At 47.3% G+C, this 72,089-nt stretch overlaps 3 protein-coding genes across 3 annotated transcripts; 2 read left to right on the top strand and 1 right to left on the bottom strand.

Moving 5' to 3' along the window:
* The first annotated feature begins 25,689 nt into the window (after window positions 1–25,689).
* Window positions 25,690–26,580, top strand: LOC109742058 (uncharacterized). The gene has a single exon (XM_020301140.1). The coding sequence runs from the start codon at window positions 25,690–25,692 to the stop codon at window positions 26,578–26,580; it is 891 nt and encodes a 296-aa protein (XP_020156729.1).
* Window positions 26,581–39,268: 12,688 nt separating this feature from the next.
* Window positions 39,269–40,273, top strand: LOC109775933 (ethylene-responsive transcription factor FZP-like). Its single transcript, XM_020334632.4, has one exon. The coding sequence runs from the start codon at window positions 39,549–39,551 to the stop codon at window positions 40,101–40,103; it is 555 nt and encodes a 184-aa protein (XP_020190221.1). The 5' UTR covers window positions 39,269–39,548; the 3' UTR covers window positions 40,104–40,273.
* Window positions 40,274–41,253: 980 nt separating this feature from the next.
* On the bottom strand, window positions 41,254–52,335 carry LOC109775934 (structural maintenance of chromosomes protein 4). Its single transcript, XM_020334634.4, has 28 exons — window positions 51,964–52,335; window positions 50,574–50,663; window positions 49,929–50,030; window positions 49,665–49,841; window positions 49,319–49,449; window positions 49,144–49,222; window positions 48,916–49,073; window positions 48,768–48,843; window positions 48,495–48,623; window positions 48,290–48,434; window positions 48,077–48,207; window positions 47,553–47,705; window positions 47,244–47,433; window positions 46,267–46,400; window positions 46,001–46,159; window positions 45,448–45,753; window positions 45,190–45,366; window positions 44,933–45,016; window positions 44,622–44,831; window positions 44,462–44,551; window positions 44,219–44,340; window positions 43,971–44,126; window positions 43,785–43,892; window positions 43,649–43,709; window positions 43,205–43,339; window positions 42,088–42,175; window positions 41,945–42,017; window positions 41,254–41,789 (listed from the first exon to the last, which is right to left on the bottom strand). The coding sequence occupies exons 1-28, from the start codon at window positions 52,102–52,104 to the stop codon at window positions 41,645–41,647; spliced, it is 3,750 nt and encodes a 1,249-aa protein (XP_020190223.1). The 5' UTR covers window positions 52,105–52,335; the 3' UTR covers window positions 41,254–41,644.
* Between the last annotated feature and the right edge of the window lie 19,754 nt (window positions 52,336–72,089).

Raw genomic sequence — 72,089 nt, 5'->3', positions numbered from 1 at the left:
AGTCTAGCCTGTATGACTATGGTAATGTGTATGTGTCCTTTCCGGACTGATCCCTCCGGTTTATATAGACACCAGGGGAATCTAGGGTTTACATAGAGTCGGTTACATAAGAAGGAATCTTCATAATCGGCCGCCAGGCTTGCCTTCCACGCCAAGTAGAGTCCAATCCGGACACGGGTGCAGTCTTCGGCCTTCATGTCTTCACAGCCCATCAGTCCGGCCCATGGGTAACAGGCCGGACGCCCGAGGACCCCTTAGTCCAGGACTCCCTCAGCCGCTCCCTTGCGTTTCACATCCTTGGCCTTGGCCTTCTTGTCTTCTGGGTCGGCAGCTGGAAGATCGAGGAGGGAGAGGTGCCCCTCCCCAGCTCTCGCGCACTTGGTGGCCAGGTTGAACATCTCCAGAGTCGTGCACAGGTCTTCGTGGATGGCGAGCTCCTCCTTCATCTTGACGTCGCGGACGCTGTCGGAGAACGTGGAGATGATGGCCTCGTCCGTCACCTTGGGGATCTTGAGGCAAACTCTGTTGAAGCACTGGATGTACTTCTGCAGGGTCTCTCCTAGTTGCTGCTTGATGCGCCATAGGTCACCCGCGGCCAGCGGGCGGTCGCGAGTGCCCTGGAAGTTGGCGACGAAATGCTTGCGCATCTCGCCCCAGGAGGAGATCGATCCCGCAGGCAAGTTCAGCAGCCACGAGCGTGCTCCATCTTTGAGGGCCATGGGGAACCAGTTCGCCTTGACTTTCTCGTCGCTGTTGGCCGCCTGGATGCTCAGCTCGTAGAGCTGCAGGAACTCAGCAGGGTCGGGGGTGCCGTCGTAACGCGGAGGCAGGTCAGGCTTGAACTTCCCGGGCCAGACGACGCTACACAGCTCGGCAGTGAAGGCGTGGCAGCTGCTGTAGTCACTGGAGCCTGTCGTGGGGGCGGCGCCTGGTCTTGGTATCCGCGCGCCGCCACCGCGGGTGGCGCACGGTCTTGACGCGGTGGTGCGGGGAGTGCAGGAGCACCTTCTTGCGGCCGAGGGACCTCCTGGCAGCTTCCTTCTGTTGGAAATATGCCCTAGAGGCAATAATAAATGGTTATTATTATATTTCTTTGTTCATGATAATTGTCTATTATTTATGCTATAATTGTGTTATCCGGAAATCGTAATACATGTGCGAATACATAGACCACAACATGTCCCTAGTAAGCCTCTAGTTGACTAGCTCGTTGATCAACAGATAGTCATGGTTTCCTGTCTATGGATATTGGATGTCGTTAATAACGGGATCACATCATTGGGAGAATGATGTGATGGACAAGACCCAATCCTAAGCATAGCATAAAAGATCGTGTAGTTTCGTTTGCTAGAGCTTTTCCAATGTCAAGTATCTTTTCCTTAGACCATGAGATTGTGCAACTCCCGGATACCGTAGGAGTGCTTTGGGTGTGCCAAACGTCACAACGTAACTGCGTGACTATAAAGGTGCACTACGGGTATCTCCGAAAGTGTCTGTTGGGTTGTCACGGATCGAGACTGGGATTTGTCACTCCGTGTGACGGAGAGGTATCTCTGGGCCCACTCGGTAATGCATCATCATAATGAGCTCAATGTGACTAAGGCGTTAGTCATGGGATCATGCATTGCGGTACGAGTAAAGAGACTTGTCGGTAACGAGGTTGAACAAGGTATTGGGATACCGACGATCGAATCTCGGGCAAGTAACATACCGATTGACAAAGGGAATTGTATACGGGATTGACTGAATCATCGACATCGTGGTTCATACGATGAGATCATCGTGGAACATGTGGGAGCCAACATGGGTATCCAGATCCCGCTGTTGGTTATTGACCGGAGAGGCGTTTCGGTCATGTCTGCATGTCTCCCGAACCCGTAGGGTCTACACACTTAAGGTTCGGTGACGCTAGGGTTGTAGAGATATGAGTATGTAGAAACCCGAAAGTTGTTCGGAGTCCCGGATGAGATCCCGGACGTCACGAGGAGTTCCGGAATGGTCCGGAGGTGAAGAATTATATATAGGAAGTCAAGTTTCGGCCACCGGGAAAGTTTCGGGGGTTATCGGTATTGTACCGGGACCACCGGAAGGGTCCCGGGGGTCCACCGGGTGGGGTCACCTATCCCGGAGGGCCCCATGGGCTGAAGTGGGAGGGCAACCAGCCCTTAGTGGGCTGGGGCGCCCCCATGGGCCTCCCCCCTGCGCCTAGGGTTGGAAACCCTAGGGTCGGGGGGCGCCCCACTTGCCTTGGGGGGCAAGTATCCCCCCCTGGCCGTCGCCCCCCCCCATCCAGATGGGTTCTGGCCGGCGCCCCCCCCCCCTCCCAGGGGGCCTATATAAAGGGGGGAGGGAGGGCAGTAGTACAACAACCTTGGGCGCCTCCCTCCTCCCCTGCTACACCTCTCCCTCTCGCAGAAGCTCGGCGAAGCCCTGCCGAGACCCGCTACATCCACCACCACGCCGTCGTGCTGCTGGATCTCCATCAACCTCTCCTTCCCCTTGCAGGATCAAGAAGGAGGAGACGTCACTGCACCGTACGTGTGTTGAACGCGGAGGTGCCGTCCGTTTGGCACTCGGTCATCGGTGATTTGAATCACGGCGAGTACGACTCCGTCATCCACGTTCATTGGAACGCTTCCGCTCGCAATCTACAAGGGTATGTAGATGCACTCCTTTCCCCTTGTTGCTAGTATACTCCATAGATGGATCTTCGTGAGCGTAGGAAATTTTTTAAATTATGCTACGATTCCCAACAGTGGCATCATGAGCCAGGCCTATGCGTAGTTACTATGCACGAGTAGAACACAAAGCAGTTGTGGGCGTTGATGTTGCCAATTCTTCTTGCCGCTACTAGTCGTATCTTGTTTCGGCGGTATTGTAGGATGAAGCGGCCCGGACCGACCTTACACGTACGCTTACGTGAGACAGGTTCCACCGACTGACATGCACTAGTTGCATAAGGTGGCTAGCGGGTGTCTGTCTCTCCTACTTTAGTCGGAACGGATTCGATGAAAAGGGTCCTTATGAAGGGTAAATAGAAATTGGCAAATCACGTTGTGGTTTTACGTAGGTAAGAAACGTTCTTGCTAGAAACCTATACAAGCCACGTAAAAACAAGCAACAACAATTAGAGGATGTCTAACTTGTTTTTGCAGCAAGTGCTATGTGATGTGATATGGCTAGAAGGATGTGATGAATGATATATGTGATGTATGAGATTGATCATGTTCTTGTAATAGGAATCACGACTTGTATGTCGATGAGTATGACAACCGGCAGGAGCCATAGGAGTTGTCTTTATTATTTTGTATGACCTGCGTGTCATTGAATAACGCCATGTAAATTACTTTACTTTGTTGCTAAACGCGTTAGCCATAGAAGTAGAAGTAATCGTTGGCGTGACGACTTCATGAAGACACAATGATGGAGATCATGATGATGGAGATCATGGTGTCATGCCAGTGACGAAGATGATCATGGTGCCCCGAAGATGGAGATCAAAGGAGCATGATGATATTGGCCATATCATGTCACTATTTGATTGCATGTGATGTTTATCATGTTTTGCATCTTATTTGCTTAGAACGACGGTAGTAAGTAAGATGATCCCTTATGATAATTTCAAGAAAAGTGTTCCCCCTAACTGTGCACCGTTGCGAAGGTTCGTTGTTTCAAAGCACCACGTGATGATCGGGTGTGATAGATTCTAACGTTCGAATACAACGGGTGTTGACGAGCCTAGCATGTACAGACATGGCCTCGGAACACACGCAATACACTTAGGTTGACTTGACGAGCCTAGCATGTACAGACATGGCCTCGGAACACGGAGGACCGAAAGGTCGAGCATGAGTCGTATAGAAGATACGATCAACATGGAGATGTTCACCGATCTTGACTAGTCCGTCTCACGTGATGATCGGACACGGCCTAGTTAAACTCGGATCATGTTTCACTTAGATGACTAGAGGGATGTCTATCTGAGTGGGAGTTCATTGAGTAATTTGATTAGATGAACTTAATTATCATGAACTTAGTCTAAAAATCTTTACACTATGCCTTGTAGATCAAATGGCCCACGTTGTCCTCAATTTCAACGCGTTCCTAGAGAAAACCAAGCTGAAAGATGATGGCAGCAACTATACGGACTGGGTCCGGAACCTGAGGATCATCCTCATAGCAGCCAAGAAAGATTATGTCTTAGAAGCACCGCTAGGTTAAGCACCAATCCCAGAGAACCAAGACGTTATGAACGCTTGGCAGCAGCGTGCTGATGATTACTCCCTCGTTCAGTGCGGCATGCTTTACAGCTTAGAACCGGGTCTCCAAAAGCGTTTTGAGAAACATGGAGCATATGAGATGTTCGAGGAGCTGAAAATGGTTTTCCAAGCTCATGCCCGGGTCGAGAGATATGAAGTCTCCGACAAGTTCTTCAGCTGTAAAATGGAGGAGAATAGTTATGTTAGTGAGCACATACTCAGAATGTCTGGGTTGCACAACCGCTTGTCTCAGCTGGGAGTTAATCTCCCGGATGATGCGGTCATTGACAGAATCCTTCAGTCGCTTCCACCAAGCTACAAGAGCTTTGTGATGAACTTCAATATGCAGGGGATGGAAAAGACCATTCCCGATGTATATTCAATGCTGAAATCAGCGGAGGTGGAGATCAGAAAAGAACATCAAGTGTTGATGGTGAATAAAACCACTAAGTTCAAGAAGGGCAAGGGTAAGAAGAACTTCAAGAAGGACGGCAAGGGAGTTTCCGCGCCCGGTAAGCCAGTTACTAGGTAGAAGTCAAAGAATGGACCCAAGCCTGAAACTGAGTGCTTTTATTGCAAGGGAAGTGGTCACTGGAAGCGGAACTGCCCCAAATACTTAGCGGACAAGAAGGCCGGCAACGCCAAAGGTATATGTGATATACATGTAATTGATGTGTACCTTACCAGTACTCGTAGTAGCTCCTGGGTATTTGATACCGGTGCGGTTGCTCATATTTCTAACTCAAAACAGGAACTACGGAATAAACGGAGACTGGCGAAGGACGAGGTGACGATGCGCGTCGGGAATGGTTCCAATGTTGATGTGATCGCCGTCGGCACGCTACCACTGCATCTACCTATGGGATTAGTTTTAAACCTCAATAATTGTTATTTAGTGCCAGCTTTGAGCATGAACATTGTATCTGGATCTCGTTTAATTCGAGATGGCTACTCATTTAAATCCGAGAATAATGGTTGTTCTATTTATATGAGAGATATGTTTTATGGTCATGCCCCGCTGGTTAATGGTTTATTCTTGATGAATCTCGAACGAGATGTTACACATATTCATAGTGTGAATACCAAAAGATGTAAAGTTGATAACGATAGTCCCACATACTTGTGGCACTGCCGCCTTGGTCACATTGGTGTCAAGCGCATGAAGAAGCTCCATGCAGATGGACTTTTGGAGTCTCTTGATTACGAATCATTTGACACATGCGAACCATGCCACATGGGTAAGATGACCAAGACTCCGTTCTCCGGAACAATGGAGCGAGCAACCAACTTATTGGAAATCATACATACCGATGTGTGCGGTCCAATGAGTGTTGAGGCTCGCAGAGGATATCGTTATGTTCTCACTCTCACTGATGACTTAAGTAGATATGGGTATGTCTACCTAATGAAACACAAGTCTGAAACCTTTGAAAAGTTCAAGGAATTTCAGAGTGAGGTTGAGAATCAACGTGACAGGAAAATAAAATTCTTACGATCAGATCGTGGTGGAGAATATTTAAGTCACGAGTTTGGTACACACTTAAGGAAATGTGGAATAGTTTCACAACTCACGCCGCCTGGAACACCTCAGAGAAACGGTGTGTCCAAACGTCGTAATCGCACTCTATTGGATATGGTGCGATCTATGATGTCTCTTACCGATTTACCGCTCTCATTTTGGGGCTATGCTTTAGAGACTGCCGCATTCACTTTAAATAGGGCTCCGTCGAAATCCGTTGAGACGACACCGTATGAATTATGGTTTGGGAAGAAACCTAAGTTGTCGTTTCTAAAAGTTTGGGGATGCGATGCTTATGTCAAGAAACTTCAACCTGAAAAGCTCGAACCCAAGTCGGAGAAATGCGTCTTCATAGGATACCCTAAGGAAACTATTGGGTATACCTTCTACCTCAGATCCGAAGGCAAGATCTTCGTTGCCAAGAACGGGTCCTTTCTGGAGAAGGAGTTTCTCTCGAAAGAATTGAGTGGGAGGAAAGTGGAACTTGATGAGGTGATAGTCACCCCTTCCGAACCGGAAAGTAGCGCAGCGCGGGAAGATGTTCCTATGGTGCCTACACCGACTGGGGAGGAAGTTAATGATGATGATCATGAAGCTTCGGATCAAGTTACTACTGAACTTCGTAGGTCCACAAGGACACGTTCCGCACCAGAGTGGTACGGCAACCCTGTCCTGGAAATCATGTTGTTAGACAACGGTGAACCTTCGAACTATGAAGAAGCAATGGCGGGCCCGGATTCCGACAAATGGCTAGAAGCCATGAAATCCGAGATAGGATCCATGTATGAAAACGAAGTATGGACTTTGACTGACTTGCCCGATGATCGGCGAGCCATAGAAAACAAATGGATCTTTAAGAAGAAGACAGACGCGGATGGTAATGTGACCATCTATAAGGCTCGACTTGTCGCTCAGGGTTATCGACAAGTTCAAGGGGTTGACTACGATGAGACTTTCTCACCCGTAGCGAAGTTGAAGTCCGTCCGAATCATGTTAGCAATTGCCGCATACTATGATTATGAGATATGGCAGATGGACGTCAAAATGGCATTCCTTCACGGCTTCCTTAAGGAAGAGTTGTATATGATGCAGCCGGAAGGTTTTGTCGATCCTAAGAATGCTAACAAAGTATGCAAGCTCCAGCGCTCAATCTATGGGCTGGTGCAAGCATCTCGGAGTTGGAACATTCGCTTTGATGAGATGATCAAAGCGTTTGGGTTTACACAGACTTATGGAGAAGCCTGTGTTTACAAGAAAGTGAGTGGGAGCTCTGTAGCATTTCTCATATTATATGTGGATGACATATTATTGATGGGAAATGATATAGAATTCTTGGAAAGTATAAAGGCCTATTTGAATAAGTGTTTTTCAATGAAGGAGCTTGGAGAAGCTGCTTATATATTAGGCATCAAGATCTATAGAGATAGATCAAGACGCCTCATTGGTCTTTCATAGAGTACATACCTTGAAAAGATATTGAAGAAATTCAATATGGATCAGTCCAAGAAGGGGTTCTTGCCTGTATTGCAAGGTGTGCAATTGAGCACGGCTCAATGCCCGTCCATGGCAGAAGATAGAGAAAAGATGAGTGCCATCCCCTATGCCTCGGCCATAGGGTCTATTATGTATGCCATGCTGCGTACCAGACCTGATGTAAACCTTGCCGTGAGTTTGGTAGGAAGGTACCAAAGTAATCCCGGCATGGAACACTGGACAGCGGTCAAGAATATCCTGAAGTACCTGAAGAGGACTAAGGATATGTTTCTCGTTTATGGAGGTGACGTAGAGCTCGTCGTAAAGGGTTACGTCGACGCTAGCCTCGACACAGATCTGGATGACTCGAAGTCACAAACCGGATACGTGTATATTTTGAATGGAGGAGCAGTAAGCTGGTGCAGTTGCAAGCAAAGCGTCGTGGCGGGATCTACATGTGAAGCGGAGTACATGGCAGCCTCGGAGGCAGCACAGGAAGCAGTCTGGATGAAGGAGTTCATTGCCGACCTAGGGGTGATTCCCAATGCGTCGGGCCCGATGACTCTCTTCTGTGACAACGCTGGAGCTATTGCCCTTGCGAAGGAGCCCAGATTTCACAGGAAGACCAGGCATATCAAGCGTCGCTTCAACTCCATTCGTGAAAGTGTTCAAAATGGAGACATAGATATTTGTAAAGTACATACGGACCTGAATGTAGCAGATCCGTTGACTAAACCTCTCCCTAGAGCAAAACATGATCAACACCAGGACGCAATGGGTGTTCGATTCATCACAATGTAACTAGATTATTGACTCTTGTGCAAGTGGGAGACTGTTGGAAATATGCCCTAGAGCCAATAATAAATGGTTATTATTATATTTCTTTGTTCATGATAATTGTCTATTGTTCATGCTATAATTGTGTTATCCGGAAATCGTAATACATGTGTGAATACATAGACCACAACGTGTCCCTAGTAAGCCTCTAGTTGACTAGCTCGTTGATCAACAGATAGTCATGGTTTCCTGTCTATGGACATTGGATGTCGTTGATAACGGGATCACATCATTGGGAGAATGATGTGATGGACAAGACCCAATCCTAGGCATAGCATAAAAGATCGTGTAGTTTCGTTTGCTAGAGCTTTTCCAATGTCAAGTATCTTTTCCTTAGACCATGAGATCGTGCAACTCCCGGATACCGTAGGAGTGCTTTGGGTGTGCCAAACGTCACAACATAACTGGGTGACTATAAAGGTGCACTACGGGTATCTCCGAAAGTGTCTGTTGGGTTGGCACGGATCGAGACTGGGATTTGTCACTCCGTGTGACGGAGAGGTATCTCTGGGCCCACTCGGTAATGCATCATCATAATGAGCTCAATGTGACTAAGGCGTTAGTCATGGGATCATGCATTGCGGTACGAGTAAAGAGACTTGTCGGTAACGAGATTGAACAAGGTATTGGGATACCGACGATCGAATCTCGGGCAAGTAACATACCGATTGACAAAGGGAATTGTATACGGGATTGATTGAATCCTCGACATCATGGTTCATCCGATGAGATCATCGTGGAACATGTGGGAGCCAACATGGGTATCCAGATCCCGCTGTTGGTTATTGACCGGAGAGGCGTTTCGGTCATGTCTGCATGTCTCCCGAACCCGTAGGGTCTACACACTTAAGGTTCGGTGACGCTAGGGTTGTAGAGATATGAGTATGCGGAAACCCGAAAGTTGTTCGGAGTCCCGGATGAGATCCCGGACGTCACGAGGAGTTCCGGAATGGTCCGGAGGTGAAGAATTATATATAGGAAGTCAAGTTTCGGCCACCGGGAAAGTTTCGGGGGTTATCGGTATTGTACCGGGACCACCGGAAGGGTCCCGGGGGTCCACCGGGTGGGGCCACCTATCCCGGAGGGCCCCATGGGCTGAAGTGGGAGGGCAACCAGCCCTTAGTGGGCTGGGGCGCCCCCCATGGGCCTCCCCCCTGCGCCTAGGGTTGGAAACCCTAGGGTGGGGGGGCGCCCCACTTGCCTTGGGGGGCAAGTATCCCCCTGGCCGCCCCCCCCCCCCATCCAGATGGGTTCTGGCTGGCGCCCCCCCTCCCAGGGGGCCTATATAAAGGGGGGAGGGAGGGCAGTAGTACAACAGCCTTGGGCGCCTCCCTCCTCCCCTGCTACACCTCTCCCTCTCGCAGAAGCTCGGCGAAGCCCTGCCGAGACCCGCTACATCCACCACCACGCCGTCGTGCTGCTGGATCTCCATCAATCTCTCCTTCCCCTTGCTGGATCAAGAAGGAGGAGACGTCGCTGCACCATACGTGTGTTGAACGCGGAGGTGCCGTCCGTTCGGCACTCGGTCATCGGTGATTTGAATCACGGCGAGTACGACTCCGTCATCCACGTTCATTGGAACGCTTCCGCTCGCGATCTACAAGGGTATGTAGATGCACTCCTTTCCCCTCGTTGCTAGTATACTCCATAGATGGATCTTGGTGAGCGTAGGAAAAAATTGAAATTATGCTACGATTCCCAACACCTTCTACATGCACGGGCGCCTTGCGCGGTGGGTCCTGTCGTGAGGCCGCGCGCCTTGGCGCGACGGCAACGTCTTGACATGGAGGTGGTGGATGTGCTCCATGGGCCACGTCACCCGCAGCAGGAGGAGGTCGAGGCAGCGAGAGGGATGGCGCAGGAGAGCCCCCGGCGGCGCTGACGAGCTCGGCGATGCGGTCCAGCCAATCCTCGTAGAGGTCATCGACGGGGCGGTAGCGCAGGAGCTCGCGTGCTGTGAGCAACGCGGCCTGCGCGTCCACGGGCCCGCGGCAAGTGTGAGACGACGAGCCGGCCAGAGTCAGCGACGGGGTGGCGGTGCGTCCCTCCCGCCGCACGGAGGGGTGCAGCAATGAGGCCTGCTGCTTGTTCCCCGCTGGGCCAATGGCAGCATTGGCAGCAGGTGATGGAGAGCGACGGGGAGGCCCGCTGACGGGCGCCGTCTGGGCGACGCGAGCTTTGAGAGCGGCCCGGCGCTCAACGCGTGTCGGCGTTCTGGGAACGGGGGTCCCCAGACTTGCCTGCTTGCGACCCATGGCGTGGCTATGCGAGCAGGCCTGTACGGCCCATCTTCATCGACAAGGCATTCAAGACCCTCGCGAGGAGCCAAGCCACGCGGGGCGGACGACCCAAGACCTCCTCAGGAGCGGCCACGCTCGGCAGGCTCACGAGGAGCAGAGATTTCAAGGTGGGGCAAACCTCGCGAGGCTCTCATGACGTGAGCCATGATGAGCGGGATCAGGCAGGCGCAGGCGGGCGCCAGCGCGCGCAGCGTCCTTGTTTCCTCTTTGGTGCTAAAGAGGCAAGCGCAGGCGCGGAGTACCGAGGCGTCAAGCAAAGGTTTCCATATTAGTGCAACAAGACCAAGACCATGAGGCCAGCAAGACGGAGGTCACCGTGGAGCCCAAGACGGCGTCACCACCACAGTCTTTCGCAGGGAAGACTACTTTTGTCAGGATAAGCTGTACTAGTTGTCCCCTTTCAAATTGGCCGCCGTTGTTGGCTCCCTTCCCGCTTAATATTTGGGAAGAGGACCAGGGCCTATATAAGTAGAACTAGCCACCACAATAGGGGCATCGGATCAGATCTAGAGCCAATCCCTAGCCACACACCAAACACAAGAACACCTCAACCTCAGGAGGTTGTTCTTCCCTTTGTACTGTTCATCATCAGCCCAAGAGGCAATCCACCACCACACTGGAGTAGGGTATTACACCACAACGGTGGCCCGAACCAGTATAAATCTCGTGTCTTTTTGTGTTGCGAGTTCGTCGAGTTCGTCCGCGAGACCTTAGCGAGCTAGGGCGTGGATCGGTAGGAGGGAAAGAACTTCACACGCACCCCAGAGTTCGAACCTTAAGGGTTTTGCCGGAACCCGTGATCCGACATTTGGCGCGCCAGGTAGGGGTGTGTCGGAACTTCTTCTCCGCCAATCGACGTGCCGACGCTCTGCGGCTACGATGTCTGGCGACCCAAGGGCTGACCCCGACCGCTTGGCAGCCTGGCCGGCCCGGGTGGCGCCACCTGCCCATGAAGACCTCAGCCCCGCGCTCCAAGCGGTCCGAGCGCTGCCCAACGCAGCGGGGCGTGGCCGGCGTGGCGGGACGCCGTCTGCCCTCACCCCACGACAAGCATGGGCCGCCCCAAGGGCCGCAAGCCGCACTGTAGCAACGGCGCCGCACACACGGCGGGAGCAGGCGAACATGGGGGCAGCGCTCACGGTGGCACGAGAGCTGCTGAGGTGCCGGCTGATGGAGAGCAGCCGGGATGCACTGCTGGAACGCGTCGCCGAGCTGCTGAATGCGGCGGCATCAGGAGCACCGCCCTTCTGCTATCAGCTTGCTTCTCAGGCTACTACGGGATCTCATGGCGGGCCTCGCCGCAACCACACTCCCTTAGGTGTGCCTGGGGGCTTCGTTAACACCAGCACGGTCGGCGGTGCCGAGGGCCCCGTCACCCTCGTGCCGCCTGCGGCAAGCATGGGCGCAAGCGTCGCCCCTCATGGTCTCGGTGAGATGTCGCGCCACCATCCTCAGGACGCCGCGCTGGGCCGGGCAACATGGAGTGTGGGGCACTACGGCGAGGTGTTCGGGGTAACAGCCCCGGAAGCCTACGTGCCCCGCATGATGGATCAGGAGCACGCGCCGGAGGACGACCCTGGCTCGTTCCTTGGAGAAGATTGGGAAGAAGGGGCGCTAGAAGTTGAAGCCTTTCAGGAACCGATGGGGAACCGCAACAACCGCGCCTGCAACAACAGCTACAGGGTACCGCTAATCTCTCAGGAGCAAGCTTACGCTAACCATGGGCTGCCAGTGAACCAGGTCACAGCCTCGACAGACGACCCCGGGGCAGCAACACCCCTTCCGCCAGGGGAAACACGCTGGGGGCTGCATGGAGGGAGCCAGGAGCAGGGCCCCTCCCCACGTCGCGCGAAGCCAGGCGACACCCGGAGGTAGGTCCTCTGCCAGGGAGGCGTCGGCGAGCCTTCCCCCGGCAGAGGACCCGTGATCGCCGAGGGCGCCGCTGGCGTCCCCTTTCCCCCCTTTGCGCCGTCCTGGCTGCCGGCCGGCTCAAAGGTGGTCGAGGATGGCGCAAGGTGGGGCCCTCGTCTGGCAATATGAAGCAAGGCCGGTACCTGTGAAGAAGGCCCAGTGCCTGTGAAGATCACCGCCCGTGACACTCTCACGTAATAATGAGTGGGGTTGTACACGCCCCGGAGTCTCAGGGGTGCCGGCCTCAGGCCCTGGGGCTCCCTCCCATGCCTAGTGGCAGCACTTAGCTCCGCGCTGGTGAGAAGACTCGAAGACCCGAAGACTAGACTAGGTGCCGGACGCGGCCATTTGCTTTGAATCTCTTTTCTGTAGCCTTGCCTCTTGGATTTGGATTTAAGTTGAAGTCGAGCTTTTGTCGATGCGTGCGGGGGATGTATTTTCTCGTTCAAGCGATTTCTTGCCATCTGGTTCTTGCCTTGTTCTGGAGCTTACGCTCGCCGCCTCCCCCTCGCGAGCGGAGCTGGGCACAGCACGCGCGCCACATGCGCCGATCGGTGCAGGAACCTCGCGAGGCCCTCTCGGGCGGGTTAGCAGACCCTTCAGGAGCCCCGTGGTGACTCTCGACCTTACAACCCGATTCATGGCCCGCCCCAGCTAAGGTAAGCCGCAGTGGCAAAACTTGCCATCAGACTCATGACCGACCAAAACGCACCCTCGGTTCGGCATAAAGGAGTAGAAATCATGATTTGTTTACATGAGGGGCTCCCCCTCCCAAAATGCTGTCACAATCTTTAGGGGCCACGCCCGAGTTTTTGCATACAGGGTGAAGCAGTAAAGGGACGAAGAATTAGCCAGATATGTCGCTCGCCGCGTCGTCTTCGGACGCGCCGCTCGCGTCGCTGTCGCCATCGTTGGCGCCGCCGCCACCGTCACCAGCGCTGGCGTCCCCATCATCGACCACGTCACCTCCGTCATCGGCCAGTATCATATTGCTCCTTTGATCTCCATCTTCGGGGCGCCATGATCATCTTCGTCAGCGGCATGACACCATGATCTCCATCATCGTGTCTTCACGAAGTTGTCACGCCAACGATTACTTCTACTTCTATGGCTAACATGTTTAGCAATAAAGTAAAGTAATTTACATGGCGTTATTCAATGACACGCAGGTCATACAAAAAATAAAGACAACTCCTATGGCTCCTGCCGGTTGTCATACTCATCGACATGCAAGTCGTGATTCCTATTACAAGAACATGATCAATCTCATACATCACATATATTTCATTCATCACATCCTTTTGGCCATATCACATCACAAGGCATATGCTGCAAAAACAAGTTAGACGTCCTCTAATTGTTGTTGCATGTTTTTACGTGGTTTCTATAGGTTTCTAGCAAGAACGTTTCTTACCTACGTAAAACCACAACGTGATATGCCAACTTCTATTTACCCTTCATAAGGACCCTTTTCATCGAATCCGATTCGACTAAAGTGGGAGAGACACACACCCGCTAGCCACCTTATGCAACCAGTGCATGTCAGTCGGTGGAACCTGTCTCACGTAAGCGTACGTGTAAGGTCGGTCCGGGCCGCTTCATCCCACGATGCCGCCGAAACAAGATAAGACTAGTAGTGGCAAGAAAATTGACAACATCTATGCCCACAACAAGTTTGTGTTCTACTCGTGCATAGAAACTACGCATAAACCTGGCTCATGATGCCACTGTTGGGGATCGTTGCAGAAATTAAAAAATTCTACGCATCACCAAGAACAATCTATGGAGTCTTCTAGCAACGAGAGGGAAAAGAGTGCATCTACATACCCTTGTAGATCGCGAGCGGAAGCGTTCAAGTGAACGGGGTTGATGGAGTCGTACTCGTCGTGATCCAAATCACCGATGACCGAGCGCCGAACGGACGGCACCTCCGCGTTCAACACACGTACGGTTGGGGAAGACGTCTCCTCCTTCTTGATCCAACAAGGGGAGGGAGAGGTTGATGGAGATCCAGCAGCACGACGGCGTGGTGGTGGAAACAGCGGGGATCTCGGCAGGGCTTCGCCAAGCTCAGTGAGAGGGAGAGGTGTCACGGGAGGGAGAGGGAGGCGCCAGGGGCTTCGGGTGCTGCTCCCATGCACCTCCCCACTATATATAGGGGTGGAGGGGGCTGGTTTCTTGCCCCCCAAGTCCATTGGGGCGTTGGCAAAGGTGGGGGAAAGAAATCCCATCATTTCCCTTCCCCACCGATTGTTATCCCCCTTTTTTAGGGATCTTGATCTTATCCCTTCGGGATATGATCTTATTCCTTCTAAGGTGGGATCTTGGTGCGCCTTGACCAGGGGTGTGGGGCCTTGCCCCCACTACCCACGTTCATGTGGGTCCCCCCATGCAGGTGGGCCCCACTTCGAAACCTTCTAGAACCTTCCCGGTACAATACCGAAAAATCCCGAACATTTTCCGGTGGCCAAAATAGGACTTCCCATATATAAATCTTTACCTTCGGACCATTCCGGAACTCCTCGTGACGTCCGGGATCTCATCCGGGACTCTGAACAACTTTCGGTTAACCGCATACTAATATCTCTACAACCCTAGCGTCACCGCACCTTAAGTGTGTAGACCCTACGGGTTCGGGAGACATGCAGACATGACCGAGACGACTCTCCGGTCAATAACCAACAGCGGGATCTGGATACCCATGTTGGCTCCCACATGTTCCATGATGATCTCATCGGATGAACCACGATGTCGAGGATTCAATCAATCCGGTATACAATTCCCTTTGTCAATCGGTACGTTACTTGCCCGAGATTCGATCGTCGGTATCCCAATACCTTGTTCAATCTCGTTACCGGCAAGTCACTTTACTCGTACCGTAATGCATGATCCCATGACCAAACACTTGGTCACATTGAGCGCATTATGATGATGCATTACCGAGTGGGCCCAGAGATACCTCTCCGTCATACGGAGTGACAAATCCCAGTCTCGATTCGTGCCAACCCAACAGACACTTTCGGAGATACCCGTAGTGCACCTTTATAGCCACCCAGTTACGTTGTGACGTTTGGCACACCCAAAGCACTCCTATGGTATCCGGGAGTTGCACAATCTCATGGTCTAAGGAAATGATACTTGACATTTGGAAAAGCTCTAGCAAATGAACTACACGATCTTGTGCTATGCTTAGGATTGGGTCTTGTCCATCACATCATTCTCCTAATGATGTGATTCCGTTATCAATGACATCCAATGTCCATAGTCAGGAAACCATGACTATCTGTTGATCAACGAGCTAGTCAACTAGAGGCTCACTAGGGACATGTTGTGGTCTATGTATTCACACATGTATTACGATTTCCGGATAACACAATTATAGCATGAACAATAGACAATTATCATGAACAAGGAAATATAATAATAACCATTGTATTATTGCCTCTAGGGCATATTTCCAACAACCACGTCGGTGAAGAAGCGGAGGTGACTGGCGTAGTCATTCACCTGAGGATGGGGGGTGTTCGCATCACACACATGGCCCAAGGCAGTGTTGGCCATGTTCCGAAGATCCTGAAGCATGGGAGCGTGAACGCGCTCCAGAGTCCGCCTCTCCAGCACTTCCTCCCTGTTTTGCCGCGCGACGGCCTCAGCGTCATCAACCCGTTTCTGAAGCAAAAGCAGCTCGGCGCGGGCAGAGGCCAAGTCCGCCTGCTCCGCGACCAAGGCGGCAGCTGTGGCCTCCCCACGTCTCTCCGCCTCGTCTAACCTGGGCCTGAGAGCGGCGGTCCTGCCTGCCGCCTCAGTTCCTGCAAGCTTCAGCTTCAGGTCGTACCGACCTTCAAGATCCGCGCGAACCTGGGCCACCAGGCGGTCGACTTCCTCCTGGACCTTGGCCTCGCGAGCCCCGACGGCATCTTCCGCCTGAGCAACTTGATGCTCCCTCGCCTTTAGTTGCTCGAGCTCAAGGCTGCGCTACACGGCTTCCAGAGCCAGTGCCTCCTCGCGCCTCCGGACCTCCTCTTCCTCTGCGGGCGTCCCCCTCAGCGAGCAAGGGCGGCTCTGCGCGCCTCCACCTGGCGCTCGAGGGACGCGCTCCAAGCTTGGAGCTCCCACGCGCGTTTCTCCGCAGCCTCGCGAGCCTCCTCCAAGGCCCGGGAGGAAGCTTCACGAGAAATCTTGAGGGACGCCTTGGCCTTCGCATTGTCAAGATCACGCTGGTAGCGGCCAAGGTTGATGGCCACCCTCAGCTTACGCTGTTCCTCCACCAGCCGAAGACCTTCAGCCTCAAGGCGCGAGTCGACACCTGTGAGTTCTTCGCTGAGTCGGCTCATCGCGTCCATCGCCTTCTGGAAGAGCTCATGACGAACGACGCTCCGCCCGCGTTCCAACTCCAACGCACGCCCCACCTCGTCCTCCGCCACGGGGGCCGCAGGTGGGGCGTTAAGCGACGCACCCCCTCTCAGCAGGGGGCTGGGGGCTGATGCCGCTCCAGGTGCTGGCTCGACCTCACGAGGGGCCCTGGCTGGACGTGGGCCGCTGCTTGAGGAGGAGCTGAAGGCCGAAGCCAACCAGCTGTTGTCCATAACCAGAGGAGGAGTCCGGGGAACACCCGCCAGGCTCCAAGCCAGACCGTGAAGGAAGGGCAACGAAGCCGCAGATTCAAGGCGCCATGAAGGCGAGCGCACCCCCTCGGCCGGCCCGGCTCCAGGCGTGGCATGCAGGCTCGGGGTGCACAAGGCCAATGGGAGTGCCGAGGAAGGCGAGGATTGCTTCTCGGAGGGCACAACGGCCCTGGCAGAAGGGGTCCTGAAGAGCCAGCGTCAGGAAGGAAAGCAGCGATCAAGAAACCACAAGGTGCAGTACTTACTCGTCGACGGCGATGTACTTTCGATGCTTCAATGGCCCGAAGATACCGCTGCCGCCCGGAGATCGTTTCCTCTTGCGGAGTTCCTCGAAGTCCACGCAAAGCCGGCCGAAGCGCTGAACGTGGCGGCTAGTACGAGGCGCAGCCAGAGAAGCGCCCGAGAGAACAACTTCAGGAGTGCTTGGCTACGGAGAACAGCCGAGCGCCGTCTCGCCGCGACCTTCCGAGGCCTCTAGAGTTTCAGCCTCGAGAGCCACGTGCTGCGTCGCCTCAGCGACCAACGTCCCAGAATCGCGGGTTCCAGAGGACGACGCCCCAGGAGCCCCAGGCGGCGTCCGCACATCAGCACTCGAGCTGCCAGCATCTTGCTGCGCTCGCCCCCCTGCACCCACGTTCAGGGCGGACTCGGTGCCGGCAGCGAGAAAGGGAACCACGCAGACAGGGTTCTCGCGGGACCCCACCAGGCCATCTGGACGCATCCCCCACTCGTCAAAGGGAGGCATGCTCCCTGCAAATTCATCCTTGTTCTTGCAGCGATACAGCAGACAGTTCTTCCCAGGCAAGTCATCCGGCAAAGAGACACCCGTCAGGACCTTGAGCACTGTTTGCCGCATCCCGAGGGGGAGCCCGGACTCTTGAAACCTCATATGGTCCTGACTGCTGAGCAAGGTCCACATCGGGCGAGAGTGGCGCTGAAGCGGAGCGATCCGGCGCTTGACGAATTCCTTCACCACCATAGGTGTGGTCACGCCGCGGTCCTTTAGCCTCCTCAACCTGAACCAGACGGGAGCAAGACAGGGGCTCATGAGCCTCTCGTGGCTCCAACCGGAGTGGGAAACGGCAAGCGCTGACGGGGCATCGAGCAGGGGGCTGAGCACACCGGCGTCGACAAACACCCACCGTGTCCGAAACTCGCTCGTGGAGGGAGGAAGCTCGAAGTCGATCCCCGCGCCCGCTGTCGCGACCACGGCCTGGAAGCTCACGCACCCCGACTTTGCCGGGGGGCAATCAGATGCAATGAGAAGAAATGGCGGAGGAGGGCCACAGAAGGAGCAATGCCCCCCATGGCTTCACACACATAGGCAAAGACGGCAAGGAGAGTCACGGATTGAGGGTCGAGATGCAGCATGTGGATCTGATAATGCTCAAGCACCGCGTTGAAGAAGGCGGAGAAGGGAGGAATTAGGCCAGCCCAAAGGGCATCGATAAAGATTGGGACCTCGGTGGCTGCCCGGGCAGTCCGAGCGCGAGACGCAGGCCAAGCCACCGTCTTCCCCCACTCGTTGAAGCTGGAAGCGAGCATTGGACGCACCTTGTCCGTGGCCTCGTCATTGAGCACCAAGGATCGACCGAACGCAGGCTCGACGACCGGAGGCGCACTCGGCGAGGACAGGGGCTTCTTCCCCTTGTCTGCTTGTTTCGGCTCCATGGCGATGAAGCGGGCAGGAGGCAGGTCAGATTGGAGAGGAGAAGCAGAGAGATTGGGGAAGCAAGGCGCGAGCGACGGAGGAATAACTGTGTAGGTTGCGGGGGCTGCGTACCCAGGCGGATTCTAAGGCAGCGTAGGGAAGCGGAGACGCCCACGTCCAATCAACCGCCACGCGTCGACCAAGGCCGCAGGCTTTTGGGGCCCGTGGTGCTCCGCGCTTGACCTTTGGCTTCGCCTCGAAGCCAAGCCCGAGCGCGCCTTGGGCCCGGGGGCTACTGTCGGCGTTCTGGGAACGGGGGTCCCCAGACTTGCCTGCCTGCGGCCCACGGCGTGGATATGCGAGCAGGCCTGTACGGCCCATCTTCATCGACAAGGCATTCAAGACCCTCGCGAGGGGCCAAGCCTCGCGGGGCGGACGACCCAAGACCTCCTCGGGAGCGGCCACGCTCGGCAGGCTCATGAGGAGCGGAGATATCAAGGCGGGGCAAACCTTGCGAGGCTCTCATGACGTGAGCCATGACGAGCGGGATCAGGCAGGCGCAGGCGGGCGCCAGCGCGCGCAGCGTCCTTGTTTCCTCTTTGGTGCTAAAGAGGCAAGCGCAGGCGCGGAGTACGGAGGCGTCAAGCAAAGGTTTCCATATCAGTGCAACAAGACCAAGACCATGAAGCCAGCAAGAAGGAGGTCACCGTGGAGCCCAAGACGGCGTCACCACCAGAGTCTTTCGCATGCGAAGACTACTTTTGTCAGGATAAGCTGTACTGGTTGTCCCCTTTCAAATTGGCTACCGTTGTTGGCTCCCTTCCCGCTCAATATTTGGGAAGAGGACCAGGGCCTATATAAGTAGAACTAGCCACCACAGTAGGGGCATCGGATCAGATCTAGAGCCAATCCCTAGCCACACACCAAACACAAGAACACCTCAACCTCAGGAGGCTATTCTTCCCTTTGTATTGTTCATCATCAGCCTAAGAGGCAATCCACCACCACACTGGAGTAGGGTATTACACCACAACAGTGGCCCGAACTAGTATAAATCTCGTGTCTTTTTGTGTTGCGAGTTCGTCGAGTTCGTCCGCGAGATCTTAGCGAGCTAGGGCGTGGATCGGTAGGAGGGAAAGAACTTCGCGCGCACCCCAGAGTTCGAACCTTAAGGGTTTTGCTGGAACCCGTGATCCGACAGCGCGGGCTCGACGAGCATCAGCCATGGAACTGGCGGAGCGGTGGAGCGTGGATCGACGGAGGAAAAGCTTCGGCGCACCCCTACCTGGCACGCCAAATGTCGGATTCAGGGTTCCGGCAAACCCTTGTGAGGTTCGAACTCTCGGGTGCGCACGAAGGATTCCCTCTCCCTAGCTCGCACGCTCAACGATCTCACGGCCTAGCTTGACGAACCCAAAGAACACGAGACACAGAGATTTATACTGGTTCGGGCCACCGTGTGGTGTAATACCCTACTCCAGTGTGGTGGTGGTGGATTGCCTCGTGGGTTGAGGATGAACTAGTACAACAGGTGAACAGCCTCCGGAGGAGAGGTGTTCTTGAGCTCTGTGAGCTGGTGAGGATGGAATGGATCCGATCCAAGGTCCGTTCGATCTCGGAGAGTTCTCTGTTCGATCTCCCAGAGTTCTCCCTTCCTATGGTGGTGGCTAGTCCTATTTATAGAGGCCCCGGTCCTCTTCCCAAATGTTAGGCGGGAAGGGATCCCACAACGGCCAATTTTCAAGGGGGACAACTAGTACAAGCTATCCTGACAAAAGGTGGTCTTCGCCTGCCAAAGGCTCTAGTGGTGACACTGATGTGGGCTCCATGGTGACCTCCATCCTGTCGTCCTGCTAGTCTTGGTCTCATTGCACCGATATGGAAACCTTTTCCTGATGCCTCGGGACTCCTCGTCTGCGCCTGCCTCTTTAGCACCAAAGAGGAAACTGGTACACTGCGCCCGCTGGCGCCCGCCTGGCCTTGGTCGTCACGGCTCACGTCATGTGAACCTCGCGAGGTGCCCTTGCATAGATATCTCTGCTCCTCAGGAGCCAGCCTAGCGAGGCCGCCCCTAGGGAGGTCTTGGTGTCGTTCGCCTCGCGAGGCTTGGCCCCTCGCAAGGGTCTTGAGTTGTTGTTGTCGAACCTGGGCCGTACCGGGCCGTCGGTGGAGCCACGCTCGTGGGCCGCAGGCAGGCAAGTCTGGGTACCCCCGTTCCCAGGATGCCAACAATGACTCTTGCTGGAAGACTGCTACTGGTAAAATCTGTGTTGAAGTCCTTAATCATATACTTCATAGGCTGTTTGGATGTGCCGGTAACAATCAAGAATCAAGTTTGTAAATACCTTAGACACTATCTATGGAGAGGTCCAGATTTAGAGGATCATTGACCAGCTATGGTGGCTTGGTCAACTATTTGCAGGCCAAAAAGTCAAGGGGGTCTTGGAGTCATGGATATATTTGTACAAAATAAAGCCCTTCTCCTAAAGAATTTGCACAAGTTTTACAACAGACAATATTCCATGGGTCAATTTGATTTGGGAAACTGCCTGGGAACAATTTGGTTGGGTCATTCTGGTGGAAAGCAAACTTAAAGTTAGTGGAAAATTACAAATTATTGGCAAGATGCAATATGGGAGATGGAAGTGTTTTTTATGGTCTGATATGTGGCACACTTCGTGCCTTCAAAGTGTATTCCCCCACCTTTACTCTTTTGCCAAAGACACGGACATCACATTGCACAGGGTATTACAGCATGAATATCTGGAAAATATTTTTCATTTGCCCCTCACTACACAAGCATTTCAGGAATTTGAAGCTATGGAAGACTTATGTGATACATGGAGAGGATCTGAACATACAGAACGCACTGATACTTGGAGATATATTTGGGGCAACGAGAGTTTTTCTATAGCCAAAGCTTATAGAACCTTGAAGGGAGTTAAAGTGGTTCCTCAACACTTTCAATGGGTCTGGAACAGTTCCTGCCAACCCAAACATAAGGTGTTCTTTGGGAGATTGCTTCATGATAGATTGAACACCAGGAACTTATTAAGAAGGAAGACTTTCCACCTGGATAGTTACAATTGTGCCACACTCGATTCTCAGCAAGAAGAAAAACTGCAACACCTTTTCTGGACATGCCCCTTTGTTGCACAATGCTAGGATATTGTTTGTCCCTCAAGGTAGAGAAATAGTTCTGTTATGGAAGCCTTTGCAGACCTCCATTATACTAGCTTCATGGGCATTATGGATTACTAGAAACAACTTCATTTTCCAAAATATCAATCTCGCAATTCCCGGATGGAGGGATACCTACATGGAAGAGCTACAACTTCTAAGATTCAGGATCAAAAGGGGCTATGCTGCAGCATTTCAAGCTTGGCTTGAGAACTTGCAATTGTAATTTACTTTTATGTTTTTAGTTTTCTCTTCTTCTTCTTCTATTCTTTCTCTTTCTTCTATCTTATCATTTTTCTTTTTTCCTTTTCTTTTTTCTCCTTTAAGTTTAGGCTTCATCTTGGCTTACCTCAAGCCTAGGAACTCCTATATTACTTTTTATTTAAATATGAAAATTGCAGTGGGGTGTTGCCCTACTGTGTATAGTATAAAAAGAACTAGCTAAGGTTTTTGATGGTGTAAAAGTTTCTAAAAATAATGAAAAAATACTAGAACAAACACACCAATAATATAACATGATCCGACGGGACGATTGGAAAAATATGGTTGTATGTGTCCTGGAGAAAAAAATAGTTCAGTATAGATTTATGCTCCAGTGAGCTGAAAAGATTGTTTTGTTTTGCCGATGACACATAAATGCATATTTTCATAATTTTTCCGTTCGATCATCTTATTACTCCCTTCGTCCTTGAAAGAGTGTAATTCCAACTTTGTTGAAAGGTCAAACTATCTCAAAGTTTGACCGAGTTTATACAAAAATATATCAATGTTTGTGAAACCAAATAGGTATATGATGAAATACATTTTATCATGAATCTAATGCTACTAATTTGATGCCATAAATGTTGGTGTATTATTGTATAAATACGGTCAAACATAAAAAAGTTTGACTTTTCAATAAAATTGAAAATACACTGTTTCAAGGACGGAGGGAGTACATTATAGTGATGCTTCACTATTTATTTCATATTTTTTGATAGCTTTTAGACCGTCAAAAGCTTAGGGAGGCCTAACAAATTCTGTGGTAAGCTATGAGAGACGTAGTTTTACCATTTTTCTATAATAAACTTAATAAAAAATTGTGAAGCTTGACTTTCATGAAATCCATGTGCACTATATCATTCAACGGCGACGACTGCGACTTAGGGCGTTGGTCCATAAGGGCATGTGCATGAAGACTTTCTTGTTGTCATCGACAAGGTCAAGCCGACTCCGGTAAAAGAGCGGCGACAGCGTCGACTCGGCGGCTTGTTCTGGCGGCAGTAGTGGTCGTTCGGTGTTGTTGGAATCTCGATATAACTTTTATTATGTTTGAGGTACTTTATATTTTCAATGATCTTTTGATAATAGATCTCAATTATTTTCGGGGGGAAAACGTGCACTATATCTTCCTCTCTTTTTTGCGGGTGATAGAAAAAAGGCGCACTATTGTCCCAATTTTCAAATTAATAACTTGACTAATTTCTACTCTACAAAATGTAAGGGGACTCGTGCTTGGGTCGTTGGGCTCACTGGGTGGCTCCAACATTCGAACTGTGTGGCTCTGTGCCTCTCTCTCTGTGGCTGGTACTACCTTTGTCCTGGTTTATTGGTCCCCTTCACATTTAGTTTCAAATTTTAATCATATATTTAACTAACAAAATGTCAATGCATGTCATAAAAGATTATATTATGAGAAACTATGTTCAAATACGAACCTAACGATACAATTTTTTCTGACATGCATTAACATTTTGTTAGTTAATTCCATAATCAAAATTTGACACAAAATACGAGGGAGGCCAATAAATCAGGACGGAGGTAGTAGCCCTTAGGCTGGTCATAGTGGGGAGTATCATATACTAGTATCATGCATATGATACTAGTGTATGATACTATAACTATAGTGCATGGTATCGTAGATTAGTATCATAGATTGTCTCATTTATTGCCATGCATGACACATAGTAGTATCACATTTATTATAACCATCTTTCTCTTCTTTAGTTCCCTGCCATATAAGCATGTTTTTTTCTGTCTGGAGTGCTACTTATGTTACCCCACTATGACCAGCCTTATTGGCCAAACAAATTTGAGCTGGGTACAGGATCCTAGACAAAGGAAAGAGAAAACAGGTGTGTCTGTTGTTTTTCAAAAAAAAACAAGTGCAGCTGTTGCATGAACTTCGAATTCTAATCAGTTTAGCTACATGTCAGTCGGTTGAATTTTGAATTCGGATTAGTCGATTTTGAATGGAGGAGAAGGAGTGACCTTGCCGGAGAGAAGGAAGGGGCTCGCCGTCATCATCCAATTATCTATCTTAGAGTTCAGGGTAGGAGCGATGGTGGGGTTTCGCCGGATAAGTCATGTGCTCTTAGCCTTTTCTTTTTGAACAGGACTCGTAGCCTATTGGTGCCCCAGCAGACTGAGAACACGCCGCCTGGTACGCCTCACTCCGGGTTTTTTCCTGAATGCGTGACACTCCTTCTGAACGAAAAAATGTGGCACACTGATATTGGCATCCTTTTTTGAGGTTACGGGAGAGAGAAACTGGCGATTAGACCACCATCCATGCTCATCCTCAACACTAAAATCACCAGAGAACTGGAAAAGTGAAAAATCACCATGCACCCATCTGACGTGGTACCCAAATCACCGACGAGGCACACCGCCAGCGCCAGAGACGACTCGCTAAACTTAACACTTGCTGCCAGCTTAACTACGAACACCTTTTATTTGATCTACTGTTCCGGTACAAGGAAATGAAGCAGCACCACACGACAAGCCGGAGTTGCACCCGCATCCGCACGAGCGGCGGCCCGGGGCACCCGTGCGAACCCCCTCTCCCTCCACTCCACGCAAAGCCTAGCCCGAGAGGAGCTAGCTAGCCGCGGCTACTACTGTTCGTCTTCCCCCATCATCCGTGGTCACCTGTCTACGCACACTAGGCGTCCGCCCTGCGTCCCAGACCGCGCCCATCCACACCTCGTGCCCTACTACACCCACACCCTCAGGCCAACTTCACCGCGCGACCCCATCTTGTCCGGATGCGTCCGTTTGGGGTAAAATGGACGAATAGCGCGGTCCAACGCGCGGCCTTAAACGGACAAATGTCCGGATTTCGTCCGTTTTCGACCCATCCCCGGCCCAAACTTGCGCTCGGTTTGGGGTGAAACGGACGTGCGCGGACGGCCTCGACGCCCGCCCTTGTCCCTCGTGGCCCGCCTGTCGGGGACACTAACAGTCCCTCCGCTCCCAACGCTTTCACCCTCTCTCCCCGCCCCGCCCCGCCGCCGGCGCCGCCGCTATTCTCCGGCCGCCTCCTCACCGCGCAGCCCCCGGCCGTCCATACCAAACCACGTCTCGACATAGCCGCCACCACGCCCGCGCTTTCGCCGTAGTTTTGGCCATCGATCGGAGGAGGTTTGGCCGTCGCCGTCTTTGCCGGTGGCAGAGGGGACACGACCGCCGGCGACGTACCACGGCGGCCGCAGCAGCTTCCGACGAGAGCTCCAGAGCGGCCAGTAGCCGGCCGGCAACCACCCCTGCTGCGTCGAGGTGATCATCATGGCCTCTTCGCCACCACGACCGCAAGGTGTTCAACATTTTGCCCATAAAGGAATGGACAGTGGAGACGAGTTTTTCTTCCATCACTTCCTTTGTTCATCGGACGATTCGTCGTCGGATGATGAATATCTTGTGGTGGTTGCACTGGTTGTTCACGACCACATTCAACGACAGCTTCCTCGATACAGGGGGTTAGTCCCTGGCCGTGCTCCCAACCTGAACCGCAACAGGGAGAGAGGCCACGCCCTGCTCTATGCCGATTACTTTGCGAACACCCCGCTTTTCAAGCCGGATAAATTTCGTCACCATTTTCGTATGGCAAGGCATGTGTTCAATTGTATCCGAGAGGGAGTGGTTGCTCATGACCCATACTTCGAGTGCAAGACGGATGCCCTTGGCAAAGCTTGGATTCTCCTCTTACCAGAAATGCACCGTGGCCATCCCCATGCTTGCATATGGAATTCCAGGCGATATGGTGGATGAGTATGTGCGAATGAGTGAGACAACATGTCTGATGTCAATGTACAAGTTTTGCCAGGCTGTGATCGAGGTGTTTGGCCCAGAATACTTGAGGCAGCCAACTGCCGCTGATACAAAGAGATTGTTGGCGACCAACGCAGCTAGAGACTTTCCAGGCATGCTTGGCAGCACAGATTGTATGCACTGGGAGTGGAAGAACTGTCCATTTGCTTGGCAGGGCCAGTACAAGGGGCATGTCAACGGGTGCACTGTCATATTAAAAACGGTGGCATTGCAGGATCTTTGGATATGGCATTCTTTCTTTGGCATGGCAGGTTCTCACAATGATATCAACGTGCTGCAGCGTTCTCCAGTCTTCGCGAGGCTTGCAGAAGGCCACTCCCCACCTGTCAACTTTGAGATCAACGGTCACCAGTACAACAAGGGATACTATCTAGCTGATGGTATATATCCTCAGTGGTCAATTTTTGTGAAGACAATCTCGAAACCCCAAGGTGGGAAGAGAAAGAGATTTGCCCAAATGCAAGAGAGTGTTAGAAAGGATGTAGAACGTGCTTTTGGTGTGCTTCAATCCCGGTGGGGTATCGTTCGAAACCCTGCACTGTCATGGGATGAAAGGAAGCTTTGGGAGGTGATGACTGCTTGTGTGATCATGCACAACATGATCGTCAAGGACGAGCATGATGAGAGTATCTTCGACCAAGGATTTGATTGTCAAGGTGAAAATATTGAGCCCCTGCACCAAGACCCGGCCACATTTGAACAGTTTGTCCAATTCCACCGTGAGATGCGTGATTGACACACTCATTTGAATCTTCAAAATGACTTCGTTGAGCACGTGTGGGATCACATTGGCAACCAATAGATGTATTGGTTCATTTTGTGTTCAGTCAAGACAATTTCGATTTGTTTGTAAAATTATTTTATTAAAGACAATTTCAATTGGGTTGTAAAACTATGTTAATTTTCAGACAAATATTTGAACGTGCAAACTAGTTTTGATGAAATTATGGGCATTTTTGGCCCTGACGAACAGGATGGGGCAAATGGATGCGGCCGCGCGCTGGGTGCACGGCCACCGCATCCCAGGACACACCCGGACACGACTCCATTGCCCTACCCAAACAGACAGAATCCGAACAAAACGGACGTCCGTTTGGGGTCGCGCAGTGGAGTTGGCCTCACAGTAGCGCTCTACCACTGCCACTACTGGGAGTAGACCACTATTTTCTGCGTTGATTCTCCTGCACGTCCGCACCTATGGTCCTCGCTTCCGTCACGCGGTCGTGGGCGCGAGCGGCAAAGGCATGCAGGCAGCAGTAAAAGTTACAGTTGCAGGGTGGCCGCCGTGCCCGTGCGGCGCCGCTAGCTTCTGGTCAGGCTCAGAGCGTGTGGTACGGCAGGCATAGTTAGGCCAACTCCACCGCGCGACCCTATCCTGTCCGGTCCCTTCTGTTTGGGGTAAAACGGACAAACGAGGCGGCCCAGCGCGCGGGAGCAAACGGACAAAGTCCGTTTGTGTCCGCTTTCGACCCATCCGCGGCCCAAGTTTGCGCCGCTATTGGGGTGAAACGGACACCACGCGGATGCGCGGGCCGTCTGCGCGTGTCCTCCCCTGGCCCGCCCGTCGGTGGCACAGGGCGGGCCTTTTTCTATCCGCCCCCTCCCTCCCTCCGGCCGCACCCCCCTCCACTCTTCCCCACTCTTCCCCTTGCTGCCGCCGCCGCTGCCATTTCAGCCGTGCAGTTCGGACGGGCGCTCGCCCAGCCCCTTCCCCTCGGCGCCGCCGAGCTACCCAACCACGGCCACCTGGTTTGCGCACCCGCCGGCCGGATTTGGGGCGGATCCGGTCAGTCTTGAGCTCACCCGGCTGTGGGAGGCCGGGCCGCGCCATGGACTGGCCGGGCACCTCGCCGGAAGGCCCTGGCAGGGCCGCAAGACCACATGCAGGCGGTGGCTCCTCCGCTCGGATCTGCACCGTCGGTGGTCCGCCGGCAGATACACGAATGGCGGTCGGCCGGGCTCGGTGCTTGCCCAAAAGCTCGCCGGCGCACTGTTGCCACTCATTAAGTGCGACCACTGCCCAAGGATGGTCGTGCGCCGCGTGTCGTCAACAGTGGCGGAGACAAGGGGGGGGACAGGGGCCTGGCCCCCCTAACGATCGAGCTACGCAACGTAATTAGCGATACGAACGCACGTATTTCTCAGGTTTATACATACTCGCCCCCCCCCCCCCCCCCCCCCCCCATCTCAACGCTAATTTCGGAAAGAAAGGAAAAGGCCCATGTGAAGCCCAGTAGTGGCCAGATAGGCCGATTGGCTCTAGTGTCCTGGCCTCCTAGGTGTTACGTACGTTCTCCCGTGTGATTAGTCCCTGCCGTTCCTTGCCCTCGCACGCGCGGCCGCCTCTGCTCGCTCTCCCTGCCCTGCTTCTGCCGATCCTATTCATACCGCGACGGCGCGACGCAGCCTTCTTCAGTTGTCAAATCATCCGGATCCAACCAGCGGGAAGTAGCCAAGAACCCAAGGATTGACACATCAGTACATCACACCATGCATCTACTAATTTAAATCCCTAATTCTCATCTTGTATCATTGTTGAACTTATACATCCAATTTGTGTTGTTTATTTGTTTTGGTTTTGTGATTTGTGATGCTATGATTCTATGAAGAATTTCTATCTTGTAAGTGTCCTAAAAATTATCATGATCGTGATGCAAATTATCTTGCATTAGTTCTTATTTGTGATGCAAATTTTTTCTATGTCCTACTTGTCCCATATACAGTAGCTTATTGCGAGACTGCAATTCAGCAGCTATGACGAGCAAAACACCATTAAGATTAATTCATTTTTTAAACCGGTTGCTTAAAATTCTTAACCTACTAAAATTATTAATGAGGCTCATGTGCAAGTTACAAATCCTGATCCAATTGACAATAACGATCAGGACATGCCGGACATGGTTAATGTTGGAGAACATGCAAAAACATGTCAAATTGGGAGGTGCCACCGGACAAGCAAGATGAATCTCGATATTTTTATATATCCAAGGGACCATATCAGCTAGGATGTGCCCCGAAACACTCTAAATATCAATCTATCTTTTAAACACCAACTGGGAAACTTTCTTCAGCATTGCATGATCATATACGTTGAAAAAAATTAGCAGGTAGCTTCTCTTCATTATTAACCTTTTGTCATCTTATTGGCAATGGTAGAGGTAGATTCAAACTCATACAGCTGTATCCATGTCGCATATTACGGTATGATGATAGTTATCTTTCGGTCTAGAAAAAAATTATGAACTTGACTTGGCCCCCCTATACTAAAATCCTGGTTCCGCCCCTGTTCGTCAAGTGCTTAAACGATGGGGTATGTGCTCTTTTTAGCTTCGGTTTGTGCTCTAGTTTTGACTAGTTGTGCTAACTACAAATTTTATTGTCTAGCATGGATGCAAGTTTTGGTATTGGAAAGAAGAGTACATCGATATATTGATAGAGCGAAATTTAGTGCATGTTCGTGCACTTTTAGCTAGCATAGAGGCTGTAAATGAGTGCACTTGTTGCTAGATTAGAGGCTAGACACGAGACTAGGTGTGAGGAAGCAACATCAACTTCTGGCTTGAAGAAGAAAGGAGGATGCCAGATCGAGCCTCCTCCACAGATCAACAATGAGTGCATCGAGAAGGCCCTAACCCAACTCAAGGGAGCAGTTATGGAAGTTGGGTGCCTTCTAAAATGTATTTTTGTTGTTCTTGTTTTCTTTGGTCTTACTTTACTAATTAAAATGTGATGATGTATTTTTCATGTACCGAAAATGAATGATGAAAAGAAGTTAATGACTTGCAAAGAAAAATGTACGCGGATAGGATGCGGCCGGGATGCGTCCGCGCGCTGGACGCACAGCCACCGCATCCCAGAACAAGCCCGGACACGATCCTATCGCTCTACTCAAACAGACAGAATTCGGACAAAACGGACGTACTTTTCGGGTCGGGGGCCTTACACGGCAACCACCGTGCACGGGTGGGGTGTCGTAAGCCCATGTCACCCAAAGCCATGGATCGCTCCGTGCGGTCGTGTCGCGCAAAGCCGATAAGCCAGCTCTGGCCGGTGGCGCCTGGCACGTCGCACGGGAGTAGGAGTAGTAGCATCCTACGGCGGATCTCGACGCCGGCAGGTGCATGCACATGAGCCCATCGGTACTCAGGATTCCACCATACTAATATGATTTGATACGAAATGACGGGCGTATTTTTGGTCCAGAGGGCATGCTGCCGCCGGGGTGCAGTGACGGAGACCGGTCCGGTGTACTAGCACGCACGTCCAACGTCCAACGGCGAACCGAGCGGAAAACCAAGCCGAGCGGCCAAAAGGACAGGCGCCGACGGCGACGGGACCGACCTGCATGCCTCGTCCCCGCGCCAAAACTTTCCACGTCCACGTGCGCGCCGGCCGGCCCGGCCATGCCCCCGTCACGGCGACACCACGCCTCGACCTGCCGTCCCACGTGGCCACGTGCGGCTACCTTGTCTCTCCCCGATGGGCGATCGTCTCGGCGTGGCGTCGACGGACGGGGCCATCCCTCCACGTCTGCCTGCTCGACACGTCACGCGTGCTGGCCGTCGCCTCCCGGACCCGGTGCATATGCGTGGTCGCTGATACGAGAGTGATCGGGGATGGTAGCTCAAGTCTTTCCCCTGCCCTGTTCCTTTCTCCCGTGCGCTGCGCTGCGGTTCGATGCCGCCCGAGGATAATTTTGATCTCGGGACGAAATCATTTCAAAGAATAAACTGGGTGCGAAACTATTTCACTCCCCTGACCTTTTTGTGTAGCGTCCGCCACGCCGGCGCCACACCGTACTGTTTATCGCCTAGCGCGGCGGCGTTGCACACCTATCCACCGTGGCAGCCCCTGGGCCCGCACCCAGCAGTGCAGCGCCTCCGAGCTAGGCGCCACACATGGAATGTGCAGGAATGTGCAGCGCCTAGACGCTGGGCGCCCCCTCCCCCACGCCCCCCCCCCCCCCCCCCACACCACACACTCTCCCACTCTCTCCCCGAGCTTTGGCCCCTCTCCCACTCTCTCCCCCTCTCAAATCCTCTCCCAAATCTTGCAAATTTGAAGAATTTATCCGTGGATTTCGAAGTCAAACCCTTCCTCAAGGTAATATTCTCCGATCCCCTTGTTTTGATCCAAGTAAAGTTCTCTCATTGCTCATTTGTTGCTAGTTTGGGGAAACCCTAGTTTTGTTTGGATCTACAGATTTGCATAGAGATGTGAGATGTTTGTTTGCCAATTTCTATGATTAGGCTTTGTTAGTATGCTAGGGTTATTCTTATGGGTATTCTTATGTTGGTGCTAGAGTTAGGTTTAGGGCTAGGGTTATGGTTATGGTTATGGTTAGGGTTAGGGTTGTTGTTTGATATATATGTTAGGGTTTGTATTCCGTGTTTATCCTTGGATTAGTCTCATGGAAGCAATGTTATCTTGTGTTCTTTCAATGCTTATAGGGATGGGAAGAACATGTGTGTTTGTTCATCATGGGGACAAAGACGCCTTTTTGAAAGGCAATATACAACCGGACCCGGATGAGCTTGACATGGTGTTTGATAGTAGTCCTAGCTATGCGGAGCTCTTGCAACAAGTTAGGAAAGATTTGAATAGAATGGACCCTAGTGATATCATTGAGTTGGAGGGAAGGCATAATGTTGGTTTTGGAATGCACATCCGTTGGAAGACAATGCGTGTCAACTTGGAGCAACGTTGGGTTGCATACAAGGAGACGGTGGCCGAATCACTAAATAAGGCTCTTGAGTTATTTGCAACGAAGAAGGTTGATTCAAGTTTGCATTTGGACTTGAACCGGAACCCCTCCCCTTTGGTTGCTAGTAGCCCCCCACCCTTGAAGCGAGATGAAATTGTTGAACCTCTTTTGACCCAAGAAGTGAGGCCAACATTGAGCCCGTTTACAAACAACCAAGATGAAGCTTCGCATGAGGACAGTGATGAGTATGCGGACGATAACAATGAAGTTGATCTCCATGACAATAATATGGGTGATCTCGACAAATATCATTTCCAAGAGACAATGGACCATTCCATCCCTTTTTCCCGTGCATATGCATCGGACTCGGATGACGATGGTCCCGATGAACAAGTTGATGCGGAGGGGTTCACGGTGAAGGAGGCCGAAGCTTTCGAGAAGGTATTTGGTCGGGATCATCGGACTACATTGTTCAAGGATGTTAGTCTCGCGGATAAAGATGTGGTAGATGGTGGCCAATGTGTACCTCTTGGGGTTAGGCCAAGCTCTCACCGTGATTTGGTAGACGACAAGAACCGGATTGCTAAAGGTTCTAAGTTCGACACCTTGTTGGAATTGAAGATGTGGCTCGACAACTACTCGGTTACACATTATCGTCCACACAAGGTGGTGAATTCGGACGTCAATGTGCGCTACACGGTTGCATGTGCATGTGAAGATGAAATATGTCCGTGGATTGTGCGTGCAAGACCATGGAAAGGAGGTCCAACTTGGCATGTAGTGAGTTGTGTGCCAACTCACTTGTGCCAAGGCAAAAGGGTGGATGGCAAGATTGTGTCCCAAGACCACAAACAACTCACGTCCGAGTTCATCGCTTACAGGCTCTCCAACTCAATATCCACACTTCCAACAATGAGCGTCCAACATGTCATTGATCTTGTGAAAGCCATCTTTCATTACAAGGTGAAATACGGCAAGGCATGGAAGGCGAAGCAAGCCGCATTTAAGATGTTGTATGGTACATGGGAGGAAGCATACAACCGAATTCCCGAAGCAAGCCGCATTTAAGATGTTGTATGGTACATGGGAGGAAGCATACAACCGAATCCCTAGGTTGTTGTTAGCCATGGCCGCGACAAACCCGGGCATGGTTCATGTGGTCGAGCCTCATGGGCACCAAACAACGATTCATGAAGGAAGGAAAGTCAGAGTATTTGGCCGTGCTTTTTGGGCGTTCGAGCAATGTGTGAGTGCTTTCGAACATTGTAGGCCGGTCATCGCAATTGATGGCACGTTTTTGACCAGACAATACAAGGGCACCCTGTTGGTTGCGATAGCAAGTGATGCCAATAACCGGGTGTTGCCATTGGCATTTGCTTTGGTTGAGGTGGAAAACAATGACAACTGGGAGTGGTTTCTGCATCTTTTGAGGACGAAGGTGTTACCCGCTCAAAGGGAAATTTGTGTCATATCAGATCGGCATCCAGGAATTCTTAACGCGGTGGAGATTGACATTCCCGGGCATGCTCCGTTGCACCATCGATGGTGCATGAGGCACTTCTGTTCGAACTTCTATAGGGCATGTGGCCTTAAGGAGTTGGCCGATGATCTTCAAGATTGTTGTCTCACTTTCTCCGATAAGCGCTTCGCCACTTTGTACAACAAATTGCTCGCACACAAAAAACTTGATCCCGGGGGTCAAGACTTTCTCAATAGGCACATTCAATACCGGAACAAGTGGGCACGTGCTTTTGATGAAGATGGCCGGAGATACGGTCAAATGACAAGCAATATGGCCGAATGCTTCAATATGGTGCTCAAAGGTGCACGTGGATTACCCGTGACGGCAATAGTTCAATACACATTTGACAAGATGAATGCGTACTTTGTAAAGTACTCGATGGAAACCGATGCACAGATAGCGGGTGAGAACCCACGGAAGTACAAGTACAAGTTCCCACCCAAAGTTGATGAATGGTTGGTGTTTCAATCACGGAAGGCGGACTCAGAAGAAGCTATATTATATGACAACGAAGAGTGGAAGTACGAAGTGAAAGAGCCAGGAGGAACCACAAACGATGGCCGGCAACATGGAGGTCGGGCTTTCAAGGTGTCGTTAACACAATGTGATTGCACTTGCGGGAGGCCATTGTTGCTTCATCTCTCATGCTCACACTTGTATACCGTCGGCCGCGTTAGGAATGTGGACATCAATCACCCACGCACCATGAGGGAGTCGGAGTTCTCAATCATGACGGTCAAGAAAACATGGGGTCCCCGCTTTCACCCATACTTTGACCAATCACAATGGCCGGAGTATCATGGAGTTCAACTATGGCCGGATCCGGGGTTGAAGGTTGTTAAATGGGGTAGACGTAAGACAAAGCGTCTTAGAGGCGACATGGACGGATGGGGCCATGGTGGTCGCCTCTTCGGGTGAAGTCTTCAGGTGTGTACTTGTTGATTCCCTTCCTAGGATTCAACTCGTATGCAGACCGAGCCTGGTACGTCCCCACGGTCATATCATCAGCAACCTATGCATCAACAGAAGATATGGAAAGACCGTGTGTGAGGATATAGTTAGCAATGCATCAACAAATGAATATATATCGTCATGCCATACCTCTTGGGTGACCACACCCACATCCTCATCCTCGAAAGGTTCATCATGGCCCTACCCCAAAGCGGGATCTGATGGTGTCACCGACCTAGACCGTTCTGGTGATACATACTCGGGGTCACGACAACCGAAAAGGTTTGATAGCCGCCTTAACTTTTGGCCCTAGCGCTGCAACATGTACAAGTGAATGAGACATGGAACATAGAAACATATGTTAAGTGCTAGTTTGAAGGAGATGTGAACCTTAATGAATGCTCGAAGTGCACCTTCCCCATCGCTTTTGCCAGCCGGGGTTGTTTCCAGAATAGTCTCGGTCTCATCAGCTGCTTTTTTGATCTGGGCATGCTATGAACAGAAACGGTATCAAAGTGTTAGGCAAGCGAAGATGTGAATAGTGCGAATGGAAAAGCAAAAAGGGCTAACCACAAAGTTCATCATTGGAGCTGAAGGGATCACTGAGTTGCCTTTCCTGACTAATGCGTTGTACTGGTGCTGGGCTACCTCATCAAAAACGGTGGGTTCTTCCAGAATCTCCTCAGCATACGCCGGCTTGCATACCTCCACGCGGTACTTGCAAGAAACCATGTGAGATAGTTGTTGAACGCGATCGGGCAGTGCTCACGAAGTTGGGCTCGTTTTCCAGCCCTTGCTTGCTCCACACTAAGAGCGAACTGCACGACATACTTCCTGTGATGGTTGGCCCAATCCTTGATCTTCCGCTACTTTTTTCTATCCAACCTGCAAGTTAGAAACAGAATATTAGCATCATCGAAACCGTCGAGAAGCTGCTAAGTGCTCAAGGTTAATTATATCTTACGCGTGTAGCAACTTGTCCGTGTCCTCCCACTTCGGCGGGTGTGGCTGGAACAAACCAAACTGGCGGAACACCCGATATGGCAGGTGAAGCTCAACCGCCCAGTTGCATATCAGTGGGCACCGCATATGCCAGAGATCCCTATCCCTAGTGCACATCGGATTCAGCCTGAACTCTATAGGGTTACCAAAACTCTCTCCTTTTCCATACGGCTCCCATTCCACCTGCAAAATGGGATTGAATGCAAAATTGATATCGAGTTACGATACAAGCATGATAATCACTTATGCAATGTCGGTTCACCTGCTCAGGCGTGATCGCGTCCAGCTCGCTCTTGTACAACTTGTACATGACCGAGGGATCATCCGTCATCTCATTTAACACATCCCACTTGTAAGCCCAAGTGGGGAGCCGTAGTGGGTCGTCTTTGTCGTCCCAATCCTCGTACTTCACGGTCTTCGGTCGTCCAACCAACAAACGCTCCCAACTCCATATGAAAAGTGCGAGAAGACAACCACCAATACCTCCAGTGTGCCTACAACAGGCTTCGTCCAACTGCATATAAAAGAGAACATGGTCAAATTTGCCGCAAGAGCGCATTGATAATGTATCAATGAAGTGAAAAGGAAACAACTTCATACATGTCGATACAAGTAAGCCAGTGTCGCCGAACCCCAACTCCATTTGCTATCGAAGACGGTCAACGCCTTCAGCCACATCCATGGAGCATTCTTGCCTGTGCCATCAGCAAACATAGTCCTGGATATCACGTACCACATGTAGACACGAGCATATCTCTTCACCATGTCCTCATTAGCATCCTCAGGGCAAGTACTGAAGTTCGATGATATCCACGTGAAAGTAGCGCCGGCTGCGACTCTTTCCTTCTTCTTATCTTCTGCTTCTGGTTCCCGAGGCTCCGGAGGAACCATACCGATAAGGGCATGCATCTGCGCGCGCCACCCATCAGAATCGGTGTTCATACATAAAGGATTCCCATCGATAGGAAGACCGGTGATCATAGCAATATCCTGGAGCGTCACGGTCATCTCCCCGGTCCGAAGATGGAAAGTGTGTGTCTCCGGCCTCCAATGATCAATAAGCGCGGTGAGTGCTGTAGCATTGTTGGGTGGCGTCGACCGGCGGACCAACTGAATGAAAGGGAGAAGTCCTGCCTCCCTTACATACTGTGTGTACCGCTCATCATAGCGCATCCATCCAAGGGTGACCCCGTGAGACCGAAGCTTCAGAGGTGCAAGCTCCTACAAACAAACAAATCATAACATCACATATGGGGCATTTGTGTTTGAAAAAAAATACGAAATTCATAACACCGGCCACTTTCAGTATTACTCGCTGCTCCACCGACATAGCGTACGACCGGTGTTGTTTGTCCCAATGATCATCGAGAAGCCAAACCATCCTAACAATTTCAACAAAGCATTCTTGTCAACACGATTATCTTTTCAATTAAAAAAACTAAAGTAGGCCTACTACATGCAAGATTCAAAACATATGTATCCAAAGCATTCTTCTCAATACGAGTATAATTTTAGTACAAATAAACTAAACTAGGCCTACTTCATACAAATAAATTTTCCATAGAAATAACATGTCAATCTATATATCCAACCATATCTTTTCAATAAAATAAAATAAACTAGGGTTCCACAAATCAAACAAACAAGGGTTGTAATACATGCAAAATTCTAATACATGCAAGATTCAAATCTAATCAAATCAAAGGATCCCCCAAATCTTCAAAATACCATATTTTGTATGGATAGAAAGAAGGGGATCGGAGGAGAGTACCTTCTAGGATGGATTGGTGAAGAAATGCACGAACCAAATCGTCGGATCTGAAGGATTTGGGAGAGGGGATTGAGAGGGGGAGAGGAGGAAGCCGCTGGCGCGCCTGTTCTGTAACTCCTCCTGGAACGAATGGGTGGGGTGGGGGGAGGGGGAGCGGGCGGCTGGCATCTAAGTCACGGTGCAGCGCCTAAGGGCTAGGCGCTGCACATTACATGTGTGGCGCCTACCTCGTAGGCGTTGCACTGCTGGGTCCGGGGCCCAGGGCTGCCACGGTGGACTGGAGTGCAACGCCCCCGAGCTAGGCGCTGCATCGTTGGATGTGGCGCCAGCGTGGCGGGCGCTGCAAAAAAAAGTCAAGGGAGTGAAATAGTTTCACGGGCAGTTCATTCTGTGAATTGATTTCGTCCCGAGGTCAAAATTGTCAAATTTGCCGCCGCCCGACGCCCGTCGACGGCTGGCACGGAAGTTTGCACGGCGCCTGCGGCAGGCTAGGCGCCGATCGGCGCCGAACGGGGCAGAGCGGCCCAGCGGAAGCAACAAGTCATCCGGCAGGCAATGCGGTAAATGACATCAGGCAGGCAGGCTCACGTGAACGGGCGAGGCAGCGCCGGACGACCGATCGAGCCGGGGCCAGCGGCGAGGGAGGGTGTCAGCGTCGGACGGCCGGCCGGCAGCGGAGCCCCATACGGCATGGCCGAATTATTGTGGACGGGATCGCGCCGCGCGGCGCAGGCGTACGTGCACGGCCACGGCGGGCAGGGGAGCGTACCACGCGCGTACGTGTGGTGGGCGTCACCGGACAAGACCGGTCACGGCGTCCGCCCGTCCGTCCGTCTTTGGCAGCGCAGGGCCTTCAGAGTTAAGGCCATCCTGCCGTAACGCGGTTGCGTGTCCGCGACGATGATGCCAGGCCCTGGCAGCTTATTTGAGTCTCGTGATCGAGCTAGCGCGCGCGTGCGTGCGTGCCCACCGAACCATTCGGCAAACGCGGTTCATGGTTTCAACGTACTGGTAGTTTGGCAGCAGTGCGTTGGTTAACGACGCCACGTACACTGTCGAATCCATGGACTTTCGTTGGACGAATCCAGGATTGAACGAACGAACGAACGGGACAAGCCGTTGACAGGACTGTGCAGGGTCAAACAGTGCGCCTCGTAGTGGCATACTTGTAGCATCCGAGGTGACGCGGAATCAGATTTGATTATTCGCGGTGCGAGTGGTACGTAGAAGAGAGCCCCGCGGGAGAGGACTCATCGAATCAGCGATTCAAGGCCGCCGCGTCTTTCACCAACACAACAGGAGCGTGCGTGCCACCACCACCAGTGCGCCTACACGGACGGACGCAGGAGCTGCTCCGGCGAGCTAACACTACATCGAGGGTCGGTGTCAGCAGTGAAAATTTAACCCTCCGGAGAGTTTTGTATCGGCAGGGAAAGGGAAGCACCCCCCCTCCCCATCTGGTGCCTCCGGTGCAAGCGTACGTGCGTCAACAGTGCACTGAACGCGTAACGTGATGAATGTGCTCCTCTTCCCAACGCGTCGCCACGCTACTGCAGCAGCGGCAGCCTTCAGAAGGCAAGGCAGGCAGGCAGGCAGGCAGGCAGGAAGCATGGCCCTCGGCTCGGCTCGCGCGTTCCCGATGCGGTGCCTCCCCCGCTCCTGCTGCCGCGGCCGCTGCAGGTCGCCATGCCAGTTCCCGAAAACGACTTGCCAAAATGAATGCCCCACCCGGGCCTGCGCTGCGCTCGCACGAGAAACGAATCAGGAAGCGACGCCCGCCCACGCCAGCGCCCCGCGCGGCTCCAGCCCAAAACCTTTTACGGCCCGGCGCGGCGGGCCGGGCCCCGCCGCCGTCTGTGCGGCGCCGCACGCGCGGGGCCTCCGACCCCCACCCCGCAGCCGTGCTGCCCCCCGACCCACGACACCACGTGAACCACCGAACCGTGCCCCGGCACGTCGCCGTGCGTGCGTGGTGCGTCGCTCTCGCTCGCTCGGCCGGCCACCTGGTCTGGGTCTGGCCTGCCACACACGCATCCCGGGGCCACACGGGTCAAAAGGCCCCGCGGCACATACGTACCATCACCACCTGGCCGGCGAAGGGCTGCACCGGCCGTACAATGCGACGTAGTACGTGACACAACGTAACGTGCAGGCCAGGCTCAGGCCGCTTTGCCCGGCCGCGCACGGCAGCGCAGGGTCAGTGGGTAGCGTAGGCCGGCTACGGCCGCGCGCGCGGTACGGCGGGACGGGGAGGACGGGACGGGACGGGGTTGGACGCATGATGGATGGTGTAGGGCTTGCGTCACGGCGGCAGGAGGCTGGCAGTGCAGTGCAGGGCGGGGCGGCAGGGCCCCGCGCAGCGTCAAATCGTGCGGCGGCTGGGGCGGAGGCGCCGCACGAGGCCCGGTCAGCGACAGCCTCCCTCCCTCAAACCCCCGACGCCTACCCCTACTCTACCCGCGGTGCCCCAGAGGCCTACGCCGCTAGTGCCACTGTGCCTCCCCACTTCACGAGGCGCGCCATAGCCATGCCATAGCATAGAGTAGGCAGCGAGGGTCCGTCCGTCCCTGTGGGAGAAAGGAGAGCCAGTGAGAAGGACCACGCTCAAGCTCAAGCGTGCCCATCCCGGCCTCCTGCCCTGCCGCTCCGTATAAGAGAGCTACCACTCGCCAGCCAGGGTTCTTCAAAGAAACTCCACCGCACTCGCCAAGACGCCAACCATACTGTGAAGTGAGCGTAGGAGGGAGAGGCGTCATGCAAATGCTGCCGGAGACGAGGGGGCACCGGAGCAGCGGCGTCGGAGGCGGCGGCGCCGGGGCGGGAGGGAGGGCGGACGCGGCGGCGCAGGGGCACTACCGCGGGGTGCGGAAGCGGCCGTGGGGCCGGTACGCGGCGGAGATCCGGGACCCGTGGAAGAAGACGCGGGTGTGGCTCGGCACCTACGACACCGCCGTCGACGCCGCGCTCGCCTACGACCGCGCCGCCGTCGCGCTGCGCGGGCCCAAGGCCAGGACCAACTTCGCCGGCGGCCACCTCGCCCCGCACCAGCAGCAGCAGGCGTGCCTCCTGGCTCCCCGGCCGCCGGCGCGGCCCTTCGGCGGGCGCCTCGACGTCGCCCACCCGTCCCCCTGGCACTTCGTCTACTTCCCGTCCAGGCTGCAGGAGTTCCTCGCGCAGCCGCTGCCGGCGGGTGACGCGAGGGACGCCGCCCCGTCGCCGCCGTCCACGGTGCTGGAGCTCCGGACGGGGCCCAGCAGCTGCCCCCAGTTCGACCTCAACGAGCCGCCGTCGCTCATGTTTGGGTCGTGATCTCTTCCGCCGCGCAGGGGTGTAGAGCTCCAACTTCCAAGTGTAGGATCATGGTAGGTACTACGTACGTAGCGAGTAGAGGTAATTTAGCGGGGTGGTGGAGAAGACTCGTCCGTGTGCTGTGTACATAAACTGCTGCCCATTTTAGCAAAATTTCACCTTGTGTCGCCTTGGTTGGTGTTCGTTTTTGCTGATCTCTTGCAGTTCTGGCCTCCTTGGTGGTGTCTCTTTGCAAGACACTTTAACCCGAGACTGGTTTTCTTTGCCGCTTCTAAGCTGAGTTAGTGTTCGTGCGATATCCCATGGAATGGACATGGTTCCCTGAGTCGCATGTGGCCCAGGTGCTCGTCCGTGAGCCCAAGCGTACGTGCGGTGTGGTGCACGAATGCGTCAGTTTTGGCTCCACAGAGGTTGTTAACCGCAGCGTCATTGTGTTTATAAATTGTTCCTGTCGCAGTAAGCCCCAATGGAGCACGCGAAGTATAAATTTATAAGCGAAACGTCCAACTATTTCAAGTTAATGATCCTTGTGCTGAATTGTCTGTAATGATATGTGAGAAGTGATGTTGTGATTATTGTTATTTTATGTTTTGAGATTACTGTTATTATTGTTATTCGGTTGTCTAGCAGTTGTAGAAACTATGACCAGTACAATTCCAATTCAGTTTGTCTAATTCACATCTAGATGTTTTTTTAAGGATGTCACATCTAAGATCCCACAAATATATAATGCAACAACAAGAAACAAAAAAACTAGAAAAAAAATAGACCACAAAATAGAGTAGACATCAGCTTAGATGTGTCCTAGATAGACCCATTCCAATTACTCTTCAATTTCAATGCGCTATGTCAGAACTTACTCCAAAGAATAAAGCTTCCTAGTGCAGAAGGATACAAGTTAGTACTCCCTCCGTTCCAAAATACTTGACTTTCATTTGTTCAAAAATGGATATACCTATATATACTAAAACATGTCTAGATACATCTATATTTTGACAAATGAAAGGCATGTATTGTGGAACGGAGGGACTTGAAAGTCACGCAAGCTCTTGTACATATTATTCTCTCTTCTATAAAGCTATTATTCTCTCTTCTATAAAGCTAAGGTACGTCATTGGCATACCCTCAAAAAAAAGTCACGCAAGCAACAAAAGCATAAGTTTACATTTCTAATAGTGTAACAATTGGTTATTTACATAAACACACATCTAACCATACCTCATATCATTCTGACAGAACCAGAGTGTTTGTTCTGAAAGACACATGAGGGCATACCAGGATTACAAAGTTACTTGGTTGAACAATAGGTTCCATTGGGAACCAAGAAAATATTAGTAATTCACATTCAGTTAGGCCTACATACATCAAATACCTTAAGTGACCAAATGTTCTAGTCTCATCCTGTCATTCTTATTCTTATGGCATAAAACCATCTTAGCAGTACAATAAAGCTTGATGCCAAAGGAACCTCGGTTCCATGATGGGTACAACAGAAGATTACATTGAGATGAAACTCCAACGTGCAGACTACTGAACTAGCTTCATGCTCTCAGCGAAGCTTCGAGGGTTGTTGGTTTCGTGCTCTCGGCAAAGCTTCCAGGGTTGATAGTTATACTCTTGGTGCAATTATCAGTCTTGTAGATGCCAACCAGCCTATCAGCTAGTTCAAACATGTTGTTTCTGAGACTGCAGAAAGGATGACAGACATTAAGTTAATCAAACGTGAAAGGGGCAAAGCCTAATAACAAAGCATTTACCTACAAGGATTTTTCAGCTTGATCAAAAGATATAGGATCAAGAGAAAAGGTAAATTTGAGAGAAGAGAGCTGAAATAAGCATACCTAATAATAATGAACTGGGCGTCCTTGGTACGATCTTTCACATAATGTCCAACAATGGATACATTCTTAAAATCTGCAAACAGGAGTTTCATTAGCCCATTTGAAATGTAAGATTATTAGTTCAAGAAGGTCACAAGACTTACCCAATGCTGCATCTATCTCGTCCATAACATACAATGGAGTTGGTTTATAATGGTGAAGAGCAAACACTAGAGCCAGGGAGCTAAGCGTCTGTACGACAACAAATGTTTCAATAGGTATATACCCAACAGAGTAAGATTATGATGAGAAATGTTTGCAATCCATTTAACATGTAGATTGCACAACAAAACAGTACATCTGTACATGTTAGGGATTTAAACATTTTATACAATATATCAAACACAACTAATCAAGTTGCACATTTCATGCAGTCTGCAAAATACGAAATAGTTGTATCGCTGTGTAACGCGAGGCAAATCATAAACAAGTAAAAAAATAAGTTAGATTTGCATACTAGCACCTTAGCTCTTGATTGATAAATGGAGGGCTAGGGGTATGTTGGTTCTTGCCCACCTTCCCTGCCAAAGAATTGGCTCAACAATTTTTTTGGCAGAGTACTTCATCCTTTGTTGGGCAATTTTGGCACAGTTTGTGAAGGAAACAGCAAAGGGTCCAAACTCCAAAGCCAGCGAAATTTTGGAAACACACCAGGCAGTATATTTGCCATGAAGGTTTGTGAGTTGGTGGCATAAGCCAACACACATCACAGGTAATTTTTTACTCTATATATATTATGCACTGCAATATCTTAAATATGAATGTACAGCCATTTTAACCAAGAAACCAATTCAAACATAAGTTGATAGTGTTATATTTTAAATTTGAATTAAAAATCTCATTTTGCATCTTCAGAAAAGGTTGTGGATTTGATGGAGGCTAACTCAAGTGCCTGGTCTGCTAAATGAGGGCACACAACTTCTCTAAAACATCTTTATATCCCAATCTGAAGTGTGAGAGCTAGAAAGTATCTTAATTACCAAATGAGCAATAATGCAGTACGACATCTCTGATATCTTTATGGTGGCCTCAATTTTTCATGTGGTGTCATTGGTAAAGCCCATCATTAGGTATTAGGAAAACAATGAGCAATATGCACCTATTATTCACTAAAAATATGAAGTTCTAATAATGACTTTCTGATTGACATCTTTATTCATAACATAACGATAAAAGAGCTTAACTTTCTCTAACATTCTATAAGTGTGGAAAAAGAAATACCTTCTCGCCACCAGATAGGTTGGCAATGTTCTTCCAGCTTTTCTTGGGAGGCCTTACGCTGAAAACAACACCTTCTGAAAATGGATCCAACGAATCAACAAGTTCCAGCTCCGCATCTCCTCCAAGTGTAATCATCTAAAACCACAAGATAATATGTTGGAATCATTTCAGTATCTTCAAAAATAAGCATCAATGTAGTGAACATATCATTGTTCCACCAATGAAGTCATATACTTTAGTCACCAGGCTTGCTTTCTTCTACTCCGCCTTTCAGAATTGTTGATTCACAAGAAATGTGTACGAGGAAAGCACTGATTATAATTGTTAAATTTCAGTTCATAGGGGCAATTACAGTCTAATCAAATCAACTCTTGGATTATGTGTCAAATTTGTCAAATGGTGATAGAGTTTGTCAAATTACATGCTTGTTATGCATATTCATACCTGGTACATCTCTTTCAGTTTCAGAGAGATCAAGTTGAACCCTGCCATGAACTCATCTAACCTGCAATAATATATACTGCATGTAAGATGCCAAATCAGCAAATACTCTTATTAAAAACGAAATCAAAACCAGTACCTTCTCTTCCTCAGCCCATCATATAGCTTCTTAAGATCATCACGCTCCTGAGTGGTAGCATTTAGCTCATCAACACGTTCGCCATATAAACGAGCCTTTGTGCGATACCTGATTCGACCAAAGATAAGCAATGAATACATTGATGGGCAAAGGTTCTGTCAATAGGTATAGAGCATTAGTCCATACTCTGCTATTGAATCCAGATTTGGACTCGAGTCTTTAATCTGCGCTTCCAGCAATGCCACCATCTCCATGGCTTTTTTCAGGTCACACATTTCATTGAGATGCTCATCACTTAGTGTTTCTTTAAGTTTCTCAGGATCAATCGCATCCTTCTGGAGTCTGATGACGAAAAAAACATATCCTCATTTGAAAACAGCAAAGAAAACATGCATGATTCATAAGTAACTGAAAAATATAGCATTTGCACATACTGATCCATGTGTTTGGCAAGATTTGTCTGAATGTCAGCTAGCCTTTTCTTATATGCCTTCACCTTCATTTCCCACTCCTTGGCAAGCTTTTTTGTATCTTGCAGTTTGTACTCTGCATCAACCTGTTTTTACACATAAACAGTTCATGTTTTCTTGCATAAAAGTTCAGTTCGTTAAAACTTACAAGAGTCATCGTGACCAAGTTCATGAAAGTATAATAGGATCTAAATTAATGGGAGAGACCTCAGTGGCTCTTAGTTCATCCACCACTTTCTTTGTTTTATTGTAATCTTCCTTTGTCTTGTCAAGCTCCTCTTTATGGGTGTCAATCATCTACAAGTCAAAACGGGATAAATATGCAACCCAGTCAAGGTCCAGGCCGTAGAGTAACATAACTAACTACCTCCTGGGTCTTCTTATAATCTTCTTGAACCAGAAAAGCCTTCTTCTCAATCTCTTTGAAAACGGACATTAACTTCTCCTTTTGAGCAAGCAGATTTTCCATTTCTTTTTTGGCCTCCTCAACGCCCTTGGCTAACTTTTTCATCAACTTTTCACAAGTAGTTATTTTAACTTTGTGGCGATTGATGTCCGAGCTAGTTTTGTCAAGTTCCTGATGTTTGAAGCACGAAATCGTAAACGTCAGAGTAAGAGAAACACACACACACACGCTCACCCCAGAGAAAAGAAATAAACATGCAAGAATGTGCTTACAGATTGGATTTTTTCTACTTTTGCCTTCTGATCCTTGAGCACCTGCCCCCCTGCATTTTCAATTTTCTGCTGAAGTTCTGAAGCCTGTTGTAAATTCAACCAAACTCAAGTTACGGTTAATGTAATAGAGACTGTATTTATAACAACAATGCTACAAGAAATTGGAACATAGCATTCAACTGGGAGAGGCCGAAATTTTAAGAGTGTTTCACATTTTTTTGGCAAAATGAGACTTCAAGGTTTGTATAGGCACTTGCCTGATCTTTGAGCTTGCTAGAACTCTTCTCAAGCTTCTTTAGTGCAACTTGTTCAGTAGAAATAAGGTCATCCAGCTCTTTCATTCTGCTGATCTCGTCATCTTTGGGATTTGCTGCAGCCTCCAGTGAATCTAGTCGCTTCTCATTGTAAGTGTATTGGGCATTCATACTCTCAACCTTTTACAGGAGGAATAAAGGTAAGGTGATCTCAACATAACAGAAAACTTGAAGAATAAGAAGAACATTTGTAGTTTATACCTCCTTTTTCGCTTTTGCCAGTTCCATCTCAAGTCGAGATTTAGCATCTTCCAGGGACCGGTAGCGTTTTTTAGCATCATTGATATTTTCACGCAGCTTGCTGAGTTGGTCAACAAGTTTGTTGAGATCATTTTCAGCATTCATAACAGCCTCTTCTGAAACACTTTCTCGGATGGATGTGCCCATCTTGCCACCTCGTGGTTTGCCACCACCACCACTCATGGTCCCAGACTTCTCAAAAAGTGCACCGTCGAGGGTAACTACCCGGCGAAACTCATTATCAGCAGTATATGCAATTCGAGTGGCCTGAAAACAAAAAACATATGCTTGCTGTTACTGCTTAAATGCAAGCAGCAGAAGGAGTGGTATTGCTTGGTAACAGAATATGGTATGTTCCTGAATAAAGTAATTTTCAGTATGGCAGTTCCATGAAAATGCTAGGGAGCCAATTGAGATATAGTTTGAGAAACAAACAAATAAGGCACATAATAAATGCAGGCAGCTAAGACATCCACAAATAAACTAAGTGGAACAGACAAACTTCAAGATTTACCTGATCAAGATCCTTTGCAACAACAGTATTGCCCAAGGTAGCAAAGAAAGCTAACTTCAGCTTCTCATCTTTAACCTTTACCAGATCAAAGAGGCGTGGAACTCCTTCAGGGGTTTTTACTTTTTCTTGTAGCTTACGAAGATGGTGTGCTTGCTTTTCCTGTAATGGTAACATAACAAAATCATGCTCTCGCAGTAAAACAAACAAGGTAAAGGTTTGAATACAGGTACACACAAAAACAAAAAGGAAACAAACTAGAGCATTACCAGTATCATAAAAGTAGCAATCCCAAGATTTCTTCTGCGTAATAGTTCAACACAAGCTTGGGCCGAATTTGTTGTTTCAACAACAATATAATCAAGTCCATGGCACGCTGTCGATATGGCAACATCATATTTTGCTGCAACACAGTAGTTTATAAATTAAATCACATATATAATTTAATAAATGTTTCCACAAAGATATTGTGTAAAATAGAATGCCGCCTCAGATTATAAACCATAGAAATTTCATAAATATTTTATGACCAGTGAGGACCACCTCAGTACCTACAATATGAGATTTGACTGTAAAGTACAGCACCAATAACACAGGATGCTGGAGAACCGCAAAAACTAAAACTAATACGTAAAATCAGAAGGTTCCCAAACTTGGCACATTTGTGGGCTTTGCGTACTGGTACCAAGGGATAAATATTGGCTGGAGAAACCTTGACCTAACAAGCTAATACAAGCAAACAGCAAGGGAAAGTTTTTTTAGCAATAGTGTGTCATTTATAAAGCATTAACCCAATATAAATATTAGTTATCTTAATCAAAACCTCTGGTAAGAGTAAATGCACTTTCCAAAGTCAGCAGTACCAAACGTTACAACTAGATTTCGCTAAATCATGCCGTTACAATACATTTTTAAAAAGGTGCAAGTGAGACACGGAAAAAAATCCCATGTTAAATTAACTCATCAAGTTCATTTGTTCCATCAGATAACATTGGTCAAATGCTCAAAGCTATAATATCAAATTCATTGGTCGCAGTGGAAGTGTGGGGGCGGCGTCCCCATCACCTTGCTCATGTGCAAGCAAATGAGAATTTGTTTCCTGAGCAACAAAATCGAGATGTGTTCCCGAGCACTAAAAAGAGAACTCTTCAGCACCCAAATGTAGAAAATCAGCAGTCCAAGGTTGGAATAGTTTAACTGCATTCATTTAAAAGTCATTCTTCTATGGCTATGGTTTATATCTTACCATCAATTGCACCAAGATCACCTAGCCTTCCATAAATGCCATCTATTTCCTTTGATTCTTTAGCTTGTAGAATTGCTTTCAAAACAGTGCCATGATTCTTCTCAGAATCCCTCGTCGATTTAATCTCCACAACTTTCTGCCTAGCTGCTTGTTCAAGAGGAATTAGGGACTCCTCTTGTTTTAGGCATTCCTGTTACAGATTCCAATGTTAGAGATCCAGGATATCCAGGATCCTCAACCGCATAAGGCTGATGAACTTAATAGTTGAAGGGAGAAGAAATGACTCAGAACTGATGTGAAGTGATTTACCTGTTCAACTTTACGAGCTTCAGATGCTTCACTCTGATGTTTCTCTATTTTTCCTTCGAGCTCCGTAATAAATGTGTCCTTTGTTTTTATTTTTTCCTTAATGATTTCCATCTGGTTTTGGGCACCAGTTAATTCTGCTCGAGCTCCATCATGCTGAAAAGGTAACAGGGTTCATGTGAATTAACAAAGGTCAGAATATTATATATTTCCATTTTTGTGCCAAAAATCATAAAATAGGAACACAAAAAATCCTGGAGTCTGGCTCCTGCAATGTGATGCTGAATAGTGAATACGTGTGTTCCCATAAGGCAGGTCCAAGTTGTGATGGCAAAACTGAAAACTGTGTTATTGGTAACAGGATTTCTTGCGCTCAATGGAAGACATGTCCAAACTGGCAGCTAGGTGGTATTATCTTGTCTTCCCGGTTTAAAACATTACAAGGCAAGGATAGCTAACCTTCTGTTTCATTAATGTTTTCTCCCCAGATGCAACATTTAAAACATTACAAGGCAAGGATAGCTAACCTTCTGTTTCATTAATTTTTTCTCCCCAGATGCAACATCTAGCCTTCCTTTATGCTCAATAATTTGATTTTCCCATGGTTCAAGCTCAGTCCTTACTTGGGCAAGTTCAGCACGTAGCTTTTCAGTTTCTTCTGCAATTACAAAAAAATGGGTATCAAACAAAACAGTCCAGGGGGGTGGGGTGGGGAGGCAATACTGAGAGAAAAATATGACCTCGAGAGCTTTCTTTAATTCGCTCCAGTACTTTCTCTTCTTGGTTTAATCGTTCTTGCAATTTTGGTATCTCTTCTTCAAGCTGTGGAATGAGATTGGTTGATTCTTCAATCTCTTTTGCTGATCCTTCAATTTTAGAGGTATCCTGGAAGGTGAAACTTTAGACTTTGTTGCTTGAGTTACAACTGAAATCATTTTAAAATACCTTTTCAGCTTTGTCCTCCAGCTTCTTGATCTTCTGCTTGAGATGTTTTAAATCTTCCCTGTGTTTTACATCTTTTCTCTCAAATTCCTTAAATTGATCCTTGCAGACTTTCATGTTATTCTCAAGTTCCTGATCATATAAAGAGAGCAAACATTAAAGACAGGCATTTAATTAGACCAAAAGTTAAACGAGCAAAGAAATCACTAAATACGTAAGAGCAATTCAACTTTGAATTCACAGCAAGGTTCCAGAAAATATAATTTAAGACCACACCTCTTGCCTTTTGACACGCTTGTTGTAAGCTTTCTCCATTTCCTTCAGCTCCTGAGAGTTCTGTTTAATTTTTTCCCTGGATTATAACCAAAACAATTAGTACTAAACTCATGACTTCTGTTCATGTACAAACATGGCAATAAATCACCTTTCGGAGGCAAGGTTCTTCGCTAGGTCCGTAACATTCTCTTCGAGCTGAGTAACATGTGATGTAGCATCATCAGAGGCCATTGTGGTTGCCTTTTCTTGCCATTTCAAAAGCAAAAGTTCCTTCAGCATGTATGCTTCAGCTTCATTTTTTGCATTCTACAGGAAGAAAGCACCATCAGTAGTGTTAATCAACCAAAAGAATCAATTTATGACATCAGATCAGCACCTCTAAACTGTCCCTTTCCTTCTCAGCCAATTTCAGCATCTGCACTGACGCGGTTCTCTTTTCATTGAGCACTTCCAACCTAAAGGGGTTAGAGAACATGAGAATGATTACATCACACTACATGGACAACACGCACTCATCATGAAAACAGGCATTGAAAATTTTGGTAACTTACTGTTTGTTAGCTTCTTCGATTTTCTCAACATATTGGTTTGTCCCAATGATGTCTTCTAGATATTCTAGAAAACCCTCGTCATGTGGACTTTGAGCTTTGGGTTTCATCAGGGAGATCTGCTCAACCTCACCCTATACAGCAACCAGCTCAGAAGTCAGGTATTTGTAATACGACAAAATACAGTTGGAAAAGCACCTTATGACTGCCTAGCAATTCCATGTAGACTTAAACCAAGAAATATGCAAAGGGTGAAAAATTTATGAAGGTAATCAAAAGTAAGATGTTATCTAACAAAACATGAAGTATCCATATAATGGCAATGCAAACTGAGGGAAGTGCACAAAACCTGAAGGATCAGAAAGCGATTATTATCAAGGTCCACTCCTTTGCCCTTCAACACTTTAGTTACTTCAGTAAAATTGCTTCCACGGTTATTTATGTAATATCTAGAGGTGTTGTCACGGAACGCAACTCTTGTTATGGAAAATTCACTGCCCTCAACAACCTTGTAGTTTCCACCATCCTGCATATGGCAACAGAGAAAAAGGAAACAAGGAATTATGGCCTAATGAAGCGATAAGAAACAATAAGGACATGGCTCAAGCAATACCAGATCAATGATTTCTTGAAAATGGACAGAAACACCAGCACTGTCTAGGTTCTGGTGATTGGAAGAGTTGTGTATGAGCTCTGAGACCTTGTTTAGGCGCATCTGCAGTTAGGACAGAACTAATCAGAAACAATATACATAATGCGAAACAACCAATAAATAGATTGTTCTAAGTCAAAAAAAAATCTACTGAATGTGAGGTCATCTTTTGTGAGCTTGAGAAAAGAAATTTACATTGTTAATCAAAACATCCAAAGAAAACATTTCAACCTTTGCAGGAAATGGCCTATGGAAAATGGGAGGACAGTACTTCATAAAGAAAGGGTCACACCATGCCAACTATTGAAAACATCCCACTTGACCACCACAAACTTAGTAACCATCAAAGTACCAATATAGTACATCCCTTTAGGCAAAGATGTGTTTACTTTGTCTGTTATACAAAACAAGCATCTCAGTAGGTTGTTAAACTCAACCTTTGGAGTAACTCGGTACCTTGCTGACAGGAATTGCCAGCCTTTAACCCTTGGATAGGGCAAAATAAATAAGGTGACTTGGTAAGATGTGATATGTACATACTACCAGGAATCAAACAAATATCCTGATGAAATGAAAGCATATAAAACATGGAGCATTGATATCCACCTGCTTTGCACGCTTCCCAAACACGAAGAGCATTGCATCAATGACGTTGCTCTTCCCACTTCCATTTGGCCCAACAACAGCCGAAAAGCTCTGCAACCAAGAAAAAACATTATCATAATTTGTTTTGCCTCTAGGAATCGTCACTTGGCATGCACCTAGACAAAAAGCATGCAATCGAGAAAATTATATTGTGCATGAGTCATATCTGCAGCGCGGAAATTCTGTGTCGCACAAAACTATAGAAGGCTAGAACTCTAATTTACTTTCAGGTTATCTCTGCTTATAACATTATATTTGACTAGTGTTGTGGCTGTATAAATTATGCTAAAGGTGTTCTGCATCCTCAGAATATTTATGTGCTTCAGCGATTAAGTGATGTTCATGGTATTATTTCAGTCAACTGCACTCGCATCTGCCTTGTCTTCGCAAATTACAGCCTCTGCACGAAAATATTCACAGCAGACAATCAACTAAACCATACAATCAAGGCATATTGCTTCAAAACTACCCTGTGTCCATTATACTTAAAAATATATGATACAAGTGTTCTGCATCCTTGGCATATTTTTGTGCTTCAGCGATTAAATGATGCTCATGGTATTAGTTCAGTCAAGTGAGTCAACTGCACTGGCATCTATCTTGTCTTTGCAAATTACAGCTTCTGCACGGAAATATTCACAACAGACAATAAACTAAACCATACAAATCAAGGCGTATGGCTTCAGAACCACCCTGTAAACACTATTTTAAGCACTTTGTGTGTGCTGAATGTATCACCATCTAACCAGGTGTTTGTGCTTCATGGTGCCAATTGTGCAGCTAAAAACATTTTGAACAACAAAAATGCCGCAAGCATGTAAGAGCCACCCCAGGGTTTCAGAATCACCATGCGCAAGTACTCCCTCCGTCCCAAAATAAGTGTCTCAAGATTAGTACAACTTTGTACTAGAGTTAGTACAAAGCTGAGACACTTATTTTGGGACGGAGGGAGTAGTTGGCTACAAAATTTCCAGTTCATATTTGATTGGATCACAACTAAGGAGCCAGAACAGAACATTGAAGCCGAAGGAACAATGGATAGTGCAGCTAATTTAGAATTCCGTAGGCATGGGGGAGACCAGAGACGCATCTTCCTAACAAACCATACAAAACTCCTCTCGAGAAGCTAAAACCTGAGTGGAACTGTTGACCAGTTGACATTTCTAGGGTTTTACGGAATTATAGATCGAGTGAAAAATGCAACTCTAGCATGCAAAATTATGTTCCTAGGACCTCGAATCGACTGGCCAAACTGGCGAAAAAGTGGGAAACGGGAGAGGTGGGACTCCGTGTGTGCGACGTCAAGGTAGAAATCAGCTAGGGCTCGCATCTGCGCCAGAGAAGAGGATACCTTGTGGAACGGGCCGATGCGCTGCTCCCCGGCGTAGGACTTGAAGTTGCGGAGAACCATCTCCTGTATGAACAGCCGCGGCTTCGCCGGCCGTCCCGGCGAGCTAGCCGGCGAAGGCGACGGCGGAGGCGAGGTCTCCATGGAAGAGAGGGTTACTGAGATCCCTCGGTATTTCAAAATGGAGTCGCGGGAGACCGGAGCGCGAGGGCCACCGCAGCAGTATTACCCACCCAGCCGACGGTGCTGACCCGGCACCAGATCTCCGCCGTTGCCGCCGCCGCCGCTTTCCCTGGGCGAGGCCGGAGGGGGGGGGGGGGGGGGTAAGGGTGCGCAGAGGAGCGAGCTGGTGGTGGGGAAATTTGGGGGAAAGTCGAAGTGGCTGGGAGGGAGATGCGGATTTGGGGGTTCGGGGGGGATTTTTTGGGAGGGAAAACTGGAAGGTTGGGAGGGTTTCCGCCCTTCGTGTGATGTCAGACCAAAATTAATCGGAAATCTGTGGAGCTGGGTTGGACTACATGTGGGCCTGAAGTTGGCTTATATATGGGCCATGCTTCCTGTTATGTTGGGCTATACATATAAGCCATGCCCATATGCTTACATCTAGTAGTTTTTTTCCTAAAAAAATCTATTTTTTTAGTTGCAATAATAAATCCCCCAAATAAAAAAAAAGACCTGTGGCCACATTTAAAAAAGGAAGAATGTAGAATTTTGGTGGATATAATTTGTATAAGAAATATTCCTTTGATACCCTTTGGGACAAATGGATTGCCATCCTGCATTCATTTGATATTCATATGGAATTTTATAGGAAACCGAACATGATGTCACCTCATGTTTTTTTTGCTCTAGTGTCTACAGTTCATGTGCCTTTTTGCGGTACATCCAAACCACGATTTGGGGATTTTTCCTACAATTTTTATTCCTATAGGGGTACAGGATTCATGACATCTCAATTTCTAATTTTTTAACAAAATTACTATGTTTTGATGAGTTCCTTTCATAATAGGCTTTAGATTATTATAGCAGCTTTTAAAAAAGGTCGGTTGTATTTTCCTAGTGAATTTATGTAGGGTAATAGGTTACTTAAGAGAGAGCAAATAGGCTCCTTTGTCTTACACAAGAAGATTGTCTTGTGATACCTAAGGTAAATTTCTAAGTACAATTTGGTCACCGCATATTTTTATAGGCATGCAACTACTAAATTCTAAATATAACACTAAAAAAATATGTTAAACAGATTTTCATTAACATCTCTAAATGTTATGAAGGTCTAAGAGGCGACTGTATTTTTTGGTATTATATGCCATCCTTTGGGGAAGTGGATGGGTGAGTTAATGCGGCTGTTATTAAATTAGTGGCTAAGTTTTTGTTTAAACTGACAGGGGGCTCCCCCACTTGAATTGATCTCATACAAAAAAAATGATCCAGTTTGTAAGGGAAATTGCATCAGAAACCTTAACAGACCGAGGGGCAATAAATCTTGCTGAAGCAGTAACACAGAAAACAAAACAAAAAACAAGTACTCCCTCCGTCCAAAAATACTTGTCATAAAATTAATAAAATGGGATGTATCTAGACATATTTTAGTTTTAGATACATCTCTTTTTATCCATTTTGATGACAAGTATTTTCGGACGGAGGGAGCATGACGGGGAGAGGATGGCAGTGCTGCGATGCCAATAGGCACTGCCACCAAATCCAACACGATTGGATAAGTTCGTGCATCATTTCTACTCCTATCATTTTTCGCATAAATTGACGTGGCAACTATGTATTTCTTTGCTTTACTTATTAAATGAATCTTTCTTCAAAAGTTAGGGTGTGTTTGGATGGGGAATGAAGTGGAATGGAACATCATGGCTCCAATCATAGCAATGGGTTGGTTTTATCCCTGTGTTTGGTTGAGGACGATGGTAGAATGGAATGGTGACATTTCAGTGTTTGGTTGGTGAGATGGAATGTAATGGATTCGGCTCTCCTCATATCTCTTGGTGTGATTACTTCTCAAATGCGTATATACAATATGAACAATTGTAGCTTTATATGTTTAATAACAAATTATATGGCATTTCGATTGTATTTGTAGCACAAATAATTTATAAATCCACTCACAACTATACACAAAGTGACCCATATCTCAAAAAATGCATCTCAATTTGCATTTTCCTGGACATTTGCACTGAATAGAAGATGAAACATACGCTAATTGTTATGCAGGAAGCATCAAAACATGCCTACAAACAAAAAGAATAACTAGATTGTTGCATTGAGTAAAAACATCAAATTAGAGGAAGAACAGGAAGTGTCTCTTGGCATTCCTAATATCAAGGTGTTGGGAAACGTAGCATGCAATTTCAAAAAAATTCCTACGCTCACGCAAGATCTATCTAGGAGATGCATAGCAACAAGAGGGAGAGAGTGTGTTCACGTACCCTCGTAGACTGAAAGCGGAATCGTTTGACAACGCGGTTGATGTAGTCGAACTTCTTCTCGTTCCGACCGATCAAGCACCGAACGTACGGCACCTCCGAGTTCTGCACACGTTCAGCTCGATGACGTCCCTCGAACTCTTGATCCAGCAAAGTGTCGAGGAAGAAGATGAGTTCCGTCAGCACGACGGCGTGGTGATGGTGATGGTGAAGTTATCCGCGCAGGGCTTCGCCTAACCACTACGAAGATATGACCGGAGGCGTAAACTGTGGAGGGGGGGCGCCACACATGGCTAACAATTGTTGGTGTGTGTTCTAGGCGCCCCCTTCCCACATATATATAGGTGGGAGGGGGAGAGGGACAGCCAAGGGCACCCCAAGTAGGAGTAATCCTACTTGGGGGCCTTGTCCAATCCCCCCCCTTACCATATCCACCGGAGGGGGAAGGAAAGAGGAGGGAGGAGGGAAGGAAAGGGGAGGCCGAATCCCTCCCCTTCCTTCTTTCTTCCCCTCTTTCCCTTTCCCTCAGGCGCAGCCCATATGGGGGCGTAACAGCCCCTGCTGGCTGCCGCGTTTCTCCTCTTGGCCCATTAGGCCCATATAGTTTGCCGGGGGGTGCCCGGAACCCCTTCCCGTGACCCGATATGTACCTAGTACCCTCGGAACACTTCCGGTGTCCGGACCATTTCGAGACTCCTCGTCATGTCAGTGATCTCATCCAGGACTCCGAACAACATTCGTCCACCAAATCACATAACTCATATAATATAAAATCATCATCGAACGTTAAGCGTGCGGACCCTACGGGTTCGAGAACTATGTAGACATGACCGAGACACCTCTCCGGTCAATAACCAACAGTGGAACCTGGATGCTCATATTGGTTCCTACATATTCTACGAAGATCTTTATCGGTCGTACCGTAATGACAACATACGTTATTCCCGTTGTCATCGGTATGTTACTTGCCCGAGATTCGATCGTCGGTATCTTCATACTGATGTCTGCTAGGACTACGTCGGTATTTCCCCAAAGAGGAAGGGATGATGCAGCACATCAGCGGTAGGTATTTCCCTTAGTGATGAAACTAAGGTTATCGAACCAGTAGGAGAACCAAGCAACACAACGTAAACAACACATGCACACAAGTAACAAATACTTGCAACCCGACGTGTAAAAGGGGTTGTCAATCCCTTTCGGGTAACGGCACCCGAGATAGGCAAACGGACGTGAGAGAGTAGTAAATATTGATAGATCGAACGCCAAATAAAATAAATTGCAGCAAGGTATTTTTGTATTTTTGGTTTAATAGATCTGGAAATAAAAGCAAAGGAAAAGTAGATCGCAAAGGCAAATAATATGAGAAAGAGACCCGGGGGCCGTAGGTTTCACTAGTGGCTTCTCTCTCGAAAAATAGCAAACGGTGGGTAAACAAATTACTGTTGGGCAATTGATAGAACTTCAAATAATCATGACGATATCCAGGCAATGATCATTATATAGGCATCACGTCCAAGATTAGTAGACCGACTCTTGCCTGCATCTACTACTATTACTCCACACATCGACCGCTATCCAGCATGCATATAGTGTATTAAGTTCATGGAGAAACGTTGTAATGCAATAAGAACGATGACATGATGTAGACAAGATCTATTTATGTAGAAATAGACCCCCATCATTTTATCCTTAGTACCAACGATACATGCGTGTCGGTTCCCCTTCTGTCACTTGGATCAAGCACTGTAAGATCAAACCCACTACAAAGCACCTCTTCCCATTGCAAGATAAATAGATCAAGTTGGCCAAACAAAACCCAAATATCGGAGAAGAAAAACGAGGCTATAAGCAATCATGCATATAAGAGATCAAAGAAACTCAAATAACTTTCATGGATATAAAAAAGATAAATCTGATCATAAACTCAAAGTTCATCCGATCCCAACAAACACACCGCAAAAAGAGTTACATCATATGGATCTCCAAGAGACCATTGTATTGATAATCAAAAGAGAGAGAGAGGAAGCCATCTAGCTACTAACTACGGACCCGAAGGTCTACAAAGAACTACTCACGCATCATTAGAGAGGCACCAATGGAAGTGGTGAACCCCTCCGTGATGGTGTCTAGATTGGATCTGGTGGTTGACTCTGCGGTGGCTGGAATTGATTTTCGTCGACTCTCCTAGGGTTTCTGAAATATTGGGGTATTTATAGAGCAAAGAGGCGGTTCAGGGGGCACCCGAGATGGGCACAACCCACTTGGGCACGCCTGGGCCCCCAGGCGCGCCCTGGTGGGTTGTGCTCCCCTCGGAGCACCCCCTAGGTGCTTCTCAGGCCCACTGGATGTCTTCTGGTCCAAAAAAATCTCCAAAAAGTTTCACTGCGTTTGGATTCCATTTGGTATTGATTTCCTGCGATGTAAAAAACATGCAGAAAACAACAACTGGCACTTGGCACTATGTCATTAGGCTAGTACCAAAAAATGATATAAAATGATTATAAAACATCCGAGAATGATAATATAACAGCATGGAACAATCAAAAATTATAGATACGTTGGAGATGTATCAGCATCCCCAAGCTTAATTCCTGCTCGTCCTCGAGTAGGTAAATGATAAAAACAGAATTTTTGATGTGGAATGCTGCCTAACATGTCATCTCATATTCTTTTTTTATAGCATGGACATTTGGACTATTATATGATTCAAAGCAATAGTCTAGTTTTGACATGATGACTTAAATACTCAAGCATATCAACAAGCAACCATGTCTTTCAAATATCAACGCTAAAATAAGTTATCCTTAGTCCATCATGCTCAATCATTGATCCATTCATGAAACACACTCGCATATTAACTACACCCAATACTCAAGTATGATCATAGTGCCTCCTAGTTGGTGCTTTTATATGAGAAGATGGAGACTCAAATTAAAAATAAAAATGGCATAAAGTAAAAGAAAGGCCTTTCGCAGAGGGAAGTAGGGATTTGTAGAGGTGCCAGAGCTCAAAGCGAAAAACTTAGAGATAAAAACATTTTGGGAGGTGTCCCTTTCCCACCAACGAATACGACTTAGAGTTCCCAACACTTTCCATGCTAGATATATCATAGGCGGTTCCCAAACAGAAAATAAAGTTTATTCCTTTTTCCACCATACTTTCACTTTCCATGGCTAGCCGTATCCATGGTTGTCCTCCATACCAACACTTTAAAAGAAATTTATTATTTGACAACATAAAGTAAATTCATTTTTCATTTCGGGACTGGGCATCCCTAATACCTTTGCCTTACTCTTGTGCAATGACAAGTGAATAGACACTCATCATGAGAATAACACATCTAGCATGGAAAATATTAGCCACCCCTCACCGCCTCGCGAACGGTACGAACACACAAAAGAGAAGTTTATTTTGAAAATTAGAGATGGCACATACAAATTTGCTTAGAACGGCAAAAGAATACCGCATATAGGTAGATATATTGGACTCATGTGGCAAAACTGGTTTAAAGGTTTTTGGATGCACAAGTAGTGATCATACTTATGCAAAATGAAGGCTAGCAAAAGATTGAGAAGCGACCAACCAAGAAACGAATAATCTCATAAGCGAGCATTAAGCATAATTAACACCAAATAATGCACCACAAGTAGGATGTAATTTCATTGCATGACTGTTGACTTTCGTGCTTGCATAGGGAATCACAAAAACACCAATATTCTTACTAAAACACAATTACTCATCAACATGACTCACATATCACATCGTCATATCTCAAAACTATCACAAGGAATCAAAGTTTATTTTGTCCAATGATCTTCATGAAAGTTTTTATTATATCCTTCTTGGATATCTATCACTTTGGGACTAATTTTCATGTGTTGATTTTGACAAGCTCAAACAAATATAAGTGAAGATCATGAGCATAATATTTCTTTCTCTCAAATGCATTTAAGTGAAGCAAGAGAGAATTTCTTAAAAAAATTACTAACTCTCAAATAAATCTAAGTGGAGCAAGAGAGCAATTCTTCAAAATAACTAAGCACACCGTGCAAAAAGATATAAGTGAAGCACTAGAGCAAATCCATAGCTCATAAAAATTTAAGTGAAGCATAGAGAGCAATTCTAACAAGTCATGGCATAATTTTGGCCCTCTCAAATAGGTGTGTCCAGCAAGGATTCAAGACTTAAAAAGCAAAACAAAACAAGCAAAGACTCATATCATACAAGACGCTCCTGTTGGGGAACACAGTAATTTCAAAAAAATTCCTACGCACACGCGAGATCATGGTGATGCATAGCAACGAGAGGGGAGAGTGTTGTCTACGTACCCTCGTAGACCGTAAACGGAAGCTTTATGACAACGCGGTTGATGTAGTCGTACGTCTTCACGATCCGACCGATCAAGTACCGAACGCACGACACCTCCGAGTTCTGCACACGTTCAACTCGATGACGTCCCTCGAACTCCGATCCAGCCGAGCTTTGAGGGAGAGTTCCGTCAGCACGACGACGTGGTGACGATGATGATGTTCTACCGACGCAAGGCTTCGCCTAAGCACCGCTACGAAATTATCGAGGTGGATTGTGGTGGAGGGGGCACCGCACACGGCTAAGAGATCAATATATCAATTGTTGTGTCTCCAAGGGGTGCCCCCCTCCCCGTATATAAAGGAGTGGAGGAGGGGGAGGGCCGGCCCTCTCTATGGCGCGCCCTAGGAGGAGTCCTATTCCCACCGGGAGTAGGATTCCCCCCCTTCAAAGTAGTAGGAGTAGGAGTCAAGGAAAGGGGAGAGAGAAGAGAAGGAAGGAGGGGGCGCAGCCCCTCCCCCTAGTCCAATTTGGACTAGGCCTTGGGGGGCGTGCAACCTCTCCTCTCTCTTTCCCCTAAAGCCCAATAGGGCCCATATACTCCCCGGCGAATTCCCGTAACTCTCCGGTACTTCGAAAAATACCCGAATCACTCGGAACCTTTCCGATGTCCGAATATAGTCGTACAATATATCGATCTTTACGTCTCGACCATTTCGAGACTCCTCGTCATGTCCCCGATCTCATCCGGGACTCCGAACTACCTTCGGTACATCAAAACACATAAACTCATAATATAACCGTCATCGAACTTTAAGCATGCGGACCCTACGGGTTCGAGAACAATGTAGACATGACCGAGACACATCTCCGGTCAATAACCAATAGCGGAACCTGGATGCTCATATTGGCTCCTACATATTTTACGAAGATCTTTATCGGTCAAACCGCATAACAACATACGTTGTTCCCTTTGTCATCGGTATGTTACTTGCCCGAGATTCGATCGTCGGTATCTCAATACCTAGTTCAATCTCGTTACCGGCAAGTCTCTTTACTCGTTCCGTAATACATCATCCCGCAACTAACTCATTAGTTGCAATGCTTGCAAGGCTTATAGTGATGTGCATTACTGAGTGAGCCCAGAGATACCTCTCCGACGATCGGAGTGACAAATCCTAATCTCGAAATACGCCAACCCAACAAGTACCTTCGGAGACACCTGTAGAGCACCTTTATGATCACCCAGTTACGTTGTGACATTTGGTAGCACACAAAGTGTCCCTCTGGTAAACGGGAGTTGCATAATCTCATAGTCATAGGAACATGTATAAGTCATGAAGAAAGCAATAGCAACATACTAAACGATCAAGTGCTAAGCTAACGGAATGGGTCAAGTCAATCACATCATTATCCTCATGATGTGATCCCGTTAATCAAATGACAACTCATGTCTATGGTTAGGAAACATAACCATCTTTAATTAACGAGCTAGTCAAGTAGAGGCATACTAGTGACACTTTGTTTGTCTATGTATTCACACATGTATTATGTTTCCGGTTAATACAATTCTAGCATGAATAATAAACATTTATCATGATATAAGGAAATAAATAATAACTTTATTATTGCCTCTAGGGCATATTTCCTTCAGTCTCCCACTTGCACTAGAGTCAATAATCTAGTTCACATCACCATGTGATTTAATACCAATAGTTCACATCACCATGTGATTAACACCCATAGTTCACATCGTCATGTGACCAACACCCAAAGAGTACTAAGGTGTGATCATGTTTTGCTTGTGAGAGAAGTTTAGTCAACGGGTCTGCCATATTCAGATCCGTATGTATTTTGACAATTTCTATGTCAACAATGTTCTGCACGGAGCTACTCTAGCTAATTGCTCCCACTTCCAATATGTATCTAGATCGAGAGTTAGAGTCATCCAGATCGGTGTCAAAGCTTGCATCGACGTAACTCTTTACGACGAACCTTTTGTCACCTCCATAATGGAGAAACATATCCTTATTCCGCTAAGGATAATTTTGACCGTTGTCCTGTGATCTACTCCTAGATCACTATTGTACTCCCTTGCCAAACTCAGTGTAGGGTATACAATAGATCTGGTACACAATATGGCATACTTTATAGAACCTATGGCTGAGGCATAGGGAATGACTTTCATTCTCTTTCTATCTTCTGTCGTGGTCGGGCTTTGAGTCTTACTCAATTTCACACCTTGTAACACATGCAAAAACTCTTTCTTCGACTGTTCCATTTTGAACTACTTCAAAATCTTGTCAAGGTAAGTACTCATTGAAAAAACCTATCAAGCGTCTTGATCTATCTCTATAGATCTTGATTCTCAATATGTAAGTAGCTTCACCGAGGTCTTTCTTTGTAAACTCCTTTCAACTCCTCTATGATTTCCAGAAAATTCTACATTATTTCCGATCAACAATATGTCATTCACATATACTTATCAGAAATGTTGTAGTGCTCCCACTCACTTTCTTGTAAATACAGGCTTCACCGCAAGTCTGTATAAAACTATATGCTTTGATCAACTCATCAAAGCGTATATTCCAACTCCGAGATGCTTGCACCAGTCCATAGATGGATTGCTGAAGCTTGCACACTTTGTTAGCACCTTTAGGATCGACAAAACCTTCTGGTTGCATCATATACAACTCTTCTTTAAGAAATCCATTAAGGAATGTAGTTTTGACATCCATTTGCCAGATTTCATAAAATGTGGCAATTTGCTAACATGATTCGGACAGACTTAAGCATCGCTACGAGTGAGAAAATCTCATCGTAGTCAACACCTTGAACTTTGTCAAAACCTTTTTCGACAAGTCTAGCTTTGTAGATAGTAACACTACTATCGGCGTCCGTCTTCCTCTTGAAGATCCATTTATTTTCTATGGCTTGCCGATCATCGGGCAAGTCAACCAAAGTCCACACTTTGTCCTCATACATGGATCCCATCTCAGATTTCATGGCCTCAAGCCATTTCGCGGAATCTGGGCTCATCATCTCTTCCTCATAGTCCGTAGGTTCGTCATGGTCAAGTAACATGACCTCCAGAACAGGATTACCGTACCACTCTGGTGCGGATCTCACTCTGGTAGACCTACGAGGTTCGGTAGTAACTTGATCTGAAGTTACATGATCATCATCATTAACTTCCTCACTAATTGGTGCAGGAGTCACAGGAACAGATTTCTGTGATGAACTACTTTCCAATAAGGGAGCAGGTACAGTTACCTCATCAAGTTCTACTTTCCTCCCACTCACTTCTTTCGAGAGAAACTCCTTCTCTAGAAAGGATCCATTCTTAGCAACGAATTTGCCTTCGGATCTGTGATAGAAGATATACCCAACAGTCTCCTTTGGGTATCCTATGAAGACGCATTTCTCCGATTTGGGTTCAAGCTTATCATGTTGAAACTTTTTCACATAAGCATCGCAACCCCAAACTTTAAGAAACGACAACTTTGGTTTCTTGCCAAACCACAGTTCATAAGGTGTCATCTCAACGGATTTAGATGGTGCCCTTTTTAACGTGAATGCAGATGTCTCTAATGCATAACCCCAAAATGATAGTGGTAGATTGGTAAGAAACATCATAGATCGCACCATATCTAATAAAGTATGGTTATGACGTCCGGACACACCATTACGCTGTGGTGTTCCAGGTGGCGTGAGTTGCAAAACTATTCCGCATTGTTTCAAATGAAGACCAAACTCGTAACTCAAATATTCTCCTCCACGATCAGATCGTAGAAACTTTATTTTCTTGTTACGATGATTTTCTACTTCACTCTGAAATTCTTTGAACTTTTCAAATGTTTCAGACTTATGTTTCATTAAGTAGATATACCCATATCTGCTCAAATCATCTGTGAAGGTTAGAAAATAACGATACCTGCCGCGAGCCTCAATATTCATCGGACCACATACATCAGTATGTATGATTTCCAACAAATCTGTTGCTCGCTCCATTGTTCGGAGAACGGCGTTTTAGTCATCTTACCCAAGAGGCATGGTTCGCAAGCATCAAGTGATTCGTAATCAAGTGATTCCAAAAGCCTATCAGCATGGAGTTTCTTCATGCGCTTTACACCAATATGACCTAAACGGCAGTGCCACAAATAAGTTGCACTATCATTATTAACTTTGCATCTTTTGGCTTCAATATTATGAATATGTGTATTACTACGATCGAGATCCAACAAACCATTTTCATTGGCTGTATGACCATAGAAGGTTTTATTCATGTAAACAGAACAACAATTATTCTCTAACTTAAATGAATATCCGTATTGCAATGAACATGATCAAATCATATTCATGCTCAACGCAAACACCAAATAACACTTATTTAGGTTCAACATTAATCCCAAAAGTATAGGGAGTGTGCGATGATGATCATATCAATCTTGGAACTACTTCCAACACACATCATCACTTCACCCTTAACTAGTCTCTGTTCATTCTGCAACTCCCGTTTCGAGTTACTAATCTTAGCAACTGAACTAGTATCAAATACTAAGGGGTTGCTATAAACACTAGTAAAGTACACATCAATAACATGTATATCAAATATACCTTTGTTCACTATGCCATCCTTCTTATCTGCCAAGTATCTAGGGCAGTTCCACTTCTAGTGACCAGTCCCTTTGCAGTAGAAGCACTTAGTCTCAGGCTTAGGTCCAGACCTGGGTTTCTTCACTTGAGCAGCAACTCGCTTGCCGTTCTTCTTGAAGTTCACCTTCTTCCCTTTGCCCTTTTCTTGAAACTAGTGGTCTTGTCAACCATCAACACTTGATGCTTTTCTTGATTTCTACCTTTGTCGATTTCAGCATCACGAAGAGCTTGGGAATCGTTTCCGTTATCCCTTGCATATTATAGTTCATCACAAAGTTCTAGTAACTTGGTGATAGTGACTAGAGAACTCTGCCAATCACTATCTTGTCTGGAAGATTAACTCCCACTTGATTCAAGTGATTGTAGTACTCAGACATTCTGAGCACATGCTCACTAGCTGAGCAATTCTCCTCCATCTTGTAGGCAAAGTACTGTCAGAGGTCTCATACCTCTCGACATGGGCACGAGTATGAAATACCAATTTCAAGTCTTGGAACATCTTATATGCTCCGTGGTGTTCAAAACATTTTTGAAGTCCCGGTTCTAAGCCGTAAAGCATGGTGCACTAAACTATCAAGTAGTCATCATACCGAGCTTTTGTCAAAACGTTCATAACGTCTGCATCTGCTCCTGCAATAGTTCTGTCACCTAGCGGTGCATCAAGGACATAATACTTCTGTGCAACAATGAGGTTAATCCTCAGATCACGGACCAAGTCCGCATCATTGCTACTAACATCTTTCAACTTAGTTTTCTCTAGGAACATATCAAAATAAAACAGGGGAGCTAAATGCGAGCTATTGATCTACAACATAGATATGCTAATACTATCAGGACTAAGTTCATGATAAATTTAAGTTCAATTAATCATATTACTTAAGAACTCCCACTTAGATAGACATCCCTCTAATCCTCTAAGTGATCACTTGATCCATATCAACTAAACCATGTCCGATCATCACGTGAGATGGAGTAGTTTCAATGGTGAACATCACTATGTTGATCATATCTACTATATGATTCACGCTCGACCTTTCGGTCTCAGTGTTCCGAGGCCATATCTGTTATATGCTAGGCTCGTCAAGTTTAACCTGAGTATTCCGCGTGTGCAACTGTTTTGCACCCGTTGTATTTGAACGTAGAGCCTATCACATCCGAGCATCACGTGGTGTCTCAGCACGAAGAACTTTCGCAACGGTGCATACTCAGGGAGAACACTTATACCTTGATAGTGAGAGATCATCTTATAATGCTACCGTCAATCAAAGCAAGATAAGATGCATAAAAGATAAACATCACATGCAATCAATATAAGTGATATGATATGGCTATTATCATCTTGTGCTTGTGATCTCCATCTCCGAAGCACCGTCATGATCACCATCGTCACCGGTGCGACACCTTGATCTCCATCGTAGCATCGTTGTCATCTCGCCAACTTATGCTTCTACGACTATCGCTACCGCTTAGTGATAAAGTAAAGCATTACAGGGCGTTTGCATTGCATACAATAAAGCGAAAACCATATGGCTCCTGCCAGTTGCCGATAACTCGGTTGCAAAACATGATCATCTCATAAAATAAAATATAGCATCATGTCTTGACCATATCACATCACAACATGCCCTGCAAAAACAAGTTAGACGTCCTGTACTTTGTTGTTGCAAGTTTTACGTGCCTGCTACGGGCTGAGCAAGAACCGTTCTTACCTACGCATCAAAACCACAACGATAGTTTGTCAAGTTGGTGCTGTTTTAACATTCGCAAGGACCGGGCGTAGCCACACTCGGTTCAACTAAAGTTGGAGAAACTGACACCCGCCAGCCACCTGTGTGCAAAGCACGTCGGTAGAACCAGTCTCGCGTAAGCGTACGCGTAATGTCGGTCCGGGCCGCTTCATCCAACAATACCACCGAACCAAAGTATGACATGCTGGTAAGCAGTATGACTTATATCGCCCACAACTCACTTGTGTTCTACTCGTGCATATGACATCTACGCATAAAACCTGGCTCGGATGCCACTGTTGGGGAACGCAGTAATTTAAAAAAAATCCTACGCACACGCAAGATCATGGTGATGCATAGCAATGAGAGGGAAGAGTGTTGTCCACGTACCCTCGTAGACCGAAAGCGGAAGCGTTAGCACAACGCGGTTGATGTAGTCGTACGTCTTCACGATCAGACCGATCAAGTACCGAACGCACGGCACCTCCGAGTTTAGCACACGTTCAACCCGATGACGTCCCTCGAACTCCGATCCAGCCGAGTGTTGAGGGAGAGTTTCGTCAGCACGACGGCGTGGTGATGATGATGATGTTCTACCGACGCAGGGCTTCGCCTAAGCACCGCTACAGTATTATCGAGGTGGACTATGGTGGAGGGGGGCACTGCACACGGCTAAAAGATCAAGCGATCAATTGTTGTGTCTCCAAGGGGTGCCCCCCTCCCCGTATATAAAGGAGTGGAGGAGGGGGAGGGCCGGCCCTCTCTATGGCGCACCCTAGGAGGAGTCCTACTCCCACCGGGAATAGGATTCCCCCCTTCCAAGTAGTAGGAGTAGGAGTCAAGGAAAGGGGAAAGAGAAGAGAAGGAAGGAGGGGGCGCAGCCCCGCCCCTCCCCCTAGTCCAATTCGGACTAGGCCTTGGGGGAGGGGGGCGCAGCCTCTCCCCTCTCTTTCCCTTAAAGCCCAGTAAGGCCCATATACTCCCTGGCGAATTCCCGTAACTCTCCGGTACTCCGAAAAATACCCGAATCACTCGGAACCTTTCCGATGTCCGAATATAGTCGTCCAATATATCGATCTTTACGTCTCGACCATTTCGAGACTCCTCGTCATGTCCCCGATCTCATCCGGGACTCCGAACTACCTTCGGTACATCAAAACACATAAACTCATAATATAACTGTCATCGAACTTTAAGCGTGCGGACCCTACGGGTTCGAGAACAATGTAGACATGACCGAGACACGTCTCCGGTCAATAACCAATAGCAGAACCTGGATGCTCATATTGGCTCCCACATATTCTACGAAGATCTTTATCGGTCAGACCGCATAACAACATACGTTGTTCCCTTTGTCATCGGTATGTTGCTTGCCCGAGATTCGATCGTCGGTATCTCAATACCTAGTTCAACCTCGTTACCGGCAAGTCTCTTTACTCGTTCCGTAATACATCATCCCGCAACAAACTCATTAGTTGCAATGCTTGCAAGGCTTGAGGGATGTGCATTACCGAGAGGGCCCAGAGATCCCTCTCCGACAATCGGAGTGACAAATCCTAATCTCGAAATACACCAACCCAACAAGTACCTTAGGAGACACCTGTAGAGCACCTTTATAATCACCCAGTTACGTTGTGACGTTTGGTAGCACACAAAGTGTTCCTCCGGTAAACGGGAGTTGCATAATCTCATATTCATAGGAACATGTATAAGTCATGAAGAAAGCAATAGCAACATACTAAACGATCGAGTGCTAAGCTAACGGAATGGGTCAAGTCAATCACATCATTCTCCTAATGATGTGACCCCGTTAATCAAATGACAACTCATGTCTATGGCTAGGAAACATAACCATCTTTGATCAACGAGCTAGTCAAGTAGAGGCATACTAGTGACACTCTGTTTGTCTATGTACTCACACATGTATTATGTTTCCGATTAATACAATTCTAGCATGAATAATAAACATTTATCATGAAATAAGGAAATAAATAATAACTTTATTATTGCCTCTAGGGCATATTTCCTTCAATTCTAGCATGAATAATAAACATTTATCATGATATAAGGAAATAAATAATAACTTTATTATTGCCTCTAGGGCATATTTCCTTCAGTCTCCCACTTGCACTAGAGTCAATAATCTAGTTCACATCACCATGTGATTTAATACCAATAGTTCACATCACCATGTGATTAACACCCATAGTTCACATCGTCATGTGACCAACACCCAAAGAGTACTAAGGTGTGATCATGTTTTGCTTGTGAGAGAAGTTTAGTCAACGGGTCTGCCATATTCAGATCCGTATGTATTTTGACAATTTCTATGTCAACAATGTTCTGCACGGAGCTACTCTAGCTAATTGCTCCCACTTCCAATATGTATCTAGATCGAGACTTAGAGTCATCCAGATCGGTGTCAAAGCTTGCATCGACGTAACTCTTTACGATGAACCTTTTGTCACCTCCATAATGGAGAAACATATCCTTATTCCGCTAAGGATAATTTTGATCGCTATCCTGTGATCTACTCCTAGATCACTATTGTACTCCCTTGCCAAACTCAGTGTAGGGTATACAATAGATCTGGTACACAACATGGCATACTTTATAGAACCTATGGCTGAGGCATAGGGAATGACTTTCATTCTCTTTCTATCTTCTGTCGTGGTCGGGCTTTGAGTCTTACTCAATTTCACACCTTGTAACACATGCAAAAACTCTTTCTTCGACTGTTCCATTTTGAACTACTTCAAAATCTTGTCAAGGTAAGTACCCATTGAAAAAACTTATCAAGCGTCTTGATCTATCTCTATAGATCTTGATGCTCAATATGTAAGCAGCTTCACCGAGGTCTTTCTTTGTAACTCCTTTCAAATACTCCTCTAGCTTTCCAAAAAATTCTACATACTAAACGATCAAGTGCTAAGCTAACGGAATGGGTTAAGTCAATCACATCATTCTCCTAGTGATGTGATCCCGTTAATCAAATGACAACTCATGTCTATGGTAAGGAAACATAACCATCTTTAATTAACGAGCTAGTCAAGTAGAGGCATACTAGTGACACTCTGTTTGTCTATGTATTCACACATGTATTATGTTTCCGGTTAATACAATTCTAGCATGAATAATAAACATTTATCATGATATAAGGAAATAAATAATAACTTTATTATTGCCTCTAGGGCATATTTCCTTCAGCTCCAAGCAAAACTCATAGTATGTAACGAATAAAAATATAGCTTCGAGTAAAATACCGATGATCGTTGGAAGAAAGAGGGGATGCCACTCGGGGCATCCCCAAGCTTAGTTTCTTGCTTCTCTTTGATAATAGCTTGGGATGTCATGGGCATCCCCAAGCTTAGGCTCTTCTTACTCCTTACTCCTTCATCCATCATAAGATAACCCAAAACTTGAAAACTTCGATCACACAAAACTCCAACAAAACCTTCGGGAGATCCGTTAGTATAAGAAAGCAAATCACTAGGATAAGTACTGTATCAAACCAATTCATATTTTATTATTGCATTATATCTACTGTATTCTGACTTTTCTATGGCAAAAACTCATCAAATAAAACCATAGAATCATCAAAACAAGCACACAACGCAAAGAAAACAAAATCTATCAAAAACAAAACAGTCTGTAGTAATCTGGATATTTAGAATACTTTTGTAACTCCAAAAAATCTGAACAAATTAGGACCATGTGAGCAATTTGTATATTAATCTTCTGCAAAAGAATGGGTATTTTATCACGCTCTTGTGATTTTTAACAATTGTTTTTCTGAGCGTGAAAGTTTCTGTTTTTTCAGCAAGATCAAACAACTATCACCCAAGAAGATCCTAAAGGCTTTGCTTGGCACAAACACTAATTAAAACACAAAAAACACAATCATAACAGTAGCATAATTGTGCAAACACTCAAGAACAGAAAGCAAAAAGCAAAAATAGAATTTATTCATTGGGTTGCCTCCCAACAAGCGCTATTGTTTCACGCCCCTAGCTAGGCATATAACAAGGATCTAAGTGTTGTCATCTTTGGTTTGAGAACCATAAGATGCCCTCATGATTGATTCATAAGGAGGCCTAATTCTTGTTCTAGGGAAGTGTTCCATTCCCTTTCTTAGTGGAAATTGAAACTTAATATTGCCTTCTTTCATATCAATCATGGCACCGATAGTGCGTAAAAACGGTCTATCAAGAATAATTGGACAAGACGGATTGCAATCAATATCAAGAACAATAAAATCTATGGGCAAAAAATTCCTATTTGCAAGAATAAGAACATCATTAATTCTTCCCATAGGCTTTTTAATAGTAGAATCCGCCAAGTGCAAATTTAAAGAGCATTCTTCAATATCGGTAAGACCAAGCACATCACATAAAGATTTCAGAATTGTAGAAACACTAGCACCCAAGTCACACAAAGCAAAACACTCATAATTTTTAATCTTGACTTTGAGAGTAGGTTCCCATTCATCATGTAATTTTCTAGGAATTGAAACTTCTAATTCCAACTTTTCTTCAAAAGCTTTCATCGTAGCATTAACAATAGTAAAAGCTTTATTTTGTTCATAAGCATGGGGTGAATTTATCATGGATTGCAACAAAGAAATACAATCAATCAAAGAGCAAATATCATAATTAAAGTCTTTGTAATCCAAAAGAGTGGGTGGATCACTAGTTAAAGTCTTGACCTCTTCAAACCCACTTTTATCAATTTTCTCAACAAGATTTTCACCCTCCGAATTATTGAGACGCCTTCTAACTAAAGTTGACTCTTCTCCAGTCCCTTTTTCATCAATCTTAACTTTACTAAACAAGGAATCAATAGAAGAAACACCAATCACTTTAAGATCTTCATCACTTTTATCTTCTAACAATACTGGTTTAGCGGCCATTTGATTTACTAGGGTAGCTTGTGCATCGGATATTTTTCCTAGCAAACTTTCAACAAAAGCATACATAGGCTGAAGATTGCAAACTTCTTTACTAATATCATCAAGTTGCTTTGTTATAGCATCTAGCACAACGGAGTGCTCCTTAAGTTCTTCGATAAAATACTTATTATGCTCAAATTGTGTAGTCATATATTCCTCAATACTTTTCTCAATTTCAAACAAAATATTGGGGTAAGGAACATCATAATATTTTCCTTGAGGCATCATGACTACGCAAACAAGAACGCACGCAAAAACAGACCTGGCAAGAAAACGGCGAACGAAAAAGAGGGCGAATAAAACGGCAATTTTTTGTGAAGTGGGGAGAGGAAAACGAGAGGCAAATGACAAATAATGTAAATTGCAAGAAGATGAGATTTGTGATTAGGAACCTGGTATATGTTGAAGATCCTCCCCAGCAATGATGCCAGAAATTCCTTTTGATGTCTGCTAGGACTACGTCGGTATTTCCCCAAAGAGGAAGGGATGATGCAACACAGCAGCGGTAGGTATTCCCCTCAGTGATGAAACCAAGGTTATCGAACCAGTAGGAGAACCAAGCAACACAACGTAAATAGCACCTGCACACAAATCACAAATACTCACAACCCGACGTGTAAAAGGGGTTGTCAATCCCTTTCGGGTAACGGTGCCCGAGATAGGCAAACAGACGTGAGAGAGTAGTAAATATTGATAGATCGAACGCCAAATAAAATAAATTGTAGCAAGGTATTTTTGTATTTTTGGTTTAATAGATCTGAAAATAAAAGTAAAGGAAAAGTAGACCGCAAAGGCAAATAATATGAGAAAGCCGGGGCCGTAGGTTTCACTAGTGGCTTCTCTCGAGAAAGATAACAAACGGTGGGTAAACAAATTACTGTTGGGCAATTGATAGAACTTCAAATAATCATGACGATATCCAGGCAATGATCATTATATAGGCATTACGTCCAAGATTAGTAGACCGACTCCTGTCTGCATCTACTACTATTACTCCACACATCGACCGCTATCCAGCATGCATCTAGTGTATTAAGTTCATGGAGAAACGGAGTAATGCAATAAGAACGATGACATGATGTAGACAAGATCAATTTATGTAGAAAAAGACTCCATCGTTTTATCCTTAGTACCAACGATACATGCGTGTCAGTTCCCCTTCTGTCACTGGGATCAAGCACCGTAAGATCGAACCCACTACAAAGCACCTCTTCCCATTGCAAGATAAATAGATCACGTTGGCCAAACAAAACCCAAATATCGGAGAAGCAATATGAGGCTATAAGCAATCATGCATATAAGAGATCAAAGAAACTCAAATAACTTTCATGGATATAAAAAGATAAATCTGATCGTAAACTCAAAGTCCATCCGATCCCAACAAACACATCGCAAAAAGAGTTACATCATATGGATCTCCAAGAGACCGTTGTATTGATAATCAAAAGAGAGAGAGGAAGCCATCTAGCTACTAACTAAGGACCCGAAGGTCTACAAAGAACTACTCACGCATCATTAGAGAGGCACCAATGGAAGTGGTGAACCCCTCCGTGATGGTGTCTAGATTGGATCTGGTGGTTGACTCTGCGGTGGCTGGAATTGATTTTCGTCGACTCTCCTAGGGTTTCTGAAATATTGGGGTATTTATAGAGCAAAGAGGCGGTTCAGGGGGCACCCGACGTGGGCACAACCCACCTGGGCGCGCCTGGGCGCCCAGGCGCGCCCTGGTGGGTTGTGCTCCCCTCAGAGCACCCCCTAGGTGCTTCTCAGGCCCACTGGATGTCTTCTGGTCCAAAAAAACTCCAAAAAGTTTCGCTGCGTTTGGACTCCGTTTGGTATTGTTTTCCTGCGATGTAAAAAACATGCAGAAAACTGCAACTGACACTTGGCACTATGTCAATAGGTTAGTACGAAAAAATGATATAAAATGACTATAAAATGATTATAAAACATCCAAGAATGATGATATAACAGCATGGAACAATAAAAAATTATAGATACGTTGGAGACGTATCACATACCTAGTTCAATCTCGTAACTGGCAAGTCTCTTTACTCG

This window comes from Aegilops tauschii, chromosome 1 (genome assembly GCF_002575655.3).
Source record: "Aegilops tauschii subsp. strangulata cultivar AL8/78 chromosome 1, Aet v6.0, whole genome shotgun sequence".
Lineage (NCBI taxonomy): Eukaryota > Viridiplantae > Streptophyta > Magnoliopsida > Poales > Poaceae > Aegilops > Aegilops tauschii.
The sequence above is the reverse complement of the archived record's forward strand: the minus strand, read 5'-3'. Positions and strand labels throughout refer to the sequence as shown.

Coding starts and splice junctions, on each gene's coding strand:
- LOC109742058 (XM_020301140.1), top strand. CDS start 25,690: ATGCCCTTGGCAAAGCTTGGATTCTCCTCTTACCAGAAATGCACCGTG.
- LOC109775933 (XM_020334632.4), top strand. CDS start 39,549: ATGCAAATGCTGCCGGAGACGAGGGGGCACCGGAGCAGCGGCGTCGGA.
- LOC109775934 (XM_020334634.4), bottom strand. CDS start 52,104: ATGGAGACCTCGCCTCCGCCGTCGCCTTCGCCGGCTAGCTCGCCGGGA. Junction 48,844..48,915: donor AAGAACCTTGCCTCCGAAAG/GTGATTTATTGC, acceptor GTTATAATCCAG/GGAAAAAATTAAACAGAACT. Junction 43,340..43,648: donor AACTGAAAGAGATGTACCAG/GTATGAATATGC, acceptor TTGTGGTTTTAG/ATGATTACACTTGGAGGAGA.